This window comes from Musa acuminata, chromosome BXJ2-1 (genome assembly GCF_036884655.1).
Source record: "Musa acuminata AAA Group cultivar baxijiao chromosome BXJ2-1, Cavendish_Baxijiao_AAA, whole genome shotgun sequence".
Lineage (NCBI taxonomy): Eukaryota > Viridiplantae > Streptophyta > Magnoliopsida > Zingiberales > Musaceae > Musa > Musa acuminata.
Genome location: NC_088338.1, coordinates 35,466,494 through 35,538,582, shown reverse-complemented (window position 1 = coordinate 35,538,582; position 72,089 = coordinate 35,466,494). Strand labels below are relative to the sequence as shown.

Genomic DNA, 72,089 nt, shown 5'->3' with positions numbered 1-72,089 from the left:
ATTGTTGAGTCATTTGCTCCATGAAATCCCTGCCAATTCTTGAACTCAAGCCACCTCATTTTGACACCAAACTCCACCATGTAGCAGCAGAAGAATGTTGGAGGCAATTGGGCTGACTTGAATCTATGTTTCTCTCTAAGTAGGGATGAGGTGGACACTACTTTATTTGATGGTGCACTCCACCCAGTACTGGTCTTCTCTCTGTTTTGTGTTTTCCTGGTTATTTGATCTCTTGAGCAGCAAAATTTTGTTAGTCCATTTAACTTTATAGAGTGCTCAATTCTTTTGTAGAGAGAGATTATAAAACACTTTCTTCGTGAAGTCTTTATGGCAAATCTCTTTTTTTTTTTTGAAAGAAAACTGAAGCACAAAAGGAAGTGAATAATTTGGTTAGCAGTTTCATAAAAGATGTCATTAAAAAAACTTAAACAATAGAGAACAACATAAAAGTTCTGAACTTCTAAGATCTGATCTCAAACACAAGCTATATGGTATATTGTGAACATAGTGAATAACAATTATTATCTAATGGATGTTAATATGTACAACATACTTGTAATGTTATGATGTATAAATCAAATGTAATGTTCTAAATCTCATTAAAATCTGACATAATTTCTAAATCATACATTAAAATGATATAATAATATTTCAAATAATAAAAACCTATCTATTGTGAGGAGGAAGAACAACTTCATGGCTTGCTCAGCTCTTTCACAGGATAATTGATATCAAAATAAGTTGCCCTTGATGTTTAGAGAGAGAGAGATTATCTTCTACTCCTTTGCTTTAAAAATTATATACATATATATATATATATGTATATATATATTATTGGTGAGAATTCTGAAAACATTTTATGCTAATTATTAAATCATTATAGAGATCATTTTTTCGCTAAATACTGAAGACAGCATTTTATTGTGTTTGTAATGAATAAGCACACCGCAACCTTTTTTCTCTCCCGTACGACTACTCAGCACGTGAATCGCACATGTTTCGGATCCGTTTCGAGTGGATGTCGCATCGCACATGCTTCGGACCCGCTTCACTAGAAGATCCGATTCCAGTTGAACTTAACGCGGCCTATATATACATATATCCTCAGTCTCCACCCCCATCCCACTCCCGCTCTCGCTCTCTCTTCTCTTCCTCCTTCGATCTCTCTCCCTCTCTTCGTGTTTGGCTTCGCCGTCCTTGGTCAATCCTCCGTCGTGCCCTCCTCTCTCTCTGTCTCTCTTCGGGCGAAGATGAAGCGGCCGGTGAGGTTCATCGCCGACCCTAGGGCACGGCGCACCGCGTTCAAGAAGAGGAGGGCCTGCTTCCTCAAGAAGGCCTATGAGCTCTCCACCCTCACCGCCACCGACGTCGCCGCCATCTCCTTCGCTCCACATGATGCACCTCCCGGCGCCGTCCCCGACCTCCTCACCTGGCCTCAGGACCGGAAAGAGGTGGTCCGCATTATCCGCCGCCTCCCTAAGTACGGCGACGGCGCCGGTCCCGGCATCAATAAAACGCCGAAAATCAAGCCCCCGGAGGAGGTTGCCGTCGACCAGGCGTGGGACGACCAGGGGGCGCTTTGGACCATCGTGAGGTCCCTGCTGGAACCAGAGATCCTGGCCCTGAGAAATAGCGGAACTAAGTTACCGGAGGAACCGGAGTGCTCGAGCTCCCATCACATCCTAGGGCTTCAAGATCCTCTTCCTCCTCCTCCTTCTCTCGCGGCGGCGATCGTCGACGATGCCTCCGACCCCACTGCCATGAGGATTCACGAGCTCCTGAGTATGCCCGATACCTTCTACGGGAACGATGAGGCCTCCTTCGCTGAGTTGCTGTACCTGATGCAACAAGAGTAGACCAGCAACATCTGCGATAACTTCTTCAGCTACAAGGAAAATGGGTATTTTTTTTCTTTTTATTGCGAAGTTGGATACACAGTCAAAATCTGTCCTCTGATTCCACGAGCAATAAAATCAGCTTCTTTTTAAACAAAAATCGTGCAAAATTTTACTGGTAACATCTATTCAGCAACCAGAGTGCCAAATAGATGACTTGCATACACCATTGTTTCATACTTGTTTACCTCTCAGTACTTCTTTACATTTAGATTAGCTCAAGAAATAATAAGATTTTCTTATGCATTTTGTCTTTCCGACAAGAGTTACTTGACAGCAGTATCCAATTTTAGGCTTTTAGCCAATGATCTAACACTAGCGAGTTAAGAACTGCTTTCATATTTTATCCTTTCTCAATCAGTGCCATCTTGTGTTTCAATGGGTCATAGAGGAACTCTCAATTGTTCATCTCCTTATAAGTACATTTATAAGAGATGAATTATCCTACTTTGCTTTGATCATATGTTTTAATTGTTTATTTTTGGGGTTTTAAGTATGCTGTCTGCAGTCCTATCACAATCACTTTTGCCTCGAGTGCAGGTATGTCTTTGGCAGGCATATTCATCTACCAAGTTAGCTGTTTTTAAATGTTTATGCTTGCCTTTACTCTGAACTATAACCTACATTGTCTTACATTATCTTGGCATTTACTGTAGTTTAACAAGTATCATTTTCAGTTTAGGCTTTTATTCATGATTATTCAATTTTGGCACCTAATTCATGATTGTTACATTATACTAATACATCCACCGTGTCCCCATTTTTTCTATTGGACATCATGTCTCGTAGTCAGCCTTAACAACATTAACTCAATGAACATTGCCAAATTATTTCTCGATATAATATTGCCCATGCTAATGGATAAGGGAACCAAACATATGCTTTATTTCTCTGGCTGAACTTACCAATTAATTAAGTATTATCATTCGAGTGCTGAACATTGACTTATAGTTTAATGAAAAAGATTAATGGTGGTGAAGTCCTATAATATTGATGTGAAAAATGAGACCATGGGAAAATGGAAAGCTTATTTGAATTATCTGTAGCAATATGAATCAGTGAAATCTAAAAATGCTCTTTGTTAAGGATCATTTTTCCAGTGGTTTGGACTGACCATTGACTGATGCATCTCATCATCAAGACTCTCAGTTTCTAATTTTGGTGGTATTCAACAGTTGCAAAATTCATTTAAATATAGATCGACATAATATTTAGGAACTTTAAGACCAGAAGGGTGGATGAAGAACTCATTCATCCATAATATCCTTATAAGTGCACTAATAAGATGCATAAAGCAGACTCGCACTATAATTTCTTCATTCATATTGCTTATGGCAGATAAATTGATGAGTTTCTTTAAGCTAAGGCAAAACTGAGGCTATGCATTCTATGAAACCAAGTTATAATTAAGTGTACTATCTCATTTCCGTTCTATACTATAAGAATTCCAAAGGAGTGTAACTGGGTTTATGTGATAAACTTGAAAAATGTCCCGGGGATATAAATAAACAAACTGTTCTACTATCGTTGGTGTTTGCCAATGATAGGTTTTCAATCTCTCCCTTATCAGAATAAGTATAATTTTGCTGAGTGTTGGTTGCTAATGAAGAGTGATGTCTGGAGCAGAGAAAATTGGCTCAACATGGTCTCTAAAGATCTTTACACGGTAGAGGTAACTGATCTTTACATGGTCTCCAAGTATATTGTTGTTCATGTTACCACCAATTCTTTTTCTTTCTCCTCTAACTATCAAAATGAATGGCAAATTAACACTGTTTAGGATGTTGGTTTCATGTTAATTAGTTCTCACATTAGTTCTGTGCTTGTAGTTAATCTGTGTTTGTTCTGTTCTTCCCCTTTAATTAACTTCTGATTTCTATTATGATATAGTTTTTGTATAATACATTCTTTTTGTAACTTAATTTTTCTTATACTCCTCAAATTTGTCTGAAGAAATGATTTTGCGTTGTTTTAGTTGCCTCTTAATCTGCAATGGCTTTGTTCACTCCATCAGGTCTTGTAATGCAGAAGGATTTGCTGACTTCAAGCGACCGCTCAACGAGATGCCATCAAGCATCTATCTTTTCTCATTCAACTAGCAGTGTTGAGAACTTGCTCTTTCTCAGAGCACATCCTGTCTCCACCAATCTACTATGCAAACCATCATCTTTGACAAGACACCCTGAAGGAGGCCATTTTTAGATTTACCCATGAGTGGCAGCCAGTGCTATTTATTTGATTCTTAGAAGTTTTCAGCTTCATGTGGCAACAAGTTCTAGCTTGATGATGTCAGTGAATCTCAACAGTTTGTTCCAGATATTTTGAATGGAATATTTGAAATAGCAATTGAGATGGAAAAGATTGAGAAGAATTCATTGAGAAGCAAAATGCTGGAGGGGTATCTTATGGTAGCTCTGTTTGTGCCATCAACATCAACCAGACTTTCCTTTGAGCCAGCTATAAAAAGGTTAGGAGGAGAAGTTTTTGATTAAAAAAGAAGCACGTGAATTTTCTTCAACCACGAAGAGAAACTCCTGAAGGTATGATCTTAATTATGGATAATTTTGTGGTGTCCAGAATTGTATAAGGAAGACTTAACGAGTGGAAAGCATGATTTGCAGATATAACTACAGTTGAAGGTTACACAGATATAATTGTTTTAAAACATTTCAAAAGTGGAGTTGCTAGATGGCAGCTTCAACAGCCAATATTCTGTTTTATAAAAGCTGGGATGATCAAGGACAGCATCCAACACAGGTAAAAGGAATAGTATCTCAATGTTATCTTGTTCAGGAAGGATGATAAAAACAGAAGAAGACAACTGGAGGTTTTTATGCTGCATTTTCTCTCAGATGATTCTTATGTATGCATGATTTGTTGACAGCCAGGTTTTCTATGTACGGAAGTTTGCTTCACCATTAGAACTACAGAGGAAAAAATACTTTAAACCTCAATGAATTATGATGACATAATTGTTCTTACTTGTCAGATTAGGAAGTACATTACTTCATCAGAAAATGTTCCTTAAGGTTGCTGTGAATTCTTTGAGGTCATCACAAGGAAATAGAAGTCAACTGGTTCATGATGCTAGTTGTAATAGAAAAATCAGATATTGGTATGAATTGCTAGCCTCAGTGTATAGGTACTATCGAGAGATATTTCACAAGCTGATAAGCACCACAATAATGCATTAATTTTCTTGGCATGTACATTGTGAACAAAGCTCTGGTTTTCTAGAAGTGGCTTCGAGGAGTGATGTTGCCTTATCAAGCTTGCGTTCAGAAAGAAAGATTTGGTGAGATTATGCATAGACCTTTATAAAGAAATTCATGGCAAGTGCATTGTGGACAAAGAGGTGTTAGATGTGCTTCCTAAGCATCCTTACCCAAGACTTGATGAGGTACGTGAACATGTCTGGAACCATTTCTTTCTTAGTATGTAGAACAAAAGATCCATTGTCTCAGCAACCAACACTTAATTTTCACAAAGATAATTGTCGAAGAAATGCAAGGTTTACTTTTATTTGAGACTTCCTTTTTTTTCTTTTCTAAATACTGCATCCTCTATTTGTGTTTTGACCCCCATAAACAAAATCACCTGATATCTCTTAAACAACCATTCATGGCGAAGTGACTAAAACTTGATTAATGTTATGCAACAAAGGACCAAAATTTATGAAATTGCATTGATGGTGATCATAGAGCTGTATATTTCAAACAAGCCAAGAATGGTCTTTATGTTTGAATCACTCCATTGATGCTGCTGCTGCTTTGTTGGTAAGTATCGATACAAACTATTTCTTTTATTTGTTTTACGTAATTCGATAGCCCATTTTGACATTGTCCATTGTTACAGAATTCTTTTTTCTGCTTCTGTGTCCATTGTTAATGGCTGAAAAACAAGTATCTTAATTTCGTCAAAAAGATTGCTAAGCTAATGTTATAAAGAGATTAGATTGACTGATTCTGTTTCTTAAAGATGTGATGTGATTAACAGAAGCAGAAAGGAGTATGAAAATTTAATGCTATTTTGCCCATCTCATCATGATGAGAAACACTAATTGTATTTATGCTCTGAATACTTGCTTGCTTGTTTCTTGTAAGATTAACTGTGTATTTATTTATTTATTAATTTTATATATTTTGGATGGAATCCCTTCTAAAATCTAGCTTTGATTGCAATCATATTATTCCACATAGTAAGTGTCAAATGAGTTTTATTTACCGTAATGGAGTAATGTGGTGAACCATTAAATAGAGAAAAAAAAACATCCTGATTATTAAAGTTAAGAATTTAAGTCTTGCTCTAAATAATTGGCTATATTATATTTGAATGAAAATAATTAAATTTTAATATAACATATGTGTTTTATTATTTTAATACAAATTTTTCATAAGGCATCCCTAATAATTGGAATCATGTGTTATCTCTTCCACGGTATTTCTAATAAGTCGTAATGCCTCAACTATTAGGATTGATGAATTCTTTTTATGTCTGGTCTATTTTTATATCATTCACATTGACTTGTTTGTTTTCTGAATATTTTATATAATTTTTTTAGTTTATTCTTCTATTGCAGTCATGCCTAATCCCATATATAATATTACTTAAATATATTTAAAATAAAACTAATTTTTAAAGTATTCCAATCAGATAAGATTGATGTAAATTATAATTTTAAGAGTTAAATGTAACTTAAATATATTTAAAATAAAATTTAATTTTTTAAGCATTCTTGTCATATAATATAGAATGTTGATGTAAGTTAGAATCTTAAGAATTAAATAGATAGTGATTGGAGGGTACCTTAAAATTAGAAGGATAATAACTATATTTAGAGGGGTGTATTTGTAATTTTGTGTCACTTTGAAGGCAAATGAAAACTGAGATCGGCTTCTCTTTTTCCGCCTCTTTTCCAAAGCCAAATCCCCAAGCCTTACTCTCGATCTCGAGCTCTCATGGTGGTACTCCTCGAAACCCTAGGATCCATGGGCCAGGGAACCCCCGGAGGCATGGGAAACTAGTGGCGCCTCGGCGATAGGAAGCACGATAGCAACAAAAAGGACAAAAAGTTCGAGTACTACGTTAGGATCCCGTCTTTTGTCGACAAGGATCAACTGGAACTGGACTTTGCCATTCTTATGCCCAATAAGGTCTGTTTTGCTGGTTTAATGATTATGGTTTGGTCGCATGATCTCGGATTGGTGAAGATTTTTAGTGTTTAGGGTGCGAATTTGTTGTGCATTTGCATAGATCACTGGTATTTAGGCTCGACGAACTTGGTTAGCTGAAGATCTGGGGTTCGAGTGATTTGTGGTCAATTTTTATGGGAGAGAATTTCTTGCATTATGAAGCCTTTGTGGGCATCATACGTTTGCCAACATAATTTCTATGGCCGGGGGTATCTTAAATGTCCAAAAGTTAAGAATATAATAAAAGAATTGAAGTCTAGAAGGTAAATTTGCCCCATTTTGCTAGGATACATGGTAATATATTAGATTCATGGGCTGGACTGTAGGAGATCCAAGTTTTGTTGCATATGCCTGCTTAAGAATCATCATGTTCTTTTCTTCTTAGGAACTTTGTTTCTTTTGAATGTATCTAAATGTTTGTGTGTTGAGTCACTCAATCTAGGAAACCTATGTTGGGTAGCTAGAGCATTGATTTTGTTTTTACAAATTATATTATCTACTCTGTTTGATTTGAATTCTAATCCTTTAAGATTGTTTCATTTATTTTCAGTAGTCATTTAATTTTGTGAGTTAGTCAAAGTCTTTGATAAAGTGACAGTTTGGGTTCTTTTTTTATCTATATGTTTGAATAATTGGATATTATTCAAATGGTGGCCTCTTTAGCTTCTTAATAGATGGGTTGTGTACTTGCTTTCAACAATCGTAGAAATTCTAAATGTGAGAAGAAATTTGGGTCGCCCACTCCTGTATGTCTTGCCTCCATCTCCACCTCCACCTCCACCTCTTCCTTTAGTTTTCTGTTGTTTTTTCCTTCTTCTCTTATTTGAATATTTTCAAAGTGACTCAAAACATTTCTTGAAAATAAAGAAGAAATGTCTTATTTAGCTTGTCTACCTCTTGTTTTGGACTTCTCCTAGGAGTAAAAACAAGTGTTCGGTCCAATCCTTATTGAAGAGACAGCTGCAGAGATTGAAATATAGTTTTCTTGAAAAGCTTTCTTACAGTTGGTTGACACTTATTTTGTCTCCTCTGCAGTGTAACCTACACTGAATGGGCTGGAATATTTTTATTGGTTGAATCAATATACAACTTGACTTGTTTATAGGTGTGGGTGAAGAAACCGGTCAAGCTACATCTAACTCTGGATTTTTCCAATCCAGAAGATTTTGCAGAATTATTATGTACCTGTATCTTATTCAACTGAAGTGTAAAATAATTATTGGTCTTTGTCCTTTTTATTTTAGCCTGTGCTTTAGATGTTTCTAATCCTTACCTTTTATGCATCTTCACATGACATGATACATAATGATATGCTTCTTACTTGGTGGCTTTTGTTCACATAATTGTTAAATTCTGAAATATTATATCAGGATATGTTGTTATTGAGTGGATAAATGGGTGATTAGATTAAAATGTCTTTTGCAGATCTTGTATGTTGTTGGGCTTCTTCAGGATGAACTGGATCCTATGGTTTCTGTCATGAAAGTTGAAAAAGCTTCTTTGGAATCTTATACTGATATTGGTGGCTTAGATGCACAAATTCAATAAATTAAAGAAGCTGTTGAAATTCCTCTTACTCATTCTGAGCTGTATGAAGATATTGGAATTAGGCTTCCCAAGGGAGTTATACCATATGGGGAGCCTGGAACTGGGAAAACTTTACTTGCCAAGGTGAGAGTGTAGCATGTGAATTTCCATAACATGGACTTTACAACTTTGCCCCACACATTCTTTACCCTCGATCTTCTCTATTCTCTCGATCTCTATTTAGTTACATTTGTATAGAATATAGATTAGTATATCTACCAGCATTTATTATGAGTAAATAGAGAAGAGAAATGAGAAAGGATGTTTTTATTGCTTGTGCACTTCTTCTTTACCAATGGATGTCTTTTTTTAAAAAAAATTGACCTTCTATTATTACAAATTTACAATCTAGATGGTGGTGGCCAATTAAAAAAAAAATAGCTTAACTGAGTTTCACTTTAGAATTGGAATTATCTTTCTCTTGTGGGTTTGCGACCTAAAAGGTTTTTGCCATCCAATTTGTGTTGCATGGTGATCTGAATGCTGTGGTATCTGCATTGGTTATTGCAAAGTCTTAATTTTTGTACTATTTATGAATGCTTAATTTCAGGCTGTGGCTAACTCAACTTAAGCAACTTTCTTGCATGTTTTTGGAAGTGAGTTGATTCAGAAATATTTGGGTGATGGCCCAAAACTTGTTAGAGAACTGTTTAGAGTGGCAGATGAACCTTCTTCTTCGATAGTCTTTATTGATGAGATAGAAGCAGTTGGCACCAAAAGGTCTGTCGATGAGAAATAAAAGTCCCACTTTTTTCTTTCTCTTGTATGTAAATCATAGTTAAAATTATCAGACTATTCTATCTGACCAATTTTAGATATGATGCTCATTCTGGTGGTGAGCGTGAAATACAGAGAACCATGTTGGAATTGCTGAACCAGTTAGATGGTTTGGACTCAAGGGGGGATGTTAAGGTCTTGCAACCAACATAATTGAAAGCCTTGATCCAGCCTTGCTTCGGCCTGGTCGTATTGATGGGAAGATTGAATTCCCGTTGCCAGACATTAAACATCGTATTTTTCAAGTTTGTTATGTTTCATGAACAAATATAGGATACTTATAGAACACCGGTGCATGTTTTTGTACACTTTGTGGGTTCTTGCTAAATTCTTATTTTCATGTTAATTTCTTTAGATACATACCTCTAGAATGACGCTGGCCAATAATGTCAACCTGGAAGAATTTGTCATGACAAAGGATGAGTTCTCTGGAGCTGATATCAAGACAATCTGTACTGAATCTGGCTTGCTTGCTTTAAGAGAGCGTAGGATGAAGGTGTGTCACATATTTATATCTAAAATTTTATTCTTTTATATAGAAGGTCATTGTTAGATAAAGCTTTTGTTATTACACTAATATTATCAGCAATTGTTATTGTGGTCTTATATACCTTTTGTTTGGGATGTATACATGCTTTTTTAAATGGATATTGACTTTTGAATGCCAATTGTCCATACCCAAGGGATTTTATGAATTTTTCCTATGTTCCTATTAAATGTTCAGAAATTGATCACTTAAAAAGTTAACCACTAAAAGACAGGAGAACTTTTCATATTACCTCTCCTATTCTATAAAGGTAACTCATTTCTTTATAATTTAAATGTGATGGTTCATGTAAGCTGTATTTAGTCTACGTTCTCCATTAGATTGCTTTTCAGATTCATATTATAAAGCTGTATTGTCTAGATGACTTCTTCTGACCCCAGTTATAGTTCCTGGTATGTATTTTATAAAGCCACTAATTTACCCGAATGGGGGTTCCTTGATGATTCAAGTTCTTATTACTTCTCTTTCTTGGGGCAAGAGGATCATGACCATTTTAGGAAGCTAAATTTTGCATCAATCTTTATTAGTGTATCATTGCTTTGGATAAAACTTGTTATAAGAAGTAGAATAAAGAACCGGAAACGATCATTCTTTGGGCTGGATGTAATAAAGTTATTTACATGTTGAGGGAGATTTACTTACAAAAGCATATTGGAAATTTGTTCAGGTGACATTTTTGGTGATCTCTGAACACTCAAGTCTATGCTTCATATTTTCAAGTCTAAAGGTCTACAATCAGGTTTAGAAGCTCGGTCGACTTCTGGTCTTGACACCTTGTTGCATTGGTATCTCACCAGTTTATCGGGCAATATTCCAACCTTTTTCACACATTATCAGTAAAAGATAATACAAAAACAACACCATTTGGTATTAAACCATAAGATCCATATAGGTCCTTACTCAGGCTAATTAAGGTTTGTCATAGGCTCTAAACCTCCACCAATGTGTCTTAACAGTGGTTGACCGCTGAAACAGTTTGTCATGCTGCAAGAATAGAGATCCTCTTCTTCCTCCGAAAATAAAAAATGGAAAGGAAAGATACTACTTATCTATTTTGTTCCCATTTCTTATGACAGCTTATCTCTGGTATAGAGAAGTGATGTGGTGATGCCTTGGCTCTTGGAAATGTCATGATCTCGTCTTAATTTCTGATTCTCTGTTCTTTGTTTTTCTTTTCCCCATTCTCTTTCATAGCCTTGAGAAGTGAGACAATTTGGGAGAGAATCATTTAATGCCCTCCATAATGAAATAAAGAAAAATTCAACTTAAAAAGTAAAATATAAACTAAATAAGATCAGTTCGACGTAAAAGAATATGGTTTGGCTTATAAGTAAAATTCTTGCTCTTGGGCACATGTTGGATCATATAGTTGATAAGAAAAAATACGAATAATTCAAAACTAATATTGTTGATATGGATTATGATGGTTTTCAAACGTTTGTTTTAATCAAAGGTTTTTCAAATAAGATCGTCAAATACTTGAATATTTTCCTTGGCTTGGTGTATATTAAGTTTGACAAATCTGATATGGTAGGGACATACCCAACAAATGGAACATTAACTAGTCTTCTTTGAAGAGACACTCTCACTTGACTAGTTTGAGTTGGACTACACGTCTTTAGTGGTTGGATCGGCTAGTTGAATTTGACCTGCATTGGATTGAGAGTTTAAACTAATACCCATTTGCTTTATCTTGCATTCCCAAAGTGCCCTCAGTTACATATCAAAGTAATTTGTAGCTACATCATCTTACGCTCAACTAACTCATGCAGACTTCAAGAAGGCCAAGGAGAAGGTGACGTTTAAGAAGAAGGAAGGGGTGCCTAAGGGACTACATGTGAGCTATTAATTCGCTTGCCTCATAACATGAAGGGGTGCCTAAGGTGCACATGACATTTCCAGAAAGGGTCAGGATTCATGCTGACTAAGTTGAACTATTGATCTTTTGTGTTTTGGCTAAAGCATAAAGAAGGATCACTAATTCACTCGCAGTTTTTCTCGGAATGTTTAATTGCCGCATGAGCAAGTGGTCTCAGGTATTTGTTATTGCCACTGTGGACCACTAACCTTCAAGATATTGTTGTCTAAACTATATCATGTCTGATATTGAGCAAGTTTTAGACATCAAAAAGATAAATCAGTTTATTCTTGTTGAAACTTGTAGGTCGTGCTAATTCCATTGAGTTTTAGACCACTAGTCTTTACTTTTGCCGGCCTTATTCCCTTTGGTTATTTGGCAAATCTTTACACAAGTGTTTTGGTCTCTCTTTATTGATCTATGTTGTTCAGTAGTTTTCGTCTCTCTTAATTCACTAGATTCATTCTGTCTTTAGGTACAATTGCTCACACTTCAAGCAAAGACTATTTCCAGGTGACTTTGATGCCCCTAAGTCGGAGCTTAAAGATCATTTTTATCATTATCTTTTTTGCTTTTTTTGCATGTTTCTTTTCTCTCACCTCAATTATGTGGATTGTATTATAATTATTTGAATTTATTATATTTGCACATTTAATATTTGGGATTTGCCACATGACGAAGATCTGATTGAATGTTTCTGAACCAATTAAGCTTTTACCTTATTGTTTGATGATTATACTCAGACGTCAATGATGGGAAATAATTCACATAATTGACCCTAAATAGTTGGATTATAGTGTTTTTGTTGGTATAATGTAGTTCAAATATTGATTTAATTGTGTCGAAATGTTTGTCTTGATAGCGCTAAACCATTTTGACCAAATTTCTGCATAGGACAAGTAGCACATTTAACATTAATATCCTGTGGAACTTTATTTTGTTACGAGGAAAGGATTTTTGGTTACATGAAAACATCATGAGGTAAATCTAAAACTGATATTCCTGTAAAGTTAGGAGTTTAACAATGCAAGCATGCTACGTGGTTCTGTTCTTGGATATTTGGAATCTACATATTCATATAGCAGTAGTAAGATCTCATGATAAATTACCATTTCTGAAATTGTATCTAATTAGCCCTCATTTTCCATGAGACTGGGTGTATACCCCATCAGTAGAAAGAGTTTTGGTTTGTACTCATGATATGCATGACTTTAGTTACATTGATATCAAAGAAAGATGTAGAATGTCAAAAACTAGCAGAATGGACTGTAAGATTTCTTGTGGGTTAATTTATGGGATGTTGTTTTGTTTAGACCGGTATAAGATGGGCGGTGTTTAGCAGTCTCTGAATAGATACGCGGACCCCCCTTGTTTTGGGTGTTTTGATCTAACTTATTAAGAAAAAAAACTATTTATTAAATGGTTTAGAATACGAGCCCTCTTTGCCCACGAGCTGCCTGCTATCAGTTGTCGTCGCACACATGCTGCTCATAGTGCGCACAATGTGCCACTAATTCTGGGTATGCTTCCTCCTCTTTGCTTTCATCTTCCTTCCAGTGATTTAAAAAGCGCTAGGCGCCAAGGTCCAAAAACGCCCGAGGCGCTAGGCGAGCGAAGCGAGGGCTAAAATATAAAAATATATAATATAATTAATAAATATAATTATTTAAAATTTTAAATAAAAATATGCTATTAAATTAAGAAAATTTAAGATACAAAATCACAATGTCACAATAACAAAAAGTTTTAACATTCAAAATAATAAAATTTTACATCAAAGTCATTCATCATAATCAATATTATCGTCATTTTCACACAAATCATTTTCATTAAATTCGTCTTTTTCCTCTTGTCCTTCGACTTCTTCCTCTTCATCAAAATATGTTTAATTCTCTATGTCTTCAATAATAACAAGAGCCGAGTTTGATGCTTTTGCACTCATTTTTCTCTTTGTCATATGTCTTATATATGTTTGTAATTCTCCAGCACCTAAAGCTCTTGCCACATCTCCTTATGTCAATCTATCATCTTCAAATATAAGCTCATCTTCGGCATCTTGCAAGTTAGCACCCATTTCTCCTACCAACTACTCATTTGAATCATCAATATCTTACGATGAGATTGAATCGATTCTATTTTACAAATCATGATGAGCCTTCAAAGCTTAATTATACTTTATGTAAAAAAGATCGTGTAATCGTTGATGTTCCAACCGATTTCTTCTCTTCGAGTGAATCTGTCATGTCATATAATTTAAAAATATATTAATATATCTATCTAAATAAATTAATTAATTAAAATAAAAATATTTAGTGATTCTTAAATGCTCAAAGACACTCTAGTTTCGCTCACAACCCGAAGCACTACATGTCAAACTAAGTACTTTGATAGCAAATTACTGTAAGTTCGGAGTGAAGTTTCCAAATAGACTCCACCATTCAGCTACAAAATTTATGTTATTATTAGCAATAACATAGTAACATAATATATATGAAATTAATTATATCAAATTATTAATACTTGGAGACGTAGTTGTCCTGGATCGAACGGCCATTGGAATTCCAAAAAGATCTTCGGTATTTTTATATAAAGATAATTCACGAATAATCTTATCTTGAACCTCAAGGCTGGGAACTAATCTTGCAACGCATTGATATAACCGATCCAAAACTTATGCATCAAACCCAACAAATTTAATTTTATAAAAGAATTCAGGGTTCAAATAATATCCTACTGCATGTAAGGGACGATGAAATTGACAATTCCATCTTTCATCAATGATTATAAAAATTTTCTCATATTTTGCTTCATTTTCATTAAAAAACCTTTTAATCGTCTCTTTTGCTCTATCCATAGCCTCATAAATATATCCCATTACAGGTTTATTTTCATTATCCAACAACCGAATAACTCGAACAAAAGGGCTCATTACCTTTAATGTATAAACTACATGATTCCAAAAGGATGGCATTAAGATGATATCAGTAGCCCTCTTGCCTTTTGCTTCTTTTGCCCATTTGCTTGTCACCCATTTCTCAGAGGTAAACATGTTTCTCAGATTATGTTTTTGCCGATGCACGCTCTGTAATGTCAAGAATGAAGTAGCAAATCGGGTGACACCATATCTCACTAATTCTTTATTCCCTATAAATTCTCTCATCATATTCAAAGCCCCAATATGATTATAAAAAAATCCAACAACAAAAATTGCCCTTTCTAGGGTTTTCTTGATGTCTAAGATCTTTCCAATATCCTCCAACATTAAATTAATACAATGTGCTGCACATGAAGTTCAATATAAGTGTTGTCTTTTTGTTTCAAGCAATTTACTTGAGACAAATGATAACAAAAATGATAAGACTTAAGAGTTTAACACATTTAATTGAAAATAAAATAATTAAAAAATTTAAAAGATTAATATTACCAGCTAATACATAGTTGTTTCTATTGTCGATTATGATTTGAATGATATTTTATTCTCTAATTTCTTTCACGAAGTTGTCAAGTAAATCATATATCTTGTCTCCAGATTTTACAAAAGATGAAGCATCTATTGACTTTACAAACATAGTCCCTAAAGAACAATTAACCATAAAATTAATTATACTCCTGCGCCTCCTGTCAATCCAAATATCTGACATAATAGAGCAACAATGTGTTGCCCATGATTCTTTATAACCCTTTAGTAAGTTATTTGTATAATTCAACTCTTTTTGCAACAATGGAACTCGCATCTCATAATATTAACTTGGAGGTTTTAATCCTGCACTATATCTTCCAATAGCTTCAATTATATCCTTAAAACTATCTAAACGAGTTGTAATAAGGGGAAGACCAGCCTGATAGAAGAAGCGAGCAATGTGCTGAATTGTTCTTCCCCTTGTTTTTTATCACAAGCATCACTTATATTTGTTTGTCTAAATTTTGAGCCTCCTGCTTGTCCTTGTTGTTTCTGGGATCCTTGAAACATATATAGATCCATCGGTCCTTTTTTACCCTTTTTAGTACTCATAACTTCTTTTCCTCTTTTGTCGTATACTTTTTTCCCACTTGAGTTAATACTCATAAAATAATCTTCTTCTTCGTCCCTAAGATGTTCAACATTGTCTTCTAGTAAATTCCCATAAGATTCATTCTTTTGTGTCTTCTTTTCATTCATATAACTCAGCAACTCTTCTTTTACCTCAGGTGGACACTTTTTGCAAGCTACTGCATTCTTGAAATTTCCTACTAGGTGTTGTTTTGTACGAAAAATACCATCTCTAGTAGTCTTATCGCAGAATATGCAAGTCACTGCATTAGGATCTTTCGGATCCTTTAGATAATTATAACTCCATGCAGGATCTTTTTTTGATGCTATTGGAGACTCTCTTGAGTTGCTCTGTATACTTGCCATTTATCTTGAAACCTAACAATAATTTCAAATAAATAAAAATTAATAGTATTAAAATCAAAATAATATATTATTAATCTAATAAATACAAATACTATTATTACTCTATTATTAACAGTATACAGTATACTGTTAACAGTATACAGAAGGAGAAGAAGGAAGAGGAGTGTAAGGGGGTGCTGACTGAGAAAAGAGGAAGCGGTAGCGGCGACAGCGGCAGCGAGCAGTGGTGAGCAGCGGGAGCGGGAGTGGGAGTAGGATCGGCGAGCAGCAGGAGCGGCGACAGCGGTAGCGGTAGCGAGCAGCGACAGCGGCGAGCAGCGGGAGCGGGAGCGGCAACGAGCAGGGTTAGGGTTGGGCAGCGACAACTGATATCGGTTTTAGTTGGTTCGATTGAACCAACTAAAGCACCAAGACCGAACCAGACCTAAAATCATGGTTCGGTCGCCTGGTTTAACCCAGGCGCTAGCCCAAAGCGTCCAGCCCCTAGGCTCGGGCGAGCACCCAAGCAGCACCTCTTTGAAGCGCGCTGCCTGGAAGTGAAGCGAGGCGCTCGGGCCTTGCCTCGCCTCGCCCGAGCGCCTAGGCGAGCGCCCAAGCGCCTTTTTAAATCACTGCTTCCTTCACCACTTTCTCCACGTCTTTCTTGTTTCCCTTCCTCTTCCTCCACCATCTCATCTTCTTCCTTTCTCTTCCTCCTTTCTCCTTCTCTTATCCTTTTATCTTCCTCCTCTTCCTCCATCACCTCCTCTTCTTCCTACCTACTTCAACTTCCTCCTCTTTCTCCACTGCCATCTGTGCCTTTCTCATCTCCTTCTTTTTCCTCTTTGAGTCTTCGGTACATACTAGTGTACAACATGTCGATACACATACCAACTAGTACATATCGGTCTGGCTAGGGACCGATACCAGTGGTCATACGAGACAACAATCCTTGGGTTACTTAACAATGATGTTAATGTGAACAATTATTCTTGGGTTTCAATACAAACAAATGCTTAAGAGTTAAGAAATTAAAAGCGTGAAGGATGTTGAGAATCAGGAGAGGGGAAAGATGGTCGCAATATTTTCTTTCATTGGTAATCTTTTAAAGTGCTAATAAGTAATAACTATACATTTCATGCGAGATCGTATTCTACTCTAGGATTTATTTGAAGCAAAAGTATCTTCTTTCTTCAAATCCTTGCTTGGCACTTGTATTTTTGCTAATCTAGCAACATCTTTGGAAAGAAGTTCTTAATTTATCTAGTTGTTTTGTGTCACCATTCAGTATTTTGTACTCTTTGCAGTGTGATTGTTGAAGCTTTGAAAATGGACAGTCTGCAGAAAATTTGCTCATCATTGGAGCCCATTCTTCGAAGAGTTGTAAGAGAGCTTAAAACTTATTCCACACCAGAGTTTTCTTAAAATCATTTTCCAGCATTCTATGATCTGCCAATTTAAGTTACTTAATTTCATTAAAGAATTTGCACTTGAAGAATCCACAACATGCCCATGTTATCATTTCTCACTTTGATTTTCCAGTGCGACATCTGATTATTGTATAAATACATCTTTGACACCATTATTTGAGATAATACATTTTTTAACTAGTTTGTTTGTGTACACAAGGAACTTATTCAATCAAATAATAAAAGAAGATAAGCTCTATTTTTTTAATCTTGATTAGTATTTAAAGTTAAGTCATGTCGTGTTGACTTTCTATGTAAATGATGTTTGTTTGGAAGAATTTGAGTGACACCTCTAAATTACATGTGTAATATACTATAGTTAAATTGCTCATGTAGCAGATATTTCTCTCATCTTGAGATTCTATAGAGAGAAAGAGATCTGCAAAAGCGATTGCCTCTTGTTGGTGACTGACAACCAGACAACCTGAGTCCTTTCCTATTCATTGGGATGCTAAGTCTTCTCTATGAGTGGTTTTCAGTCTCTAAAAATTGCATTCGGCTAATTTGTAAATCTATCTATAGTTTGGTCAGATAATTAATGCTTAAGATTGTTTGAATCCTTTTATTCTTAAGTTAGTGTAAAGTATCTCTTTCTTTTTGTCTGATTGCTTAGGATATATGTTGTGATTTGTAAAACTTCATTTCTTTATTCCGTAATTGTGTTGTTTTCTCATTCTGTTGGATGTTGAAACATGGCCCCTAAAATTTATTCTCGATCTTTTTCTATGACATTGATAACTCACCTTCTATGAACTTTCAATTTTTTGGTCTCGAAGTTCTATATTCTGAATGGACCCTATTTATTAGCAATATCTGATGTTTCTTCTTGACAATCTGATGCTGTATGGTGCTTCATTAGGTCAGTGAAGAAGTTGAACGAGCCTTAGCAAAGCTAAGTCCTCCAAAAATTGGTGGAAGGTAAGACATATTATGACATCATACATCATGAATCAGATGGATTCTTTGAGAATGAACTTATTTTGGATTTTTTTTCCTCTGCATGGAATTATAAGTGACTAAGATGTTATAACCAAATAGTTATGTTGCCATGCTTTCTGATACAATCTTTCCGGTAAAATATCTGAAAGCATGCCAAGTTTCTTGTGAACTTGTTACAGGCTGCACAACAAGTGTTTAAATTTAATGAAATGAAGGATGGTTGAGACAGATAACAGCTGTATATTATGATTTTTAAATTGTTGTCCTAGAGTCTGATTGCTAGAATTTTAATTTATGGCCATTCTGATTGTAGTCTATTTTTCAGAAGCTACTATAGACATATATAGGCATGAGTCTCATGCCTATATGGAGGCTAGGGAGGGGCAACATATTTAACCTAATTATTGCAATAGAGGCAATAACATTAAGTTGTTGACAGGCCTCAATGAGATAAATGGTGCAAATGTATCTATTGGGTTTTGAAAGGTAGTGTTCAATAGTCTTTAACAGAATTGTCTCAAAACCTATCCTGATGTTATTTTCCTACCGAGAATTTTATGTATCTTATATTAAAAGGAAAACAAAATTATTAACATTTGCTTGGTTTAGCAAAAAAAGCTGCATAAAGTCTAGCAAAAAAAGCTGCATACACTATGATTATGATTTTCATACAATCTTTATGATTATACAAGCGGCACTGTTTCTTCATCCCTTTGTGACCAAATAAGCTGTCTTTTTAATCTTGGACTTTTAGATTTTGTTTTGTGTGCCACTGTCACTATCGGATTGCTTTGGGGAGACTATAGTAAGTGAAGAGTGCATTACATCACAAACAGCAATATGAAGCAAAAGTCTGCAAGGTAATAAGTTATAAGAAAACAGGAACAAACTTTTCTGTTACAGCAGAAATAATGGAGTATGACGAAAGAAGTGAAACATGAGAACAAAGAGGAAGTTATGACTGGGTTACCAAATTTGTTTGATGAAAATGCATTCTGTAAGAATGACCTTTGCTGAACATCTTTCTGTTTTAAGTCTAACCGCGTACTGTTCCTATAAAAGATAGGAGTCCTTAGGGATATAAGTAGGTAATAAAGGTAGTTGACCAAATCGGATAAAGATCATAATCAGAAAGTACCCAATCAATTACAAAAATTTCATAAGTGGAATACAACTAAATAAGCTCATGTCTAATGATATCTAGCTTTGTGAAGATGTTCTAAAGTAGTGATTATATTGCCTTGGAAATTGAGAATAGGCCAATTAATCTAATTAACTCAAACAAGAATTAATAGAACTCCGCACAAACCTAACTTTAAGACTTGCTTTATCATATTCAAGCTATTCAATTTCAGCCCATCTTGTTAGTCTTTGCTTGTTAGTTGTGATGTTTCCCAGTAATTGATGTGCGCATCTAAGAAAGATTATTTCCTTCAGTTTGTTGCTTATTGTTTGAAGAAATATTAGCTTCATTTTTATCTACCGATAGTAAAGAACTGATTCATCATCTAGCCTATAAGAAGTTCACCAATTCATCTTCTAGCCTATGAGAAGTTCATTGTTGCAGCATCATTTCTCTGAGGGGTAGATTTGGTAATTTTCCAGAATAATTTCTTTACATGAATAATTTCTACTTATGTAATACTCTTTTAGGATCCTTCTGAATTCAAGAAATGCAGGTCTTCACCGAAGCAAATTGAAGGTCCTGATGGAAGAAATCTCCAGCTTCATTTCCGGACAAGACTATCCTTATCCCATTTTACTGGAGGAAAAGTAGAAGGGGAACAGGGAGCTGAAATTCATGTTGTGTTGATTGATGCAAACACTGGCCATGTTGTCACATCAGGACCTGAGTCATCTGCAAAACTAGAAGTTGTAGTCCTTGAGGGTGATTTTAGCAATGAAGACAATGATGATTGGACAGAAGAAGAGTTTGACAGTCATGTAGTGAAAGAACGCGAAGGAAAAAGGCCTCTTTTGATTGGAGACTTATACGTCTCATGGAAAGAAGGTGTAGGAACCCTTGGAGAGCTCACATTTCCAGACAATTCTAGTTGGATACGGAGTAGGAAATTTAGGCTTGGACTGAAGATTGCTTCAGGTTTTTGTGATGGTATTCGAGTCCGTGAAGCGAAAACAGAAGCTTTCACTGAAAGGACCACAGAGGGGAATGTAGGTCAGCTTTGCACTATCTTTGGTTTCTTTTTCTCCATTTACCTAAGTTTTCTTTCTGATGTTTATAGTGTACAAGAAACACTATCCACCTGAATTGAAAGATGAAGTCTGGAGATTGGAAAAGATTGGTAAGGATGGTTCATTCCACAAGAGGTTGAATAAATATGGACTCTTAACAGTTGAAGACTTTCTCAGACTTGTTGTTAGGGATCCCCAGAAACTCCGCAAGGTAAGTTTTTGGTTTTCTTGTTTGCTGTAATGAGTCTCTTATTACCTCCACTGTTTGTGGATCTAATTTACTTCACAATGTAGGTTCTTGGAACTGCTATGCTGATGAACACTATCGCAACTGCTATGCTGATGAACACTATCTTCTTGACCTCAGCCAGGTTTTGATAGTCGCAACTGCTATGCTGATGAACACTATCTTCCAACTCTATTGAATGTAAGTACATTAGATCATTTTGCATTTTGGCTTTCCTGAGTAATAGCTTATCTGGGAATTTAATAGTATCAATAACCAGACAGGACATTTCGACATCCTGCAGATGGTGGATCCTATTGGAATTGCCAATTGGTCCGTAATACATGTTGATTGGTCTGAAGGATAGTGGCATCCAAAAGCATATCGAGCACAAGATGTCACTTTTGAGCTCCTGAAGAACATTTCAGTAAGCATTCTCTCTTTCAAAAATTCATACTTTAGAATGTCCAGATGCCTCTAAATTCTTATTGGCTGATATGGGTTTTGTTGACAGTCTATTGATGAGAGTTACCATTTCACCAATGATGAGAAGGTAAATCTTTTAGAACTTGTGTTCGTATATGCTGATTCTTTCCTCGTTCACCTTTTCCTGATTTGCTTTCTCTATAGTTGTCGCAATCACCGAAAGAACATCAGATTAGGCAAAAGTAACTTAATCTTTGTAAGCTGACCGCCATGTTCTATAGTTTTTCTTTTCCTCCGAGTTACTTCAGTATATTCATGTGCTTAGGTTGAACGAAGCTTATAATAGGAAATTGGAACATGTTGCAGATATCCATCTAAAATTCTTGTATTTTTGTCGTAGATAGTGGTAAGTGGTAGGACTTTGCAAGAAAATGCTTGTTCTACATGGCTATGTCAACCAAAACCTTTAAAACACTATGCAATCATATAGAGTAGCATGATACGTGCGTGAGGCACAGAACAAATATGGAGGGATTGATGACCTACTATCTAAGCCTTCAGAGAAGCTAATAAAAAAATATGCGGATGGATGAAACAGAACTACTCAATTAGAAGCCGGTATGACTTGTAAGAAAATAATCATGTCTGTTGAAACAAGTCAAATATTTTCTCAGCATGTTCACCAGTTGGAGGATTGAACTCCAAAGCACCAAAAGCATCTATTTTCATTTTTGTTTAGATAGTATTATTTGGTCCTTTACTATCTCTTACCCATTATGCAAATTCTGCATACTAAAAGGTTAAGTCATGCTTAAAAATAATAACAACAATGGGTTACAAATCGTGGCAAGCATGTATACTATGTTGGAATATCGGATAATTGTTCAAAGTGATCGACTATGCAGTGTTCCGAATAATGTTACTGTTGAAGCTATTAAATAATTGTTTAATGCCATCGACTGTAACAATCTGGTTAATTCATGCCGAATCATAACTAACACTACAAGAATTTCATTTTCTTTCCATGTTTGACTTGTATTTATCGTCACAAAATCTTTGCTGCTATCTGTTTTCAGCTAACAATTATACAACACAATCCGGAAGAGAAACTAATCACTCAAACTTGAGTACACCAAATCTGCTATTTAACTGTCCTTCCAGTGTTTTATAATCAAAGACCAACCTCAACAGTAGTATTGAGTTCTTTTTTGTTTATATCAATCATGTATTTATTTATTTATTTTGCAGAAAGTGGTGACAGTGAAACCTTGTTTGTGGAATGGAATGAAGAGACTTTGCTACTTGTTTGCTAGGAAATTTTATCCTGAAGCTCTTCACAACCTGATGCAGTTGTTCTCTAATGACACCCTCATATGAGACACATCAGCAGGAACACCATTGTTTGGTCTGGTTGTGCCTCCTGACATCACATTGTTGAGTCATTTGCTCCATGAAATCCCTGCCAATTCTTGAACTCAAGCCACCTCATTTTGACACCAAACTCCACCATGTAGCAGCAGAAGATTGTTGGAGGCAATTGGGATGACTTGAATCTATGTTTCTCTCTAAGTAGGGATGAGGTGGATACTACTTTATTTGATGGTGCACTCCACCCAGTACTGGTCTTCTCTCTGTTTTGTGTTTTCCTGGTTATTTGATCTCTTGAGCAGCAAAATTTTGTTAGTCCATTTAACTTTATAGAGTGCTCAATTCTTTTGTAGAGAGAGAGATTATAAAACACTTTCTTTGTGAAGTCTTTATGGCAAATCTCTAATTCTTTTTTTGAAAGAAAACTGAAGCACAAACAGAAGTGAATAATTTGGTTAGCAGATTCATAAAAGATGTCATTAAAAAAACTTAAACAATGGAGAACAACTTAAAAGTTCTGAACTTCTAAGATCTGATCTCAAACACAAGCTATATGGTATATTGTGAACATAGTGAATAACAATTATTATGTAATGGATGTTAATACGTACAACATACATATAATGTTATGATGTATAAATCAAATGTAATGTTCTATATCACATTAAAATCTGACATATTTTATAAATCATACATAAAAATGATATAATAATGTTTAAAATAATAAAAATCTTCTTGGGTTTGGTCGGATACTATAGAAGATTTGTAGAAGACTTCAAAAATAGCAGCACTATTGATCACACAAAAAAATATAAAGTTCATATGGGATGATAAATGTCAACAAAGTTTTTAGGAATTGAAGAAGAAATTAACCGGTGCTCCTATCTTAGTGATTCCTTACTTATGCATCTAGGCAATTAAAGCCTCACAAGAAGAACTATCCTACTCATGACTTTGAGCTAGGAGCTATCATTTTTGCACTGAAAATTTGGAGGCATTATCTCTATGGACAGACTTTTAAAATCTTCACAGATCAGAAAGATTTAAATATGAGACAAAGAAAATGGTTGTACTTTCTAAAGAATTATTATTTTAATATCAACTATCATATTGGGAAGGCTAATGTAGTTGCTGATGCCTTAAGCAAAAATACCTATAGTCTTATAGCCTATATGAATATTTAAAGAAATTCTATGATGATGGAGTTAGCAGACTTAAAACGTAAACTTTTATCGGAGACAAATAAAGGTTTTCTTGCGTGTCTGATGGCACATTCGTATTTGGTGGAAAAGGTTAAATAATGTCAGAAGGAAGATACATATATTTATATGATAATTAAGGAGATAGCTCAAGGATTTAGACCCAAATTCCTCCAAGCCGAATATGGTTCTATTACATTCTACAATCGACTTTGTGTTTCCGAAAGTCATCTGGTAAAGATTTAATTATTGGAGGAGGCACATAGATCAAAATTTAATATCCATCCCAGGACTACTAAGATGTATCGAGATTTACGTCAAAACTATTGGTGCCGTGGTTTAAAGAGAGATATAGTAGAGTTTGTTTCTAAATGTTTGATATTCCAACAAGTGAAGATAGAACATCGAGTACCTATGGGGAAATTGCTTAGGATTTCGATTCCTAAATGGAAGTGGGAGCAAGTCATTATGGATTTTGTAACAGGATTACCCAAGACAAAATTTAGGTAGTAGTAGACAAACTTACTAAATCTGCTCACTTCCTCCCTTTTAATAAGAAGTATTCATTGGATAAACTAGCAAGCTTATATATTAAGGAAATTATTCGGGTGTCAATTAGCATTATCTCAGATAGAGATCTAAGGTTCACCTCTAAGTTTTGGGGAAGTTTACAAAAATCTTTGGGCATATAGTTAAAGTTTAATACAACTTTTCACCCCCAAACTGATAGCTAATTTAAAAGGAGAATACAAACTCTTGAAGATCTCTTAAAAGCATGTACTTTGGATTTTGGTGGGAGTTAGGATATGCACTTATACCTAATTGAGATTTTTTATAATAATAGTTACCATTCTAGCATACAGATGGCTCCATTTGAAGCCCTTTATGGAAGAAAGTGTAGATCACCTATATATTGGGATGAGATAGGAGAACGGAAGCTTTTAGGACCTCAATTAATTCAAAAAGATACTGATAATGTTCGAATTATACGTCAAAGATTATTAACAGCTCAAAGTCATCAGAAAAGTTATACATATCGAAGGCGAAGAGATCTAGAGTTCGAAGTTGGTGAGCACGTCTTCTTAAAAGTGTCGCCAACCAAGGGAGTTATGAGGTTTGGTCAAAGGGGGAAGTTAGCCCCAAGATTCATTGGCCCATTTGAGATCTTATAAAAGATCGGGTCTGTGGTGCATAGATTGGCATTGCCCCCAGCTTTGGCTAGTATCCATGATGTATTTCATGCGTGTATACTTCGAAGATATATCAGGGATCCATCACATGTCATATCTTACCAACCTCTACAACTAAGAGATGATGCTACTTTTGGAGAACGACCAACCCAAATCTTGGAAAGGAAAGAATATATTCTAAAGAATAAAATTATACCTTTGGTAAATATTTGTTGGCAACACCCATACCAAGAGGCAACGAGGGAAAGAGAAGAAGATATGCGAGAGTAGTATTTTCATCTATTCTATTAAGTTGAGCTAAATTTGGGAACCAAATTTTTTATAAGAGGGGAGAAATGTAATCAAATCAAATAATTAAGTTAGTAATTAATTTTTTTCCTTACTTGCCATTGTAATTTAGGAAATATTAATCTATTTCCTTATTTGTTAATACGAATTAGGAAATAACTATTAAATAGAAATAGAAATAATTTTCTTTAATGGAGACTCACCTCCATCTATTAAATAGATGGAGACTCACCTCCTCCTATTTAAGGGGAGGGATTTCTCTCTTTTGTTTCTCACTTAGCCAAACCTAGCAACGGTAGGAACGAGGAATTACACCCTATTGACGAGAGGTAGGTTTCTGTACCTTTCTTGAAAATAAAAGTTCTAGTTTTTATTTTGATTCTTTAAATGTTGAATGTTTTGTAGTTTGAAAAATATTTATCAATTCTTTAAATATCAAAATTTTTATTATTGCATTAAAGTCTATTAACTGAAGTTTTTATAATGTTCTTTAGTTTATTTAATTTTAGATTTAAATAATTTAAAATTTTACATATTTCATGTATTAAATATATGATATTTCTTGGCATTACAACTTGCCTTTAATCTTATTTGGATTAAGATTTTTGTTAAATTAAAATATATTATTTAAAATTTTTGATATTCTTTGATCTGAAAATTCAAATTAAAATGTACTATTCTAAATTATTTAAAGTTTATTTGACCAGAATATTTTAAAATTATACATGTGTTAAAAATTTAATTTTTATTTGAATTTAGAAGGTTATTTCCTTGTATTAAAGCTTATCTTACAATTTATCTTTTAATGGGTTATTATATTTTTTTTGTTTATATAGTTTTTAGTGAATATATGTTGTTGTATGAAATTTGATATAAATTGGATTGAAATTGCTCACAGGCCCAACCCATAGGTTAGGCCACAACCCACTAGCAGCCCGTAAGCCTAACACAACCCAAAGGTCAGGCCTTGGCCCGTAGGCTAGCCCAGCCCAACCATCATGGGCGGTCACATGCGACGCACATGATTAGTCCATCCTGGGCTAGGTCAGTCTTGTGTGATGCATGTGCTAGTCATAGGTGCCCAGTAAGCCAATCACGTTAGTGATGACACGTGTGACTTGACACGAAATTTTTTTTATTATTATATTTTTGGCATTTATCATTTTATATTGATTATTGCATATATGCATGTATATATTGTGATGTCCTTGGATCTGTGAAATGGGAATCGGATCGTGATGAGATCATGATAATGAGATCAATTCACCTTTAAACACAGATCCTAAATAATCTCGGTTATAGGTTATTCGAGAGAGACATCGAGATAACTAGATAGATTAGTGTACTGTATAGTCGTCCATATGATAGATGTAGCTAGACTTATAGTTGCTCGTGTGGGGACACTAGGGATACAATACAAGTGCTCATTGGAAAATGAGTTCATTGATTGATCCGCTTACGGAATGCTGGATGGTTGATAATGCCTTATTGTCAGACAACGATTTTGTAGTCCTAATGGTGTATCTAATCTTTGGACTTAAAACACCAAGATGTCCTGTATGAGTGCTCCATTCTTTGATACCAGACTTATAGGTTTGGATGTCTCAGATCTAGTACAATCGGTCATTAGGAGTGACAATCGACCTTACGAGGGCTAGTGAGTGTCGATAGAAGATCACCCACTCTCAGCGTCATGAAAAGAATATCCCATGTGTTCTTGCTCAGGCAAATCCCTGGCCAGGGTCATTCGGATTGAGAGAAAAAGAGTTCTCCGGGAAAATCTGATTAGAACGAGACTCGAGTAGAAACCGTATGGGTTTGACAAAATCATACCCGGTATATGGTCTCTGGGATATTCAGATGGATGAGAGACTATAGTTATACGGTAATTGAGGACAGACAGGTCTAATGGATTGGATTCACATGTATCGTCTGGGGACTACGACGTAGTGGCTTAGTACGTTCGTAGTCGATGAGTCGAGTGAATTATTATGGAGATAATAATTAAATGAGCGAGAAGAAGTTCTGATAGGTATAGCTCACGGCCAGCTCAATATTGGGCCTAGAGGGTCACACACATATGGTAGGTATTACGATGAGTAGAGGTTCGAATATGAGATATCCGCCAGAGCCCCTGACTTATTAGATATCTAATAAGCCCCTGAATTATTGGATCCTATGGATGAGATTCAATAAGAGCCCATAAGAGATTATTGTATAGAGATCCACTAATCTAAGAGACTTGGATAATTGGATGCAGATCCAATACTCAATATGGGAGGATCCATTGGGGTTTGATAGGGGACCTCTATAAATAGGAGGGATTCAGTTATTCATAGGCTAGAGTTTTTGCTTGCCTCTCATATTATCCTCCCCCTCTCCACCTCAAAGCAAGCCTGGAGTTTTGAAGAGCCTAGTCGCAGCCCTATTGTGTGGATCACCGCTAGAGAAGAGGACGCTTGACTTCCTTCACCCTCTCCTAGAGATCTGCAATGATTCAGAGGTATACGATCTCTCTAGGTAACACAATCTACTATATAAGCAGTTTTAAGTTTCGTGGATTTTTCAATTTTCGCATGACAACGAACATCTCTTTGAGAATAGGGGATTTTGTGTTTGTTCTTCCGCTGCGCATGTGATGTCGTCCTAAGATTTTCCAACAATGGTATCAGAGCCAAGTTGTTCGTGCGAAAATTGGTTTTGAATGTTTGTGTAATGCTCTTGATGTCAAAATTGTTAACGCATTAGGCGAGGAAGGCCAGCAACTATTGCTGCCCTTGCTACGCTCGAAGATGGCTACCTGCTTGCTGCCATCTTCGTGTAGGCAGGCCGCCTACAGCGGTGGCCGCAAGGGCAGTGCTCGGCCACCTACGTAGCAACTACTGATGCACGCGGTTGCAACCGTCAGCTGCCGGCCACCCGTAGGCAGAGCCGCCTATGGCACGCAGACGGTGGCACCCGTAGGCGTTGCCTGCGGGCACAACGCCCGCAGCGGCGCTCGCTCATGAAGCAACTGCCTGCATGGGCGGCGGCTGCGGGAGCAGCCCCCGTGGGTAGAGGCCCCTGCTCGCGAGCAGAGCCACTAGCGAGCACACCGCCCGTAGGCAGGGGCAACGCCCTCGCTCCCCACCGCAGAGGGCTACCGCCAGCAAGGGTGGCCGCGCCCGCACCAAGCAAGGAGAAGAGAGGGATTGGGGCAGTCTTGGGCCAAAGATAGTTTTACCCTTGGGAATTTAAGAAATTCCAGTTTCTGTCCTTTGTCTAAATTATGAAAATACCCCTCAAAATTCTAAAATTCTCTACATATCCCTTATTTCAGAAAATATTAATTAATTAAATGGTTTAATTAATTATTATTTTTATTATTATCTAGTAGTCCTATATGATGATGATTTATACATATGATGTATGATGTGTGGACAGATGATCATGGACCGTATGATGTGTGTACTTATGATTATTATTATTGAGGTCTATGAGCCTCCATTATATTTCTCATTTATTGTCGGGCCTGCGTGTTTATGATTAAGATGTAATCATACAAGGAGGCATAGCGGGAGCGTGGATGCGATAGCGGGACCCACGAGACGAATGATCGCAATGCATTGAGATGTATCAAGATGTCGATGGAACCGACAAGGATGAGATGGACGATCACAGGGCATGGAGATGCACCGTTGCACACATAGATCTTGATGTAAGTGATTAGGCCTATTGGCTTGGGCCTGATCGCATTAGGTTGTGGTCCATGATCATCTGGTGTGATTGCTTATACACATATTAGATATGTATATATATTTGCATGCGATGTAGATATATATTAAATATGTATATGTGTGACATATCATATTAGGAAACCAAATCATAGAAACCCCTCTCTCGATAATATTAAGTCGGTAAACGTGAGGTAATTAGATTGACCCACGTGGCCTTCCATCGTTTTAAGGATTGATTCCCGGTGTAGGTTGAGTTGGTCGAGTCCCTCGAGGCTCACCTATATCGCGATTCGCTATCTTGCCTACGACATAGAGATATCACCGGTGACCTGAGGACATGGTATACTTGGTCGAGTCCCTCGAGGGTATATCATCGAATCAGACTTATCTGGTAACGATGGTGTTGACTTAACAGAGCATCTTGGTTGGTCGAGTCCCTCGAGACCATGGTGATTCGGAGGCCGAACAAGACGGGAATCACAAGGAGTTGTGATCGGCAATAGTTGCCTACCTTTTGGGCTTAGTGTGATTGGTCGAGTCCCTCGAGGTTACACTAAGATGCTGATTGGATCCTGATCCCCACTAGAAATGGGAGGTGATCCCATTAGCTTAATCTTGGGGCAATTGGGCCCTTGAAAGAATCAAATTGGGCCGAATGGATTAACCCATTCGGACCCTGATTGCTGTGGGAGGTGCAACCGCCCAAGCCAGGAGGTAGCACCGCCCAGGCTATGTCTCCCAGCGAGACTAGGCGGTGCAACCGCCCCAGCCAAGAGGTGGCACCGCCCCGGGCTTAGTCTCCGAGCGAGACTGGGCGGTGCAACCTCTTCTGTCAAGAGGTAGCACCGCCAGAGCTCAAGTTTCGAGCTCTGCCAGGCGGTGCAACCTCCCCAGTCAGGCGGTGCAACCGCCTGAGCTCGGTCTTCGAGCTCTGGCAGAGAGGTGCAACCGCCCCTAACAGAGGTGGCACCGCCTAGAGGCTCAGTCTTCGAGCTCTGCCAGGCGGTGCAACCGCCCCAGTCAGGAGGTGCAACCGCCTGATCCCGGAATTCCGGGAATTGACAGATTTGAGCTCCAAATTTGAACTGGGTTGGGGCTATAAATACCCCACCCATTCAGCACTGAAAGCACAGAACACACACTCGAAATCTTGCTGTCTTTCTGTGGTTCTTAGAGCTCAAAACTACTAGTTTTCCTCTTTCTGTTCTTCAAAGTTTGAGTTGTAAAGAGAGGAGAGAAAACTTCTGTAAGGGTTGTCTCCTAAGCCCGTCAAAAGGAGTGAATCTGTAAGAGGGTGGTTGGCCTTCGCCTATTGAAGGAAGGCCCCTAGTTGACGTCGGTGACCTCGTCGGTGGAGGAAGCCAAAAGTGGAGTAGGTCAAGATTGATCGAACCACTCTAAATCTCGGTTTGCATTTCCTTTGAGCATTTTACCTTCACTGCAAACTTCTCAATAGCTTATTGCCTTCTGCGATTTTACGAACGAGTTTCTAAGTTCAGAACTTTCCGAATCTGCGTTTAGACGTAAATCGGCTTTTTTCGTACGATCATCATATTTCAGTTTATGTTTATGTTTTGATTTCAATCATAACTGTTTTTGCCTTCTGCGATCTTACGAACAAGTTTCTAAGTTTAGAACTTTCTAAATATGCGTTTAGACATAAATCGTCTTTTATCGTACGAACGTCGCATTTTAGTTTGTGCTTGTATTCTGCTTTCCATCATAAACTGCAAACTGCCTTCGTAGATCTACTTTAACGTCATCTCGCTTAATCTCAAGTTAAAGTAATCTTAGAATCGGCTTTTACATCGAAATTGTTTTTATCGAACGAACACAGCTTTCATTTTAATCGCTGAAAATTTTCCGCTGCACTAATTCACCCCCCCCCTCTTAGTGCTCTTGATCCTAACAATTGGTATCAGAGCCCGGTTTTTCTCATTTCGGATTTACACCCAAGAGAAATGGCTCTTCATGGCTTTCAAGAGGGCTTTTCGATTTTTCGTCCACCGTTGTTGAACGGATTGGACTACACTTATTGGAAAACTCGAATGAGAGTTTTCTTGATTTCTATGAATTTGGATTTATGGAATATCGTTGAAAACGACTTTCATCTTCACTCTAAACCGATGAACGAATGGTCGGATTTAGAGAAGAAGCATTTTTCTTTAAACTCAAAGGCTATGAATGCCTTATTTTGCGCTTTGGACAAAAATGAGTTCAATCGGGTTTCTTTGTGTGAAACGGCTTTCGATATTTGGCGCACCCTTGAAATCACGCACGAGGGAACTAGTAGAGTCAAAGACTCGAAAGTTAATATTTTACTGCATGATTTCGAGCTTTTTCGAATGAAGCCAAGCGAAACCATTGGTGACATGTACACCCGTTTTACGGATGTTGTCAATGGTTTAAGAGCTCTTGGCAAATGTTTTTCGAATTCTGAACTTTTGAACAAGATTTTGCGTTCTCTTTCTAAGAAGTGGGATTCAAAAGTAACGGCTTTACAAGAAACAAAAGATTTAAATATTTTTCCACTTGAAGAACTAATTGGTTCATTGATCACATTTGAAATGGCGTGCAATGCATGTGAAGAACTTGAGAACCACCTTCCAAAGAACAGGAAGGATTTGGGACATAAAACATTTGAAGACCACTCGAGCATAAGCTCAAGTTATGGTGAACTTAAACTACAAATGAAACAAAAATTAAAAAGTAAAAAGAACGGAACTACTTGCTTTGAACGCAAGAAGAAGAACAAAAACTGAGATGAATCGAGCTCCTCTGAAGACGAGGAGAAAATCAACAAAGGCGAGGTGGCAAACTACGCCTTTGCACCTTTCGACGCTGAGGTAATCAAAATGCCTTTAATTTACCTTGAAATTACATAATGCTTTTCATAATGTATTTTTCTTTTTATTTAATTTTCTTGAAAATTGCATGTTTAATAATTTTATAATGAAAATACAAAAAATTAGGAATCATGCTTATCATTCTAGTAATTTTGAAAATAATCATGAAAATTGCATGTTTATGATAAACAAAATGATTTTGATTAAAAATACCTTATGAAATCATGCTATATGTGGTTGAGAAGTAATAATGTGTATCATGTTGATTTCCATTGATATTTCTCGATTTTGAGTATATGAAATCATGTTTAATTTGAAGTTATGATTAATGAGTATATATTTATGAAATTATGATGATTCTTGATATTTATGGATTATCGATTTTCATGATAATAACAGTGGCTTTAAAAAAATTGATGCATGTTTTCATAAATGAAAAGGCATGCTAACATGAAATCGATCACTTAAAATGAAACACTTAAAAAGGGAGAAAATATATTATCAATGAAATCATGAATCTATTTATATTATAAATTTTGTGAGCCATAAAAATGATTTTGATGATTTAAATTTGAAATGAGTTTTATCAAAATCATGATCTTGATTTTTCTCTTGAATGATTGTGACTTGTATTCCTTGTATTCATGATATGATTTTTATGCAATTCTTTGTATTCATGAAATATTGATCTCATCACCCAATTATTTCTTTTTCAATATTCCTCAAGTGATGATATGAATGCATGAGATATTCATGAATTTATTTTGATATATGCAAATGAGAAGCTTCGATCATGCATGGTAGGATGCAATGTGACAAATTAATACCATGATGATTTGAAATATTTATGATTTGGAATGATGCATATGCTTTTGTATGTTGTGTATCATGAATGTTTAAAAATAAATAAATAAATAAATAAATGTTTATATCATGTTAGATGGTTTTACATATTATGCATGATAAGCTATAGTGATGAGTGAAACAATGATTGAAATAATATTGATTTGGAATCATGCATATAATAATGAGTTTATATGTTTTGAAAATGTGCATGTTTTAATTTGAAAATATAATTATGCACAAATGAGATTGATACTAACCTTTGTCATGATTTAAAAATTGATGTAAAGGGTTTTTCCCTTCTTTTTGACAATGACAAAAGGGGAGATAGCTAGCTTGCACAATTCAAGAAGAAAGCAAAAATTGCACTTCTCAAAAGAGAAGAAATTGCTATCTTGAACATCACCAAGAAGTGCTATCTTGCAAGTCTCAAGACACACAAATGCAATCATTCAAAATTTGTAATTTTGCACATTATTAAAATTTATGATGCTTTGGTGATTATGCATGTTCTAAAATGTTATAAGATTCACTAGCTTGCATGATGTAGAACTTAGCTATATTGAACATCACCAAGGAATGCTATCTTGCCTATCTCAAGAAGCAAAAAGTCTACTTGCACATCTAGCAAAACTTATATTTCAAGAAGCAAGAGTTGCTTTCTTGAACATCTCAAAATTGCTAGCTTGCGGGCCTTAAAATGTTGAAAATTTTTGCTAGCTTGTATATGGTTAATTTGCTATCATACTACCATGATGATGAGCATGCCTTATCTTCATGATTATATTTGAAAAACTATGGCAAAAATATGTCCGAATGACTAAACGTGTTAAAATTATTTTTCGGACTTTTTTGATTGAATGATCAAATCACTTGATTGCCATAATGATTTTACACAATTACTTGCCATGATTACATGTTGGAAATTATGTGCTTGAATACAAAAATGTCCATGATAACAAGCATGTTTTACCTTCATGATTGTAATTGAATATCTCTAGTAAAACCCTGTCCGAATGTATGAAAGTATCAAATTTCATTTTTGGATTTTCTTGATCCTAACAATTGGATTTTCTTGATACATTATCCTCTTCCGAACTTAACAAGCATATGTCATATCAAGTTTAATTCACATCATTGATTTTTGACATATGGAATCATCTAGCAAATGCACTTATCATGTGAAAAATATTTTTCGAGAAACATATTTGATGATTCCCTCTTATAAAAGGAAGATATTTTTACATACAAGGATTTGACTCACTTACATATCTTAATCCTTGCAAAAATGAAGTGTGCTTTAATATCTTATCAATTTGAACTTCACATATGGCTTTTCTCCTTCATATAAAAAGATAACAAATAAAAAGGAAGAAGCAATAAAAGCTATCTCCATGTCATGTTTTCCTCGAGATGTTTGCATAATTGGTATCCTATCACTCACTGTTGGAAAATGACATGAACCAACTTATGGCATCGCACTTATATTTGAAGAATATGAATAGATGTCATGAATGCCATATTATGATGAGATATCAAAAGCAGCATTCATATGAATAGGTGCTATGAATATCATATCATGTTAAGATATCAAGAACTTGAATCGTAATTTTATATATTGATATCTTACCATTTAATGATAGCAAACTTGCATGATGGTAACAATAGATATTATGTTTTTCATGCAATGAGTTAAACTTACATCACAAACACTTGATTGTGGTACTTCTCCTTTTTGTTGATGACAAAGAGGGAGAAGTATGTTGATGGCATGATATGTTATGCATAAGTTTATGATGACATGTTGCTTGGATTTTTGAATCCAAGAGTTTCTATCAATATGGCATATTGATAGGGGGAGTTTGTTTAAACTCTGGGAGTTAAGGTTAACTCCGTTTATGATGACATGTTGCTTAGATTTTTGAATCTAAGAGTTTCTATCAATATGGCATATTGATAGGGGGAGTTTGTTTAAACTTCGGGAGTTAAGGTTAACTCCGTCATCAGGTGGTTGTCATCATCAAAAAAGGGGAGATTGTTGAATCTCGTATTTTGATGATGAAACCACTTGATATATGTTTATGATTTAATCTACGTTTTGAGTAACGCAGGATGCTTTGATCAAGATGAGACAATTAAAGCAGGAACATCATGTTGTGCCGGAGGAACATGTCAGAAGATTGGACGTCGGGCCAGTGGATCGGTCGACGTATCGACAGAAGGCTTCGGGTCGTGGACTCGGGCATCGGGCTAAGAAGAGCGGGTATTGTGCCAAGGATATCGGAGTTGCGGAGTCAACTGGCTGATTGGGCAATAGGCTGCAGGAAAGGACGATGCGCCGAAGAATCGAACGAAGCGTCGAGGGACCAATGACATGCCGGACAACTTGGTTAATTGCTTAGGATTAATTGTCTCGATCGAAGTTTTTGTTTTGAGTGTGCAGGATTAACTACGATGGAAGAAAGACATGCAGCAGGAGTTGCGCCGGAGTCAAGACAATGATCACGTTGGGAGTTCGAGAGTTCGACGGAAGTTCGGACGGTCGTCGGAGGTTCTGCGGGAACAAATCCGAGAAGTCCAGAAGCTTGCCAAAGGAGCTCATCGGAACTTGCCAAGTGGATCGTCGCAAGTCCAGGAGTTTGCCGGAAGTCCGCAGGAGGATCACCGGGGGTTCGTCGGATGATCGACGGAAGTTCGCCGGAAACTCGTCGGAAGAAGCGATTGACGCACCGGAGCAAGCTGCAGAATATGTCTTAGGAAATAATCGTAGTTAGCACATTGATTAAGTTAGAAATGGGAGGTGATCCCATTAGCTTAATCTTGGGGCAATTGGGCCCTTGAAAGAATCAAATTGGGCTGAATGGATTAACCCATTTGGACCCTGATTGCTGTGGGAGGTGCAACCGCCCAAGCCGGGAGGTAGCACCGCCCAGGCTATGTCTCCCAGCGAGACTGGGCGGTGCAACCGCCCCAGCCAAGAGGTGGCACCGCCCAGGGCTCAGTCTCCGAGCGAGACTGGGCGGTGCAACCTCTTCTGTCAAGAGGTAGCACCGCCAGAGCTCAAGTTTCGAGCTCTGCCAGGCGGTGCAACCTCCCCAGTCAGGCGGTGCAACTGCCTAAGCTCGGTCTTCGAGCTCTGGCAGAGAGGTGCAACCGCCCCTGACAGAGGTGGCACCGCCCAGAGGCTCAGTCTTCGAGCTCTGCCAGGCGGTGCAACCGCCCCAGTCAGGAGGTGCAACCGCCTGATCCCGGAATTCCGGGAATTGACAGATTTGAGCTCCAAATTTGAACTGGGTTGGGGCCTATAAATACCCCACCCATCCAGCACTGAAAGCACAGAACACACACTCGAAATCTTGCTGTCTTTCTATTGTTCTTAGAGCTCAAAACTGCTAGTTTTCCTCTTTCTGTTCTTCAAAGTTTGAGTTGTAAAGAGAGGAGAGAAAACTTCTGTAAGGGTTGTCTCCTAAGCCCGTCAAAAGGAGTGAATCTGTAAGAGGGTGGTTGGCCTTCGCCTATTGAAGGAAGGCCCTAGTTGACGTCGGTGACCTCGTCGGTGGAGGAAGCCAAAAGTGGAGTAGGTCAAGATTGACCGAACCACTCTAAATCTCGGTTTGCATTTCCTTTGAGCCTTTTACTTTCACTGCAAACTTCTCAATAGCTTACTGCCTTCTGCGATTTTACGAACGAGTTTCTAAGTTCAGAACTTTTCGAATCTGCGTTTAGACGTAAATCAGCTTTTTTCGTACGATCATCATATTTCAGTTTACGTTTACGTTTTGATTTCAATCATAACTGTTTACTGCCTTCTGCGATCTTACGAACAAGTTTCTAAGTTAAGAACTTTCTAAATCTGCGTTTAGATGTAAATCGGCTTTTATCGTACGAACGTCGCATTTCAGTTTGCGCTTGTATTCTGCTTTCCATCATAAACTGCAAACTACCTTCGTAGATCTACTTTAACGTCATCTCGCTTAATCTCAAGTTAAAGTAATCTTAGAATCGGCTTTCACATCGAAATCGTTTTTATCGAACGAACGCAGCTTTCGTTTTAATCACTGAAAAATTTCCGCTGCACTAATTCACCCCCCCCCCCCCCTCTTAGTGCTCTTGATCCTAACACTTAGATCCATTTATGGACTAAGGTGTGGATGACATCCTGATCGTTTGGAATGATGTAGGAATGCTATCCACAGTAAAGGCTTGGTTATCTAAAAACTTCTCCATGAAGAACTTAGGAGAAGCATCCTATATCTTGGGGATTGGGATCTATATAGATAGATCCAAGAGGATGCTTGACTTGTCATAGTCCAGGTATATAGAAACCATTGTCAAAAGGTTTAGCATAGAAAATTCCATGAGAGGTCTCATTCCGATAAGACATGGGATATCTCTTTCTAGGAGTATGTCCCCAAAGACTCTTGAAGAAAGAGCGAACATGAATATGATACCATATGCCTTAGCGATAGGGTCTATCATGTATGACATGCTACGTACTAGGCCTGATATAGCGCATGCTCTGAGTGTCATGAGCAAGTATTAGGAGGATCCAGCCTTGGAGCATTGAAAAGCAGTAAAGTGTATCCTTAAGTACTTGAGAATGACTAATGATCTTTTACTAGTATATGGAGGTAGTAGCCTTAAGGTTGAAGGCTACACAGACTCGAGCTTTCAGTCCGATGTCGATGATAGAAAGTCAAATTCGGGGTTTGTGTATACCCTGAATGGAGGAGTAGTATGCTAGAAGAGTTCCAAGCATGATACTACTATTGACTCTACCACAGAGGCGGAGTACATTGCTACAACAGAGGCAATAAAGGAGGGAGTCTGGATGAAGAAGTATATCACAGATCTAGGAGTCGGGCCAACTAGCAAGGAGTTGATTCATTCTATTGCGACAACTACGGGGCGATTACTCAAACAAGGGAACCCGGGTCTCATCAGAAGTGTTTTAAGGAGGTTCCAACTTATTAGAGAGATCATGACCCGAGGAGATATAATAATGGAAAGAGTTACATCCGAAGATAACATTACAGAACCACTGACAAAGCCGTTGTCTCAGATTGTCTTTGAGTGTCACAATGGTCTAATGGGGATCAGACACATAGGTGATTGACTTTAGGTCAAGTGGGAGATTGTTAGTCATAGGTGCCTAGCAAGCCAATCACGTGAGTGATGGCACGTATAACTTGACACGGAATCTTTTTGCTTATTATATTTTGGCATGTATCACTTTATATTGACTATTGCATATATGCATGCATATATTGTGATGTTCTTGGATCTATACAATGGGAATTGAATCATGATATGATCATGATAATAAGATCAATTCACCTTTAAACACATATCCTAAATAATCTCGATCATAGGTTACTCGAGAGGGATATCGAGATAACCGGACAGACCGGTGTGCTATATACCCATCCATATGATAGATGCAGCTGGTCTCATAGTTGCACATGTGGGGACACTAGAGATATAGTACAGGTACTCATTAGAGAATGAGTTTACTAATTAATCCGCTTATGAAATGCTGCATGGTTGATGATGCCTTATTGTCAGACAATGATTTTGTAGTCCTAGTGGTATATCTAGTCCTTAGACTTAAGACACAAAGGATGTCCTATATGAGTGCTCCATTTTTTGATACCGAACTTATAGGCTTGGATGTCCTAGATCTATTATAGTTGATCATTGGGAGTGACAGTCGACCTTACAAGGGCTATTGAGTGTCGAAAGAGGAGCATCCACTTTCGGCGTCATGAAAGGAATATTCTATGTGTGCTTGCTCAAACAAATCCCTGGCCAGGGTCATTCGAATTGAGAGAGAAAAAGTTCTCCGGGAGAATCCGATTAGAGCGAGACTCGAGTAGAAACCATATGGGTCTAACTGCACCATACCCGGTACTCCCAACATAAACTCATCCCATAGGATAAAGCCTCTCCATCCGTTGTTAGAGGAGTGCTCCTTCGGGTATTTGATATACGCCAATGGGATTATTGAATTTTTATCATGTATTCATTTTGAGTTGACTTTTAGGGTTCCTACTCAGTATTGTTGAATTTTCTTTGTTTTTAATTTTCAGAGTAACCTCCCTCTAGTACTAAATCGGATTCCAATGGAGAGCAAACCTTCCTCTACCACTAAGTAGAGCCACTTGTATGATTTTTGAAGTTAACATCACTATGTTTATTTTTCTACTTGTGATTTGATGAATAAATAAATTATAATAAATATTTATAAATGATGAATAAAGTGATGTTTATCTACTTGACTTTGTATAAAAAAATATAGAAAAAAAAAATTCACCATTGACTATTGCATCTCATCATCAAGACCCCTAGTTTCTAAATTTGGTGGTATTCAATAGTTGCAAAATTCATTTAAATATAGATCGACATAATATTTGAGAACTTTAAGACCAGAAGGGTAGATGAAGAACTCATTTATACATAATATCCTTATAAGTGCACTAATAAGGCAAAACTGAAGCTATGCTTTCAGTGAAACCAAGTTATAATTAAGTGTACTACCTCATCTCTGTTCTAAACGAAAGGGATTCCAGAGGAGTGTAACTCGGTTTATGTGATAAACTTGAAAAATATCTCGGGGATATAAATAAACAAACTGTTCTACTGTCATTGATGTTTGCTAATGATAAGCTTTCAATCCCTCCCTTATCAGAACAAGTATAATTGTGCTAAGAGTTGGTTTCTAAGAAGGAGTGATGTCTAGAGCAGAGAAAATTGGCTCAACATGGTCCCCAAAGATCTTACACGATCGAGGTAACTGAGGCCAACCTTTTGAGGTATTGGATCTTCTATTTATAATACGAAGATATTTGTATGCATATCTTGAGTAACAACGAAGCTTATGTGTTGCAATAGAGATGCACTAAACTATTTCTTAAACATTAGTTCAAAATATCAAGTTTAAAGGGACATTCAAGAGCTTATTTATCCTATTTCACTCTGATCACATGGTTTAATACTTTTAGGTTCTTAATATCGTGTCTAAACGTTGGTATGACTTTTTTATATTCAATTACCAAAGATTACTATTTTAAATGTTTTTGTTGGCTTTTCCTCTGAACTATAACTTTTGTCTTAACATCAAGTTTGCATTTCCTGTCGTTTGACTAGTATCATTTTCAATTTAGGCTTTTCATGGTTGCTAATTTTTGGCATCTAGAATTGATAGTAGTAATTAAATTTAGTCAATGAGATTAACTACAATAACATATATGTGTTAAGTATTTGTATTTCAAATTTAGAAGGGCTCATACGAAAAAACCATCAACATTGAAAAATCTGCATGCAATTTCCCAAATAAATAGAAACATAATTTAAACTTTTTAAATAAAATTAAGAAATCAAAAACTTACATCTACAAAAAGGGAATTATATTTTTGGGATTTTTTGTTCAATGAGTTTTTGAGAGGGATCAGAGGATCACACTGGAATATGACATAATATAAAAAATAAGCAAAATGTTATCAATTAAACCATTGACCTTCCAAATCTAATTTCATGAACAAAAACTTGAATTTTCTTCAACCATAAGGAGAAACTCCTGAAGGTATGATCTTAAATTCTTAATTATGGATAATTTTGTGGTGTCCAGAATTGTATAAGGAAGACTTAACGAGTGGAAAGCATGATTTGCAGATATAACTACAGTTGAAGGTTACACAGATATAATTGTTTTAAAACACTTCAAAAGTGGAGTTGCTAGATGGCAGCTTCTACAGCCAATATTCTTTTTTATAAAAGCTGGGATGATCAAGGACAACATCCAACACAGGTAAAAGGAATAGTATCTCAAGTTATCTTGTTCAGGAAGGATGATAAAAATAGAAAAACACAACTGGAGGTTTTTATGCTGCATTTGCTCTCTGATGATTCTGATGTATGCATGATATGTAGACAGCCAGGTTTTCTATGTAGGGAAGTTTGCTTCACCATTAGAACTACATGTGAAAAAATACTTGAAACCTCAATGAATTATGATGACATAATTGTTCTTACTTGCCATATTAGGAAGTACATTACTTCATCAGAAAACATTCCTTAAGGTTGCTATGAATTCTTTGAGGTCACCATAGGGAAATAGAAGTCAACCAGTTCATGATGCTAATTGTAATAGAAAAATCAGATATTGGTATGAATTGCTAGCCTCAATGTATAAGTACTATCGAGAGATATTTCACAAGCTGATAAGCACCACAATAATGCATTAATTTTCTTGGCATGTACATTGTGTACAAAGCTCTAGTTTTCTAGACGTGGCTTCGAGGAGTGATGTTGCCTATCAAGCTCGCGTTCAGAAAGAAAGATTTGGTGAGATGATGCATAGAACTTTATGAAAAAATTTATGGCAAGTGCATTGTGGAAAAAGAGGTGTTAGATGTGCTTCCTAAGCATCGTGCTTTCATGCAAATCCTCACCCAAGACCTGAACATGTTTGAAAACATTTCTTTAGTAGTATGTGGAACAAAAGATCCATCATCTCAGCAACCAACACTTCATTTTCACAAAGATAATTACTGAAGAAATACAAGGTTTACTTTAATTTGAGATTTTCTTTTTTTTCTTTTCAAATACTGCAATCTCTATTTGTATTTGGACCTCGTAAATAAAATCACTTGATATCTCTTAAGCAACCATTCATTGCGAAGTGACTAAAACTTGGTTAATGTTATGCAACAAAGGATCAAAATTTAAAATTTATGAAATTGCATGGATGGTGATCCTAGAGCTGCATATTTCAGACAAGCCAAGAATGGTTTTTATGTTTGAATCACTCGATCGATGCTGTTGCTGCTTTGCTGGTAAGTATCGATACAAACTATGTCTTTTATTTGTTTTACGTAATTCGATAGGCCATTTTGACATTGTTCGTTGTTACATAATTATTTTTTCTGCTTCTGTGTCCAAAAAATAAGTAGCATAATTTCATCAAAAGATTGTTGAGCTAATGTTATAAAGAGATTAGGTTGACTGATACTGTTTCTTAAAGATGTGATATGATCAACAGAAGCACAAAGGAGTATGAAAATTTAATACCATTTTGCCTATCTCATCTTGATGAGAAACATTAATTGTATTTATGCTCTGAATAATTGCTTGCTTGTTTCTTGTAAGATTAACTGTGTATTTATTTATTTATTTTATGTATTTTGGATGGGATCCCTTCTAAAATCTGGCTTTGATTGTAATAATATTATTCTACGTAGTAAATGTCAAATGAGTTTTATTTATCATAATGGAGTAATGTGGCGAAGCAATAAAGAGAGAAAAAAAACATCCTGATGATTAAGGTCAAGAATTTAAGTCTTGATCTAAATAATTGGCTATATTATATTTGAATAAAAATAATTAAATTTTAATATAACATATGTGTTTTATTATTGTAATATAAAATTTTCATATGGCATCCCTAATAACTGGAATCATGTGTTATATGTATTTTTAATAAGTCGTAATGCCTCAACTATTTAAGGTGGATAAATTCTTTTTATATCTAGTCTATTTTATATCATTCACATGACTTGTTGATTTTTTGAATATTTTATATATATTTTTTAGTTTAATCTAATATTACAGTCATGTCTAGTCCCATAAATAATATAACTTAAATATATTTAAAATAAAAATAATTTTTAAAGTATTCATATCAGATAAGATTGATGTAAATTATAATTTTAAGTGTTAAATGTAACTTAAATATATTTAAAATAAAATTTGATTATTTAAGAATTGTTGTCATATAATATAGAATGTTGATATAAATTAAAATCTTAAGAATTAAATAGATGGTGATTGGACGATACCTTAAAATTATAATGCTAATAACTATATTTAGACTCGTGTATTTGCAATTTTGTTTCACTGTGAAGGCAAATAAGAATTGAGATCGGCTTCTCCTTTTATCGTCTCTCTTTCGAAGCCAAACCTCCTATGCTTACTTTCGATCTCGAGCTCTCTCGGTGGTACTCCACAAAACCCTAGGTTCCATGGGCCAAGGAACCCCCGGAGGCATGGGGAACTAGGGGCACCCCGGCGATCAGAAGCACGATGGCGACAAGAAGGATAAAAAGATTGAGTTGGCAGCATCGCCGTCCCAAGTCAAACGGAAGCAATGCAGGCAGAAGGGTTCTGAGGTTGTTGCCTGGCTCCCCACCATCACCTTGCTCTCTAAGTGCCGCCTCCACATCCTCAAGGTCGAGCTCGTCAAAGACTACCTCCTCATGGAGGTGGCGTTCGCCGCCAACCAGGAGCGCCTTTGTCCCTACGAGGAGAAGAACGAGGAGGATCGCTCCAAGTTCGATGATCTTCGGGAGTCGCCGATAAGTGTCAGAAACCTGGACGAGCTCATCGATGAGAACCATGTCATCGTTTCGTCGTCGATCAGAATGAAGTACTACGTTACGATCCTATCTTTTGTCGACAAGGATCAACTGGTATTGGACTATGCTATTTTTATGCACAACAAGGTCAGTTTTGCTGGTTTAATGATTATGGTTTTGGTCGCATGATCTCGGATTGGTGAAGATTTTTAGTGTTTAGGGTGCGAATTGGTTGTGGTTTTCTTGATATACCTAATTTGCTAGTATTCTGATAAAAATAACTTAAAATATTATGTGTATTTACATAGATCACTAGTATTTAGGCTCGACGAACTTGGTTAACTGAAGATTTAGGGTTCGAGTGTTTTGTGGTCAATTTTTATGAGTGAGCATTGTGAAGCATTTGTAGGCATCATACGTTTGCCCATATAATTTCTATTGTCGGGGTACCTTAAATCTCCAAAAGTTAAGAAGATAACAAAATAATTGAAGTCTATAAGGTAAATGGAGCCCCATTTTGCTAGGATACATAGTAATATGTTAGATTCATGGGTTGGACTGTAGGAGATCCAAGTTCTGATGCATAATGTCTGCTTAATAATCATCAAGTTTTTTTCTTTTTAGCCGCTTTGTTTCTTTTGAATGTATCTAAAAGTTTATGTGTTGAATCACTCAATGGTTGCTCCCTCAGATTGATCAACCAGCAATACCGATTGCTATTTTTGCCCATTTCTTGACCTCAGTCAGGTTTTGATAGTCGCAACTGCTATGCTAATGAACACTATCTTCCAACTCTTTCGAGTGTAAGTACATTAGATCATTTTGCATTTTGGCTTTCCTGAGTAATGGCTTATCTGGGAATTTAAAAGTATCACTAACTAGACAGGACATTTCGACATCCTGCAGATAGTGGATCCTATTGGAAGTGCCAATTGGTCCGTGATGCGTGTTGATTGGTCTGAAGGAAAGTGGCATCCAAAAGCATATTGAGCACAAGATGTCACTTTTGAGCTCCCGAAGAATATTTCAGTAAGCATTCTCTCTTTCAAAAATTCATACTTTAGGATGTCCATATGCCTCTAAATTCTTGTTGACTGATATGGGTTTTGTTGACAGTCTATTGATGAGAGTTATCATGTCACCATTGATGAAAAGGTAAATCTTTTAGAACTTGTGTTCATATATACTGATTCTTTCCTTTTTCTGGTTCACCTATTCCTGATTTACTTTCGTTAGTGTTGTCACAATCACCGAAAGCACATCAGATTAGGCAAAAGTAACTTAATCTTTGCAAGCTGACTGCCAAGTTCTATAGTTTTTCTTTTCCTCTGAGTTACTTCAGTTTATTCATGTGCTTAGGTTTAATGAAGCATATAAAAGGAAATTGGAACATGTTGCAGATATCCATCTAAAATTCTTGCATTTTTGTCATAGATAGTGATAAGTGGTAGGACTTTGTAAGAAAATGCTTGTTCTACATGACTACGTCAACCAAAACCTTTGAGACATTATGCAATCATACATAGTAGCACGATACATGCATGAGGCACAGTACAAATTTGAAGGGATTGATGACCCTTAATCTGAGCCTTTAGAGAAATAAATAAAAAAATAATCTGATGGATGAAATTTAATTATTCAATTAGAAGCCGATATAACTTGTAAGAAAATAATGTCAAATGTCAAAAGAAGTCAAATATTTTCTCAGTTCACTATTTGGAGGATTGAACTCCAAAGCACCAAAAGCATCTATTTTAATTTAGTGTTCCGAATACTGTTACTGTTGAAGCTATCAAATAATTGTTTAATGCCATCGACTGTAACAAATCTGGTTAGTTCATGCCGAATCATAACTGATACTAGAAGAATTTCATTTTCTTTCCATGTTTGACTTGTATTTATCGTCACAAAATCTTTGCTGCTATCTGTTTTCAGCTACAATTATACAACACAATCTGGAAGAGAAACTAATCGCTCAAACTTGAGTACAACAAATCTGCTATTTAACTGTCCTTCCAGTGTTTTATAATCAAAGAACAACCTCAGCAGTAGTAGCAGCAGAAGATTGTTGAGTCATTTGCCAATTCTTGAACTCAAGCCACCTCATTTTGACACCAAACTCCACCAAGTAGCAGCAGAAGATTGTTGGAGGAAATTGGGATGACTTGAATCTTTGTTTCTCTCTAAGTAGGGATGAGGTGGATACTACTTTATTTGATGGTGCACTCCACCCAGTACTGGTCGTCTCTCTGTTTTGTGTTTTCCTGGTTATTTGATCTCTTGAGCAGCAAAATTTTGTTAGTCCATTTAACTTTATAGAGTGCTCAATTCTTTTGTAGAGAGAGAGATTATAAAACACTTTCTTTGTGAAGTCTTTATGGCAAATCTCTTATTCTTTTTTTGAAAGAAAACTGAAGCACAAAAAGAAGTGAATAATTTGGTTAGCAGATTCATAAACGATGTCATTAAAAACACAAACAATAGAGAACAACTTAAAAGTTCTGAACTTCTAAGATCTGATCTCAAACACAAGCTATATGGTATCTTGTGAACATAGTGAATAACAATTATTATCTAATGGATGTTAATATGTACAACATACATGTAATGTTATGTTGTATAAATCAAATGTAATGTTCTAAATCACATTAAAATCTGACATAATTTCTAAATCATACATAAAAATGATATAATAATGTTTCAAATAATAAAAGTCTATCTATTGTGAGGAGGAAGAACAACTTCATGACTTGCGGGCTCTTTCACAGGATAATTGATATCAAAATTAGTTGCCTGTGAGGTTTAGAGAGAGAGATAAAGATTATCTTCTTTTCCCTTGCTTCAAAAAAAAAAAAAAAATATATATATATATATATATATATATATATATATATATTATTGGTATGACTATCATCACGTGAATCATATTTTGGATCCACTTCACTTTAAGATCCATTTCGAGCCGGTGTCGCGTCGCACATACTCGGATCCGCTTCACTTGAAGATCCGATTCCAGTTGAACTAAACGCGGCGTATATATACATATAACCCCAGTCTCCCCCCTCCCACTCCCGCTCTCGTTCTTCCCCTTTAATTAACTTCTGATTTCTATTATGATATAGTTTTTGTATAATACATTCATTTTGTAAATTAATTTTTCTTATACTCCTCAAATTTGTCTGAAGAAATGATTTTGCGTTTTTTTAGTTGCCTCTTAACCTGCAATGGCTTTGTTCACTCCATCTGGTCTTGTAATGCAGAAGGATTTGCTGACTTCAAACGATCGCTCAACGAGATGCCATCAAGCATCTATCTTTTCTCATTCAACTAGCAGCGTTGAGAACTTGCTCTTTCTCAGAGCACATCCTGTCTCCACCAATCTACTATGCAAACCATCATCTTTGACAAGACACCCTGAAGGAGGCCATTTTTAGATTTACCCATGAGTGGCAGCCAGTGCTATTTATTTGATTCTTAGAAGTTTTCAGCTTCATGTGGCAACAAGTTCTAGCTTGATGATGTCAGTGAATCTCAACAGTTTGTTCCAGATATTTTGAATGGAATATTTGAAATGGCAATTGAGATGGAAAAGATTGAGAAGATTCATTGAGAAGCAAAATGCTGGAGGGGTATCTTATGGTAGCTCTGTTTGAGCCATCAACATCAACCAGACTTTCCTTTGAGCCAGCTATAAAAAGGTTAGGAGGAGAAGTTTTTGATTACAGAAGAAGCACATGAATTTTCTTCCGCCACGAGGAGAAACTCCTGAAGGTATGATCTTAAATTCTTAATTATGGATAATTTTGTGGTGTCCAGAATTGTATAAGGAAGACTTAACGAGTGGAAAGCATGATTTGTAGATATAACTACAGTTGAAGGTTACACAGATATAATTGTTTTAAAACACTTCAAAAGTGGAGTTGCTAGGTGGCAGCTTCTACAACCAATATTCTTTTTTATAAAAGCTGGGATGATCAAGGACAGCATCCAACACAGGTAATAGGAATAGTATCTCAATGTTATCTTGTTCAGGAAGAATGATAAAAACAAAAGAAAACAACTGGAGGATTTTATGCTACATTTTCTCTCAGATGATTCTGATGTATGCATGATTTGTTGACAGCCAGGTTTTCTATGTACGGAAGTTTGCTTCACCATTAGAACTACAGGGGAAAAAATACTTGAAACCTCAACGAATTATGATGACATAATTGTTCTTACTTGTTAGATTAGGAAGTACATTACTTCATCAGAAAACATTCCTTAAGGTTGCTGTGAATTCTTTGAGGTCATCACAAGGAAATAGAAGTCAACCGGTTCATGATGCTAGTTGTAATAGAAAAATCAGATATTGGTATGAATTGCTAGCCTCAGTGTATAAGTACTATCGAGAGATATTTCACAAGCTGATAAGAACCACAATAATGCATTAATTTTCTTGGCATGTACATTGTGAACAAAGCTCTGGTTTTCTAGAAGTGGCTTCGAGGAGTGATGTTGCCTTATCAAGCTTGCTTTCAGAAAGAAAGATTTGGTGAGATTATGCATAGACCTTTATAAAGAAATTCATGGCAAGTGCATTGTGGACAAAGAGGTGTTAGATGTGCTTCCTAAGCATCCTCACCCAAGACTTGATGAGGTACGTGGAACCATTTCTTTCTTAGTATGTAGAACAAAAGATCCATTGTCTCAGCAACCAACACTTAATTTTCACAAAGATAATTGCCGAAGAAATGCAAGGTTTACTTTTATTTAAGACTTCCTTTTTTTTCTTTTCTAAATACTGCATTCTCTATTTGTGTCAATGATTTAAAAAGCGCTATGCGTCAAGGTTCATAAACACCTGAGGCGCTAGGCGCTCGCTTGAGCAAAGCGAGTCACTAAAATATGAAAATATATAATATAATTAATAAATATAATTATTTAAAATTTTAAATATAATTATTTAAATATAATAATTTTAAATAAATAAAAATTAATGATATTAAAATCAAAATAATATATTATTAATCTAATAAATATAAATACTATTATTAATATACTATTACAGTATACTGTATACAGTTAATAGTATACTGAAGGAGAAGAAGGAAGAGGTGTGTAAGGGGGTGCTGATTGAGAAAAGAGGAAGCGGGAGCGAGAGCGGGAGCGAGAGCGACGAGCGGCGACAGCGACAGCAGCAGCGAGCAGCGGCAACGAGAGCGGGAGCAATGTCTGTTGTTTTCTGTTGTTTTTTCCTTCTCTTATTTGAGTATTTTCAAAGTGGCTCAAAACATTTCTTGAAAATAAAGGAGAAATGTCTTATTTAGCTTGTCTACCTCTTGTTTTGGACTTCTCCTAGGAGTAAAAACAAGTGTTCGGTGCAATCCTTATTGAAGAGACAGCTGCAGAGATTGAAATATAGTTTTCTTGAAAAGCTTTCTTACAGCTGGTTGACACTTATTTTGTCTCCTCTGCAGTGTAACCTACACTGAATGGTCTGGAATATTTTTTTTGGTTGAATCAATATGCAACTTGACTTGTTTATAGGTGTGGGTGAAGAAACCGGTCAAGCTACATCTAGCTCTGGATTTTTCCAATCCAGAAGATTTTGCAGAATTATTATGTACCTGTATATTATTCAACTGAAGTGTAAAATAATTATTGGTCTTTGTTCTTTTTATCTTAGCCTGTGCTTTAGATGTTTCTAATCCTTACCTTTTATGCATCTTCACATGACATGATACATAATGATATGCTTCTTATTTGGCGGCTTTTGTTCACATAATTGTTAAATTCTGAAATATTATATCAGGATATGTTGTTATTGAGTGGATAAATGGGTGATTAGATTAAAATGTCTTTTACATATCTTGTCTGTTGTTGGGCTTCTTCAGGATGAACTTGATCCTATGGTTTCTGTCATGAAAGTTGAAAACCTTGTTTGTGGAATGGAATGAAGAGACCTTGCTACTTGTTTGCTAGGAAATTTTATCCTGAAGCTCTTCACAACCTGATGCAGTTGTTCTCTAATTACACCCTCATATGAGACACATCAGCATGAACACCATTGTTTGGTCTGGTTGTGCCTCCTGACATCACATTGTTGTGTCATTTGCTCCATGAAATCCCTGCCAATTCTTGACTCAAGCCACCTCATTTTGACACCAATCTCCACCATGCAGCAGCAGAAGATTGTTGGAGGCAATTGGGATGATTTGAATCTATGTTTCTCTCTAAGTAAGGATGAGGTGGATACTACTTTATTTGATGGTGCACTCCACCCAGTACTGGCCTTCTCTCTGTTTTGTGTTTTCCTGGTTATTTGATCTCTTGAGCAGCAAAATTTTGTTAGTCCATTTTACTTTATAGAGTGCTCAATTCTTTTGTAGAGAGAGAGAGAGAGTGAGAGACATTATAAAACACTTTCTTTGTGAAGTCTTTATGGAAAATCTCTTATTCTTTATTTTGAAAGAAAACAGAAGCACAAAAAGAAATGAATAATTTGGTTAGCAGTTTCATAAAAAATGTCATTAAAAAAACTTAAACAATAGAGAACAACTTAAAGTTCTGAACTTCTAAGATCTGATCTCAAACACATGCTATATGGTATATTGTGAACATATTGAATAACAATTATTATCTAATGGATGTTAATATGTACAACATACATGTAATGTTATGATGTATAAATCAAATGTAATGTTCTAAATCTCATTAAAATCTGACATAATTTCTAAATTATACATAAAAATGATATAATAATATTTCAAATAATAAAAGCCTATCTATTGTGAGGAGGAAGAACAACTTCATGGCTTGCTCAGCTCTTTCACAGGATAATTAATATCAAAATTAGTTGCCCGTGATGTTTAGAGAGAGAGAGATTATCTTCTTCTCCTTTGCTTTAAAAAATATATACATATATATATATATATATATATATTATTGGTGAGAATTCTGAAAACATTTTATGCTAATTATTAAATCATTATAGAGATCATTTTTTCGCTAAATACTGAAGACAGCATTTTATTGTGTTTGTAATGAATAAGCACACCGCAACCTTTTTTCTCTCCCGTACGACTACTCAGCACGTGAATCGCACATGTTTCGGATCCGTTTCGAGTGGATGTCGCATCGCACATGCTTCGGACCCGCTTCACTAGAAGATCCGATTCCAGTTGAACTTAACGCGGCCTATATATACATATATCCTCAGTCTCCACCCCCATCCCACTCCCGCTCTCGCTCTCTCTTCTCTTCCTCCTTCGATCTCTCTCCCTCTCTTCGTGTTTGGCTTCGCCGTCCTTGGTCAATCCTCCGTCGTGCCCTCCTCTCTCTCTGTCTCTCTTCGGGCGAAGATGAAGCGGCCGGTGAGGTTCATCGCCGACCCTAGGGCACGGCGCACCGCGTTCAAGAAGAGGAGGGCCTGCTTCCTCAAGAAGGCCTATGAGCTCTCCACCCTCACCGCCACCGACGTCGCCGCCATCTCCTTCGCTCCACATGATGCACCTCCCGGCGCCGTCCCCGACCTCCTCACCTGGCCTCAGGACCGGAAAGAGGTGGTCCGCATTATCCGCCGCCTCCCTAAGTACGGCGACGGCGCCGGTCCCGGCATCAATAAAACGCCGAAAATCAAGCCCCCGGAGGAGGTTGCCGTCGACCAGGCGTGGGACGACCAGGGGGCGCTTTGGACCATCGTGAGGTCCCTGCTGGAACCAGAGATCCTGGCCCTGAGAAATAGCGGAACTAAGTTACCGGAGGAACCGGAGTGCTCGAGCTCCCATCACATCCTAGGGCTTCAAGATCCTCTTCCTCCTCCTCCTTCTCTCGCGGCGGCGATCGTCGACGATGCCTCCGACCCCACTGCCATGAGGATTCACGAGCTCCTGAGTATGCCCGATACCTTCTACGGGAACGATGAGGCCTCCTTCGCTGAGTTGCTGCACCTGATGCAACAAGAGTAGACCAGCAACATCTGCGATAACTTCTTCAGCTACAAGGAAAATGGGTATTTTTTTTCTTTTTATTGCGAAGTTGGATACACAGTCAAAATCTGTCCTCTGATTCCACGAGCAATAAAATCAGCTTCTTTTTAAACAAAAATCGTGCAAAATTTTACTGGTAACATCTATTCAGCAACCAGAGTGCCAAATAGATGACTTGCATACACCATTGTTTCATACTTGTTTACCTCTCAGTACTTCTTTACATTTAGATTAGCTCAAGAAATAATAAGATTTTCTTATGCATTTTGTCTTTCCGACAAGAGTTACTTGACAGCAGTATCCAATTTTAGGCTTTTAGCCAATGATCTAACACTAGCGAGTTAAGAACTGCTTTCATATTTTATCCTTTCTCAATCAGTGCCATCTTGTGTTTCAATGGGTCATAGAGGAACTCTCAATTGTTCATCTCCTTATAAGTACATTTATAAGAGATGAATTATCCTACTTTGCTTTGATCATATGTTTTAATTGTTTATTTTTGGGGTTTTAAGTATGCTGTCTGCAGTCCTATCACAATCACTTTTGCCTCGAGTGCAGGTATGTCTTTGGCAGGCATATTCATCTACCAAGTTAGCTGTTTTTAAATGTTTATGCTTGCCTTTACTCTGAACTATAACCTACATTGTCTTACATTATCTTGGCATTTACTGTAGTTTAACAAGTATCATTTTCAGTTTAGGCTTTTATTCATGATTATTCAATTTTGGCACCTAATTCATGATTGTTACATTATACTAATACATCCACCGTGTCCCCATTTTTTCTATTGGACATCATGTCTCGTAGTCAGCCTTAACAACATTAACTCAATGAACATTGCCAAATTATTTCTCGATATAATATTGCCCATGCTAATGGATAAGGGAACCAAACATATGCTTTATTTCTCTGGCTGAACTTACCAATTAATTAAGTATTATCATTCGAGTGCTGAACATTGACTTATAGTTTAATGAAAAAGATTAATGGTGGTGAAGTCCTATAATATTGATGTGAAAAATGAGACCATGGGAAAATGGAAAGCTTATTTGAATTATCTGTAGCAATATGAATCAGTGAAATCTAAAAATGCTCTTTGTTAAGGATCATTTTTCCAGTGGTTTGGACTGACCATTGACTGATGCATCTCATCATCAAGACTCTCAGTTTCTAATTTTGGTGGTATTCAACAGTTGCAAAATTCATTTAAATATAGATCGACATAATATTTAGGAACTTTAAGACCAGAAGGGTGGATGAAGAACTCATTCATCCATAATATCCTTATAAGTGCACTAATAAGATGCATAAAGCAGACTCGCACTATAATTTCTTCATTCATATTGCTTATGGCAGATAAATTGATGAGTTTCTTTAAGCTAAGGCAAAACTGAGGCTATGCATTCTATGAAACCAAGTTATAATTAAGTGTACTATCTCATTACCGTTCTATACTATAAGAATTCCAGAGGAGTGTAACTGGGTTTATGTGATAAACTTGAAAAATGTCCCGGGGATATAAATAAACAAACTGTTCTACTATCGTTGGTGTTTGCCAATGATAGGTTTTCAATCTCTCCCTTATCAGAACAAGTATAATTTTGCTGAGTGTTGGTTGCTAATGAAGAGTGATGTCTGGAGCAGAGAAAATTGGCTCAACATGGTCTCCAAAGATCTTTACACGGTAGAGGTAACTGATCTTTACATGGTCTCCAAGTATATTGTTGTTCATGTTACCACCAATTCTTTTTCTTTCTCCTCTAACTATCAAAATGAATGGCAAATTAACACTGTTTAGGATGTTGGTTTCATGTTAATTAGTTCTCACATTAGTTCTGTGCTTGTAGTTAATCTGTGTTTGTTCTGTTCTTCCCCTTTAATTAACTTCTGATTTCTATTATGATATAGTTTTTGTATAATACATTCTTTTTGTAACTTAATTTTTCTTATACTCCTCAAATTTGTCTGAAGAAATGATTTTGCGTTGTTTTAGTTGCCTCTTAATCTGCAATGGCTTTGTTCACTCCATCAGGTCTCGTAATGCAGAAGGATTTGCTGACTTCAAGCGACCGCTCAACGAGATGCCATCAAGCATCTATCTTTTCTCATTCAACTAGCAGTGTTGAGAACTTGCTCTTTCTCAGAGCACATCCTGTCTCCACCAATCTACTATGCAAACCATCATCTTTGACAAGACACCCTGAAGGAGGCCATTTTTAGATTTACCCATGAGTGGCAGCCAGTGCTATTTATTTGATTCTTAGAAGTTTTCAGCTTCATGTGGCAACAAGTTCTAGCTTGATGATGTCAGTGAATCTCAACAGTTTGTTCCAGATATTTTGAATGGAATATTTGAAATAGCAATTGAGATGGAAAAGATTGAGAAGAATTCATTGAGAAGCAAAATGCTGGAGGGGTATCTTATGGTAGCTCTGTTTGTGCCATCAACATCAACCAGACTTTCCTTTGAGCCAGCTATAAAAAGGTTAGGAGGAGAAGTTTTTGATTAAAAAAGAAGCACGTGAATTTTCTTCAACCACGAAGAGAAACTCCTGAAGGTATGATCTTAATTATGGATAATTTTGTGGTGTCCAGAATTGTATAAGGAAGACTTAACGAGTGGAAAGCATGATTTGCAGATATAACTACAGTTGAAGGTTACACAGATATAATTGTTTTAAAACATTTCAAAAGTGGAGTTGCTAGATGGCAGCTTCAACAGCCAATATTCTGTTTTATAAAAGCTGGGATGATCAAGGACAGCATCCAACACAGGTAAAAGGAATAGTATCTCAATGTTATCTTGTTCAGGAAGGATGATAAAAACAGAAGAAGACAACTGGAGGTTTTTATGCTGCATTTTCTCTCAGATGATTCTTATGTATGCATGATTTGTTGACAGCCAGGTTTTCTATGTACGGAAGTTTGCTTCACCATTAGAACTACAGAGGAAAAAATACTTTAAACCTCAATGAATTATGATGACATAATTGTTCTTACTTGTCAGATTAGGAAGTACATTACTTCATCAGAAAATGTTCCTTAAGGTTGCTGTGAATTCTTTGAGGTCATCACAAGGAAATAGAAGTCAACTGGTTCATGATGCTAGTTGTAATAGAAAAATCAGATATTGGTATGAATTGCTAGCCTCAGTGTATAGGTACTATCGAGAGATATTTCACAAGCTGATAAGCACCACAATAATGCATTAATTTTCTTGGCATGTACATTGTGAACAAAGCTCTGGTTTTCTAGAAGTGGCTTCGAGGAGTGATGTTGCCTTATCAAGCTTGCGTTCAGAAAGAAAGATTTGGTGAGATTATGCATAGACCTTTATAAAGAAATTCATGGCAAGTGCATTGTGGACAAAGAGGTGTTAGATGTGCTTCCTAAGCATCCTTACCCAAGACTTGATGAGGTACGTGAACATGTCTGGAACCATTTCTTTCTTAGTATGTAGAACAAAAGATCCATTGTCTCAGCAACCAACACTTAATTTTCACAAAGATAATTGTCGAAGAAATGCAAGGTTTACTTTTATTTGAGACTTCCTTTTTTTTCTTTTCTAAATACTGCATCCTCTATTTGTGTTTTGACCCCCATAAACAAAATCACCTGATATCTCTTAAACAACCATTCATGGCGAAGTGACTAAAACTTGATTAATGTTATGCAACAAAGGACCAAAATTTATGAAATTGCATTGATGGTGATCCTAGAGCTGTATATTTCAAACAAGCCAAGAATGGTCTTTATGTTTGAATCACTCCATTGATGCTGCTGCTGCTTTGCTGGTAAGTATCGATACAAACTATTTCTTTTATTTGTTTTACGTAATTCGATAGCCCATTTTGACATTGTCCATTGTTACAGAATTCTTTTTTCTGCTTCTGTGTCCATTGTTAATGGCTGAAAAACAAGTATCTTAATTTCGTCAAAAAGATTGCTAAGCTAATGTTATAAAGAGATTAGATTGACTGATTCTGTTTCTTAAAGATGTGATGTGATTAACAGAAGCAGAAAGGAGTATGAAAATTTAATGCTATTTTGCCCATCTCATCATGATGAGAAACACTAATTGTATTTATGCTCTGAATACTTGCTTGCTTGTTTCTTGTAAGATTAACTGTGTATTTATTTATTTATTAATTTTATATATTTTGGATGGAATCCCTTCTAAAATCTAGCTTTGATTGCAATCATATTATTTCACATAGTAAGTGTCAAATGAGTTTTATTTACCGTAATGGAGTAATGTGGTGAACCATTAAATAGAGAAAAAAAAACATTCTGATTATTAAAGTTAAGAATTTAAGTCTTGCTCTAAATAATTGGCTATATTATATTTGAATGAAAATAATTAAATTTTAATATAACATATGCGTTTTATTATTTTAATACAAATTTTTCATAAGGCATCCCTAATAATTGGAATCATGTGTTATCTCTTCCACGGTATTTCTAATAAGTCGTAATGCCTCAACTATTAGGATTGATGAATTCTTTTTATGTCTGGTCTATTTTTATATCATTCACATTGACTTGTTTGTTTTCTGAATATTTTATATAATTTTTTTAGTTTATTCTTCTATTGCAGTCATGCCTAATCCCATATATAATATTACTTAAATATATTTAAAATAAAACTAATTTTTAAAGTATTCCAATCAGATAAGATTGATGTAAATTATAATTTTAAGAGTTAAATGTAACTTAAATATATTTAAAATAAAATTTAATTTTTTAAGCATTCTTGTCATATAATATAGAATGTTGATGTAAGTTAGAATCTTAAGAATTAAATAGATGGTGATTGGAGGGTACCTTAAAATTAGAAGGATAATAACTATATTTAGAGGGGTGTATTTGTAATTTTGTGTCACTTTGAAGGCAAATGAAAACTGAGATCGGCTTCTCTTTTTCCACCTCTTTTCCAAAGCCAAATCCCCAAGCCTTACTCTCGATCTCGAGCTCTCATGGTGGTACTCCTCGAAACCCTAGGATCCATGGGCCAAGGAACCCCCGGAGGCATGGGAAACTAGTGGTGCCTCGGCGATAGGAAGCACGATAGCGACAAAAAGGACAAAAAGTTCGAGTACTACGTTAGGATCCCGTCTTTTGTCGACAAGGATCAACTGGAACTGGACTTTGCCATTCTTATGCCCAATAAGGTCTGTTTTGCTGGTTTAATGATTATGGTTTGGTCGCATGATCTCGGATTGGTGAAGATTTTTAGTGTTTAGGGTGCGAATTTGTTGTGGTTTTCTTGATATACCTAATTTGCTAGTTTTCTATGAAAAATAACTTGCAATATTATGTGCATTTGCATAGATCACTGGTATTTAGGCTCGACGAACTTGGTTAGCTGAAGATCTGGGGTTCGAGTGATTTGTGGTCAATTTTTATGGGAGAGAATTTCTTGCATTATGAAGCCTTTGTGGGCATCATACGTTTGCCAACATAATTTCTATGGCCGGGGGTATCTTAAATGTCCAAAAGTTAAGAATATAACAAAAGAATTGAAGTCTAGAAGGTAAATTGAGCCCCATTTTGCTAGGATACATGGTAAAATATTAGATTCATGTGCTGGACTGTAGGAGATCCAAGTTTTGTTGCATATGCCTGCTTAAGAATCATCATGTTCTTTTCTTCTTAGGAACTTTGTTTCTTTTGAATGTATCTAAATGTTTGTGTGTTGAGTCACTCAGTCTAGGAAACCTATGTTGGGTAGCTAGAGCATTGATTTTGTTTTTACAAATTATATTATCTACTCTGTTTAATTTGAATTCTAATCCTTTAAGATTGTTTCATTTATTTTCAGTGGTCATTTAATTCTATGAGTTAGTCAAAGTCTTTGATAAAGTGACAGTTTGGGTTCTTTTTTTATCTATATGTTTGAATAATTGGATATTATTCAAATGGTGGCCTCTTTAGCTTCTTAATAGATGGGTTGTGTACTTGCTTTCAACAATCGTAGAAATTCTAAATGTGAGAAGAAATTTTGGTCGCCCACTCCTGTATGTCTTGCCTCCATCTCCACCTCTTCCTTTTGTTTTCTGTTGTTTTTTCCTTCTTCTCTTATTTGAATATTTTCAAAGTGACTCAAAACATTTCTTGAAAATAAAGGAGAAATGTCTTATTTAGCTTGTCTACCTCTTGTTTTGGACTTCTCCTAGGAGTAAAAACAAGTGTCCGGTCCAATCCTTATTGAAGAGACAGCTGCAGAGATTGAAATATAGTTTTCTTGAAAAGCTTTCTTATAGTTGGTTGACACTTATTTTGTCTCCTCTGCAGTGTAACCTACACTGAATGGGCTGGAATATTTTTATTGGTTGAATCAATATACAACTTGACTTGTTTATAGGTGTGGGTGAAGAAACCGGTCAAGCTACATCTAACTCTGGATTTTTCCAATCTAGAAAATTTTGCAGAATTATTATGTACCTGTATCTTATTCAACTGAAGTGTAAAATAATTATTGGTCTTTGTCCTTTTTATTTTAGCCTGTGCTTTAGATGTTTCTAATCCTTACCTTTTATGCATCTTCACATGACATGATACATAATGATATGCTTCTTACTTGGTGGCTTTTGTTCACATAATTGTTAAATTCTGAAATATTATATCAGGATATGTTGTTATTGAGTGGATAAATGGGTGATTATATTAAAATGTCTTTTGCAGATCTTGTCTGTTGTTGGGCTTCTTCAGGATGAACTTGATCCTATGGTTTCTGTCATGAAAGTTGAAAAAGCTCCTTTGGAATCTTATGCTGATATTGGTGGCTTAGATGCACAAATTCAATAAATTAAAGAAGCTGTTGAAATTCCTCTTACTCATTCTGAGCTGTATGAAGATATTGGAATTAGGCTTCCCAAGGGAGTTATACCATATGGGGAGCCTGGAACTGGGAAAACTTTACTTGTCAAGGTGAGAGTGTAGCATGTGAATTTCCATAACATGGACTTTACAACTTTGCCCCACACATTCTTTACCCTCCCTCTTCTCTATTCTCTCGATCTCTATTTAGTTACATTTGTATAGAATATAGATTAGTATATCTATCAGCATTTATTATGAGTAAATAGAGAAGAGAAATGAGAAAGGCTGTTTTTATTGCCTGTGCACTTCTTCTTTACCAATGGATATCTTTTTTTTAAAAAAATTGACCTTCTATTATTACAAATTTACAATCTAGATGGTGGTGGCCAATTAAAAAAAAAAAAAGCTTAACTGAGTTTCACTTTAGAATTGGAATTATCTTTCTCTTGTGGGTTTGCGACCTAAAAGGTTTTTGCCATCCAATTTGTGTTGCATGGTGATCTGAATGCTGTGGTATCTGCATTGGTTATTGCAAAGTCCTAATTTTTGTACTATTTATGAATGCTTAATTTCAGGCTGTGGCTAACTCAACTTAAGCAACTTTCTTGCATGTTTTTGGAAGTGAGTTGATTCAGAAATATTTAGGTGATGGCCCAAAACTTGTTAGAGAACTGTTTAGAGTGGCAGATGAACCTTCTCCTTCGATAGTCTTTATTGATGAGATAGAAGCAGTTGGCACCAAAAGGTCTGTCGATGAGAAATAAAAGTCCCACTTTTTTCTTTCTCTTGTATGTAAATCATAGTTAAAATTATCAGACTATTCTATCTGACCAATTTCAGATATGATGCTCATTCTGGTGGTGAGCGTGAAATACAGAGAACCATGTTGGAATTGCTGAACCAGTTAGATGGTTTGGACTCAAGGGGGGATGTTAAGGTCTTGCAACCAACAGAATTGAAAGCCTTGATCCAGCCTTGCTTCGGCCTGGTCGTATTGATGGGAAGATTGAATTCCCGTTGCCAGACATTAAACATCGTATTTTTCAGGTTTGTTATGTTTCATGAACAAATATAGGATACTTATAGAACACCGGTGCATGTTTTTGTACACTTTGCGGGTTCTTGCTAAATTCTTATTTTCATGTTAATTTCTTTAGATACATACCTCTAGAATGACGCTGGCCAATAATGTCAACCTGGAAGAATTTGTCATGACAAAGGACGAGTTCTCTGGAGCTGATATCAAGACAATCTGTACTGAATCTGGCTTGCTTGCTTTAAGAGAGAGTAGGATGAAGGTGTGTCACATATTTACATGTAAAATTGTATTCTTTTATATAGAAGGTCATTGTTAGATAAAGCTTTTGTTATTACACTAATATTATCAGCAATTGTTATTGTGGTCTTATATACCTTTAGTTTGGGATGTATACGTGCTTTTTTAAATGGATATTGACTTTTGAATGCCAGTTGTCCATACCCTAGGGATTTTATGAAATTTTCCTATGTTCCTATTAAATGTTCAGAAATTGATCACTTAAAAAGTTAGCCACTAAAAGACAGGAGAACTTTTCATATTACCTCTCCTATTCTATAAAGGTAACTCATTTCTTTATAATTTAAATGTGATGGTTCATGTAAGCTGTATTTAGTCTATGTTCTCCATTAGATTGCTTTTCAGATTCATATTATAAAGCTGTATTGTCTAGATGACTTCTTCTGACCCCAGTTATAGTTCCTGGTAGGTATTTTATAAAGCCACTAATTTACCCGAATGGGGGTTCCTTGATGATTCAAGTTCTTATTACTTCTCTTTCTTGGGGCAAGAGGATCATGACCATTTTAGGAAGCTAAATTTTGTATCAATCTTTATTAGTGTATCATTGCTTTGGATAAAACTTGTTATAAGAAGTAGAATAAAGAACCGGAAACGATCATTCTTTGGGCTGGATGTAATAAAGTTATTTACATGTTGAGGGAGATTTACTTACAAAAGCATATTGGAAATTTGTTCAGGTGACATTTTTGGTAATCTCTGAACACTCAAGTCTATGCTTCATGTTTTCAAGTCTAAAGGTCTACAACCAGGTTTAGAAGCTCGGTTGACTTCTGGTCTTGACACCTTGTTGCATTGGTATCTCACCAGTTTATCGGGCAATATTCCAACCTTTTTCACACATTATCAGTAAAAGATAATACAAAAACAACACCATTTGGTATTAAACCATATGATCCATATAGGTCCTTACTCAGGCTAATTAAGGTTTGGATCGGCTAGTTGAATTTGATCTGCATTGGATTGAGAGTTTAAACTAATACCCATTTGCTTTATCTTGCATTCCCAAAGTGCCCTCAGTTACATATCAAAGTAATTTGTAGCTACATCATCTTACGCTCAGCTAACTCATGCAGACTTCAAGAAGGCCAAGGAGAAGGTGACGTTTAAGAAGAAGGAAGGGGTGCCTAAGGGACTACATGTGAGCTATTAATTCGCTTGCCTCATAACATGAAGGTTTGTCTCATTTGTCGCTTTTGATTATCGTGATTCTCAATATATTATTTTTAGATGTTTGTTTGTGGACCTTGATAATCGCAAATTGGATAACAAAAATGGTTCAACATAAATAATCTTTTGAGAAATATTGTGCATCTTCATGCCCAAGTTGTAATCACATACCTTTTATATAAATGTGTTATGTTTTTTATGTTTTAAGAAATCAAAGAACTAATTACAGAATACCCCTTGTATTTAACTACCTTTAGCATCTCGGTCCTTATGCTTTAAAAAGTTTCAATGGCATCCCTATAATTACGAAAATAAACATTTAGGTCTATTTACCATAACGTTGTTTGTTTTATCGACGGAAATACAAAAACAAAAGACAAAAAGGTAATTTTAGCATTCTAGTTGACGATGGTGGATGACGTCGGTGGTGGCGGATGGTGGCATTGTTGGGGGTTGCGAGTGGCTATTGTGGATGAGGAGAGTAGCGGTGAGAGGTAAGAGTGCCTCTGCATCGGCATCGGCGTCGGCGTCAGCGTCGTTGGCATTGTCGAGTGGCTAAAGGGCTGCTCAACATCTGCATTGGTGGCTCTTTCGTCGCTTGGCAATTGCATCAGCGTTGACGTAGATGCAAAGCGGTGTCGCTCTGCATCTGCGTAGGCGTCGACGCAAATGCAGAGCGACCGACGTAGTTGCCGAGTGACGTCACTCTGTATTTGCGTCGACGTCGATGCAGTTGCCGAGTGACGTTGCTTTACATTTATGTCGACATTGATGTAGTTGCCTAGCGACATCACTTTGCATCTGCAAGGGTCGTCGATGCAGATGCTGAGTGATGCCACTTTGCATCTACGTCGGCGCGACGTAGTTGCCAAGCAAAAGGGCCATCGATGCATATGCCGAGTAGCGTCACCTTACATCTGCATCGGTGACCCTTTCCCCGCTCGGCAACTGCGTCGACGTCGATGTAGATGTATAGCGACCCTTATCTTTTATCGTCGTTCTCCTCATCCATAATAGTCACCCGCGGCGTTGCCGTTTTCCACCACTGACGTTGTTTGCCATGACCAACTGGAACATTAAGAGTACAGTTTTGCTCTTTATTTTTATGTTTATATCGGTAAAATTAATGGTGTATGGGTAAATTGACTTAGATGTTTCACTTTCGTAACTATAGGGATGCCAATGTAAATTTCTGAAGTGTAAGGACCGAGATGCTAAAGGTAGCTAACTATGGGAGGTAATATGTAATTAGTTTGAAATCAAAAGTATATGCTAAATTGTTTCATGTTGGAACATGTCTTTTTCAGGAAATACGAAAGATAAACTAGAATGGCAATTCAGTAGGTGGGACTTCAACTTGTCACAAATGGAAATTGAAATGGGACAAAATATACATTGATTCACTGTGTTGGCACATGACATTTCCAGAAAGGGTCAGGATTCATGCTGACTAAGTTGAACTATTGATCTTTTGTGTTTTGGCTAAAGCATAAAGAAGGATCACTAATTCACTCGCAGTTTTTCTCGGAATGTTTAATTGCCGCATGAGCAAGTGGTCTCAGGTATTTGTTATTGCCACTGTGGACCACTAACCTTCAAGATATTGTTGTCTAAACCATATCATGTCTGATATTGAGCAAGTTTTAGACATCAAAAAGATAAATCAGTTTATTCTTGTTGAAACTTGTAGGTCGTGCTAATTCCATTGAGTTTTAGACCACTAGTCTTTGCTTTTGCCGGCCTTATTCCCTTTGGTTATTTGGCAAATCTTTACACAAGTGTTTTGGTCTCTCTTTATTGATCTATGTTGTTCAGTAGTTTTCGTCTCTCTTAATTCACTAGATTCATTCTGCCTTTAGGTACAATTGCTCACACTTCAAGCAAAGACTATTTCCAGGTGACTTTGATGCCCCTAAGTCGGAGCTTAAAGATCATTTTTATCATTATCTTTTTTGCTTTTTTTGCATGTTTCTTTCCTCTCACCTCAATTATGTGGATTGTATTATAATTATTTGAATTTATTATATTTGCACATTTAATATTTGGGATTTGCCACATGACGAAGATCTGATTGAATGTTTCTGAACCAATTAAGCTTTTACCTTATTGTTTGATGATTATACTCAGACGTCAATGATGGGAAATAATTCACATAATTGACCCTAAATAGTTGGATTATAGTGTTTTTGTTGGTATAATGTAGTTCAAATATTGATTTAATTGTGTCGAAATGTTTGTCTTGATAGCGCTAAACCATTTTGACCAAATAGATACGCGGACCCCCCTTGTTTTGGGTGTTTTGATCTAACTTATTAAGAAAAAAAACTATTTATTAAATGGTTTAGAATGCGAGCCCTCTTTGCCCACGAGCTGCCTGCTATCAGTTGTCGTCGCGCACATGCTGCTCATAGTGCGCACCATGTGCCACTAATTCTGGGTATGCTTCCTCCTCTTTGCTTTCATCTTCCTTCCAGTATTTAAAAAGCGCTAGGCGCCAAGGTCCAAAAACGCCCGAGGCGCTAGGCGCTCGCCCGAGCGAAGCGAGGGCTAAAATATAAAAATATATAATATAATTAATAAATATAATTATTTAAAATTTTAAATAAAAATATGCTATTAAATTAAGAAAATTAAAGATACAAAATCACAATGTCACAATAACAAAAAGTTTTAACATTCAAAATAATAAAATTTTACATCAAAGTCATTCATCATAATCAATATTATCGTCATTTTCACACAAATCATCTTCATTAAATTCGTCTTTTTCCTCTTGTCCTTCGACTTCTTCCTCTTCATCAAAATATGTTTAATTCTTTATGTCTTAAATAATAGCAGGAGCCGAGCTTGATGCTTTTGCACTCATTTTTCTCTTTGTCATCTTTCTTATATATGTTTGTAATTCTCTAGCATCTAAAGCTCTTGCCACATCTCCTTATGTCAATCTATCATCTTCAAATACAAGCTCGTCTTCGGCATCTTGCAAGTTAGCACCCATTTCTCCTACCAACCACTCATTTGAATCATTAATATCTTACGATGAGATTGAATCGATTCTATTTTACAAATCATGATGAGCCTTCAAAACTTAATTATACTTTATGTAAAAAAGATCGTGCAATCGTTGATGTTCCAACCGATTTCTTCTCTTCGAGTGAATCTGTCATGTCATATAATTTAAAAATATATTAATATATCTATCTAAATAAATTAATTAATTAAAATAAAAATATTTAGTGATTCTTAAATGCTCAAAGACACTCTAGTTTCGCTAACAACCCGAAGCACTACATGCCAAACTAAGTACTTTGATAGCAAATTGCTGTAAGTTCGGAGTGAAGTTTCCAAATAGACTCCACCATTTAACTACAAAATTTATGTTATTATTAGCAATAACATAGTAACATAATATATATGAAATTAATTATATCAAATTATTAATACTTGGAGACGTAGTTGTCTTGGATCGAACGGCCATTGGAATTCCAAAAAGACCTTCGGTATTTTTATATAAAGATAATTCACGAATAATCTTATCTTGAACCTCAAGGCTGGGAACTAATCTTGCAACGCACTGATATAATCGATCCAAAACTTATGCATCAAACCTAACAGATTTAATTTTATAAAAGAATTCAGGGTTCAAATAATATCCTGCTGCATGTAAGGGACGTAAAAAAATCCAACAACAAAAATTGCCCTTTCTAGGGTTTTCTTGATGTCTAAGATCTCTCCAATATCCTCCAACATTAAATTAATACAATGTGCTGCACATGAAGTCCAATATAAGTGTTGTCTTTTTGTTTGAAGCAATTTACTTGAGACAAATGATAACAAAAATGATAAGACTTAAGAGTTTAACACATTTAATTGAAAATAAAATAATTAAAAAAATTAAAAGATTAATATTACCAGCTAATACATAGTTGCTTCCATTATCGATTATGATTTGAACGACATTTTGTTCTCTAATTTCTTTCACGAAGTTGTCAAGTAAATCATATATCTTGTCTCCAGATTTTACAAAAGATGAAGCATCTATTGACTTTACAAACATAGTCCCTAAAGAACAATTAACCATAAAATTAATTATACTCCTGCGCCTCCTGTCAATCCAAATATCTGACATAATAGAGCAACAATGTGTTGCCCATGATTCTTTATGACCCTTTAGTAAGTCATTTGTATAATTCAATTCTTTTTGCAACAATGGAACTCGCATCTCATAATATTAACTTGGAGGTTTTAATCCTGCACTATATCTTCCAATAGCTTCAATCATATCCTTAAAATTGTCGAAACGAGTTGTAATAAGGGGAAGACCAGCCTGATAGAAGAAGCGAGCAATGTGCTGAATTGTTCTTCCTTTTATTTTTTATCACAAGCATCACTTATATTTGTTTGTCTAAATTTTGAGCCTACTGTTAACAGTATACAGAAGGAGAAGAAGGAAGAGGAGTGTAAGGGGGTGCTGACTGAGAAAAGAGGAAGCGGTAACGGCGACAGCGGCAGCGAGCAGTGGTGAGCAGCGGGAGCGGGAGTGGGAGTAGGATCGGCGAGCAGCAGGAGCGGCGACAGCGGTAGCGGTAGCGAGCAGCGACAGCGGCGAGCAGCGGGAGCGGGAGCGGCAACGAGCAGGGTTAGGGTTGGGCAGCGACAACTGATATCGGTTTTAGTTGGTTCGATTGAACCAACTAAAGCACCAAGACCGAACCAGACCTAAAATCCTGGTTCGGTCGCCTGGTTTAACCCTGGCGCTCGCCCAAAGCTTCCAGCGCCTAGGCTCGGGCGAGCACCCAAGCAGCACCTCTTTGAAGCGCTCCGCTTGGAAGTGAAGCGAGGCGCTCGGGCCTCGCCTCGCCCGAGCGCCTAGGCGAGCGCCCAAGCGCCTTTTTAAATCACTGCTTCCTTCACCACTTTCTCCACGTCTTTCTTGTTTCCCTTCCTCTTCCTCCACCATCTCATCTTCTTCCTTTCTCTTCCTCCTTTCTCCTTCTCTTATCCTTTTATCTTCCTCCTCTTCCTCCATCACCTCCTCTTCTTCCTACCTACTTCAACTTCCTCCTCTTTCTCCACTGCCATCTGTGCCTTTCTCATCTCCTTTTTCCTCTTTGAGTCTTCGGTACGTACTAGTGTACAACATGTCGATACACATACCAACTAGTACATATCGGTCTGGCTAGGGACCGATACCGGTGGTCATACGAGACAACAATCCTTGGGTTACTTAACAATGATGTTAATGTGAACAATTATTCTTGGGTTTCAATACAAACAAATGCTTAAGAGTTAAGAAATTAAAAGCGTGAAGGATGTTGAGAATCAGGAGAGGGGAAAGATGGTCGCAATATTTTCTTTCATTGGTAATCTTTTAAAGTGCTAATAAGTAATAACTATATATTTCATGCGAGATCGTATTCTACTCTAGGATTTATTTGAAGCAAAAGTATCTTCTTTCTTCAAATCCTTGCTTGGCACTTGTATTTTTGCCAATCTAGCAACATCTTTGGAAAGAAGTTCTTAATTTATCTAGTTGTTTTGTGTCACCATTCAGTATTTTGTACTCTTTGCAGTGTGATTGTTGAAGCTTTGAAAATGGACAGTCTGCAGAAAATTTGCTCATCATTGGAGCCCATTCTTCGAAGAGTTGTAAGAGAGCTTAAAACTTATTCCACACCAGAGTTTTCTTAAAATCATTTTCCAGCATTCTATGATCTGCCAATTTAAGTTACTTAATTTCATTAAAGAATTTGCACTTGAAGAATCCACAACATGCCCATGTTATCATTTCTCACTTTGATTTTCCAGTGCGACATCTGATTATTGTATAAATACATCTTTGACACCATTATTTGAGATAATACATTTTTTAACTAGTTTGTTTGTGTACACAAGGAACTTATTCAATCAAATAATAAAAGAAGATAAGCTCTATTTTTTTAATCTTGATTAGTATTTAAAGTTAAGTCATGTCGTGTTGACTTTCTATGTAAATGATGTTTGTTTGGAAGAATTTGAGTGACACCTCTAAATTACATGTGTAATATACTATAGTTAAATTGCTCATGTAGCAGATATTTCTCTCATCTTGAGATTCTATAGAGAGAAAGAGATCTGCAAAAGCGATTGCCTCTTGTTGGTGACTGACAACCAGACAACCTGAGTCCTTTCCTATTCATTGGGATGCTAAGTCTTCTCTATGAGTGGTTTTCAGTCTCTAAAAATTGCATTCGGCTAATTTGTAAATCTATCTATACTTTGGTCAGATAATTAATGCTTAAGATTGTTTGAATCCTTTTATTCTTAAGTTAGTGTAAAGTATCTCTTTCTTTTTGTCTGATTGCTTTGGATATATGTTGTGATTTGTAAAACTTCATTTCTTTATTCCGTAATTGTGTTGTTTTCTCATTCTGTTGGATGTTGAAACATGGCCCCTAAAAATGATTCTCGATCTTTTTCTATGACATTGATAACTCACCTTCTATGAACTTTCAATTTTTTGGTCTCGAAGTTCTATATTCTGAATGGACCCTATTTATTAGCAATATATGATGTTTCTTCTTGACAATCTGATGCTGTATGGTGCTTCATTAGGTCAGTGAAGAAGTTGAACGAGCCTTAGCAAAGCTAAGTCCTCCAAAAATTGGTGGAAGGTAAGACATATTATGACATCATACATCATGAATCAGATGGATTCTTTGAGAATGAACTTATTTTGGATTTTTTTTCCTCTGCATGGAATTATAAGTGACTAAGATGTTATAACCAAATAGTTATGTTGCCATGCTTTCTGATACAATCTTTCCGGTAAAATATCTGAAAGCATGTCAAGTTTCTTGTGAACTTGTTACAGGCTGCACAACAAGTGTTTAAATTTAATGAAATGAAGAATGGTTGAGACAGATAACAGCTGTATATTATGATTTTTAAATTGTTGTCCTAGAGTCTGATTGCTAGAATTTTAATTTATGGCCATTCTGATTGTAGTCTATTTTTCAGAAGCTACTATAGACATATATAGGCATGAGTCTCATGCCTATATGGAGGCTAGGGAGGGGCAACATATTTAACCTAATTATTGCAATAGAGGCAATAACATTAAGTTGTTGACAGGCCTCAATGAGATAAATGGTGCAAATGTATCTATTGGGTTTTGAAAGGTAGTGTTCAATAGTCTTTAACAGAATTGTCTCAAAACCTATCCTGATGTTATTTTCCTACCGAAAATTTTATGTATCTTATATTAAAAGGAAAACAAAATTATTAACATTTGCTTGGTTTAGCAAAAAAAGCTGCATAAAGTCTAGCAAAAAAAGCTGCATACACTATGATTATGATTTTCATACAATCTTTATGATTATACAAGCGGCACTGTTTCTTCATCCCTTTGTGACCAAGTAAGCTGTCTTTTTAATCTTGGACTTTTAGATTTTGTTTTGTGTGCCACTGTCACTATCGGATTGCTTTGGGGAGACTATAGTAAGTGAAGAGTGCATTACATCACAAACAGCAATATGAAGCAAAAGTCTGCAAGGTAATAAGTTATAAGAAAACAGGAACAAACTTTTCTGTTACAGCAGAAATAATGGAGTATGACGAAAGAAGTGAAACATGAGAACAAAGAGGAAGTTATGACTGGGTTACCAAATTTGTTTGATGAAAATGCATTCTGTAAGAATGACCTTTGCTGCACATCTTTCTGTTTTAAGTCTAACCGCATACTGTTCCTATAAAAGATAGGAGTCCTTAGGGATATAAGTAGGTAATAAAGGTAGTTGACCAAATCGGATAAAGATCATAATCAGAAAGTACCCAATCAATTACAAAAATTTCATAAGTGGAATACAACTAAATAAGCTCATGTCTAATGATATCTAGCTTTGTGAAGATGTTCTAAAGTAGTGATTATATTGCCTTGGAAATTGAGAATAGGCCAATTAATCTAATTAACTCAAACAAGAATTAATAGAACTCCGCACAAACCTAACTTTAAGACTTGCTTTATCATATTCAAGCTATTCAATTTCAGCCCATCTTGTTAGTCTTTGCTTGTTAGTTGTGATGTTTCCCAGTAATTGATGTGCGCATCTAAGAAAGATTATTTCCTTCAGTTTGTTGCTTATTGTTTGAAGAAATATTAGCTTCATTTTTATCTACCGATAGTAAAGAACTGATTCATCATCTAGCCTATAAGAAGTTCACCAATTCATCTTCTAGCCTATGAGAAGTTCATTGTTGCAGCATCATTTCTCTGACGGGTAGATTTGGTAATTTTCCAGATTTAATAGTTTTAAGGGTATTCTTGGAATCATCAAATTTCAGAATTGGTACTGCAACTCAGCCCTGCCACTTGGACATATGAGTTATCCTATGCCTAATATGCATCTTTGACTATTTATGCTTGTTTCGATTCCTGGATAAGGTGCTTTATGAATAAAGACTAGCATTATTGCTTGTTGTTTTGCTTCAATCTTCTTGTTCTCCAATTTATCAAGTTTCCCTCAGTGTTCACAGTTGGTGGGAAATTATGGTTTAACCAACTATGAAAATTCTTTACATGAATAATTTCTACTTATGTAATACTCTTTTAGGATCCTTCTGAATTCAAGAAATGCAGGTCTTCACCGAAGCAAATTGAAGGTCCTGATGGAAGAAATCTCCAGCTTCATTTCCGGACAAGACTATCCTTATCCCATTGAACAGGGAGCTGAAATTCATGTTGTGTTGATTGATGCAAACACTGGCCATGTTGTCACATCAGGACCCGAGTCATCTGCAAAACTAGAAGTTGTAGTCCTTGAGGGTGATTTTAGCAATGAAGACAATGATGATTGGACAGAAGAAGAGTTTGACAGTCATGTAGTGAAAGAACGCGAAGGAAAAAGGCCTCTTTTGATTGGAGACTTATACGTCTCATGGAAAGAAGGTGTAGGAACCCTTGGAGAGCTCACATTTCCAGACAATTCTAGTTGGATACGGAGTAGGAAATTTAGGCTTGGACTGAAGATTGCTTCAGGTTTTTGTGATGGTATTCGAGTCCGTGAAGCGAAAACAGAAGCTTTCACTGAAAGGACCACAGAGGGGAATGTAGGTCAGCTTTGCACTATCTTTGGTTTCTTTTTCTCCATTTACCTAAGTTTTCTTTCTGATGTTTATAGTGTACAAGAAACACTATCCACCTGAATTGAAAGATGAAGTCTGGAGATTGGAAAAGATTGGTAAGGATGGTTCATTCCACAAGAGGTTGAATAAATATGGACTCTTTACAGTTGAAGACTTTCTCAGACTTGTTGTTAGGGATCCCCAGAAACTCCGCAAGGTAAGTTTTTGGTTTTCTTGTTTGCTGTAACGAGTCTCTTATTACCTCCACTGTTTGTGGATCTAATTTACTTCACAATGTAGGTTCTTGGAACTGCTATGCTGATGAACACTATCGCAACTGCTATGCTGATGAACACTATCTTCTTGACCTCAGCCAGGTTTTGATAGTCGCAACTGCAATGCTGATGAACACTATCTTCCAACTCTATTGAATGTAAGTACATTAGATCATTTTGCATTTTGGCTTTCCTGAGTAATAGCTTATCTGGGAATTTAATAGTATCAATAACCAGACAGGACATTTCAACATCCTGCAGATGGTGGATCCTATTGGAATTGCCAATTGGTCCGTAATACATGTTGATTGGTCTGAAGGATAGTGGCATCCAAAAGCATATCGAGCACAAGATGTCACTTTTGAGCTCCTGAAGAACATTTCAGTAAGCATTCTCTCTTTCAAAAATTCATACTTTAGAATGTCCAGATGCCTCTAAATTCTTATTGGCTGATATGGGTTTTGTTGACAGTCTATTGATGAGAGTTACCATTTCACCAATGATGAGAAGGTAAATCTTTTAGAACTTGTGTTCGTATATGCTGATTCTTTCCTCGTTCACCTTTTCCTGATTTGCTTTCTCTATAGTTGTCACAATCACCGAAAGAACATCAGATTAGGCAAAAGTAACTTAATCTTTGCAAGCTGACTGCCATGTTCTATAGTTTTTCTTTTCCTCCGAGTTACTTCAGTATATTCATGTGCTTAGGTTGAACGAAGCTTATAATAGGAAATTGGAACATGTTGCAGATATCCATCTAAAATTCTTGTATTTTTGTCGTAGATAGTGGTAAGTGGTAGGACTTTGCAAGAAAATGCTTGTTCTACATGGCTATGTCAACCAAAACCTTTAAAACACTATGCAATCATATAGAGTAGCATGATACGTGCGTGAGGCACAGAACAAATATGGAGGGATTGATGACCTACTATCTAAGCCTTCAGAGAAGCTAATAAAAAAATATGCGGATGGATGAAACAGAACTACTCAATTAGAAGCCGGTATGACTTGTAAGAAAATAATCATGTCTGTTGAAACAAGTCAAATATTTTCTCAGCATGTTCACTAGTTGGAGGATTGAACTCCAAAGCACCAAAAGCATCTATTTTCATTTTTGTTTAGATAGTATTATTTGGTCCTTTACTATCTCTTACCCATTATGCAAATTCTGCATACTAAAAGGTTAAGTCATGCTTAAAAATAATAACAACAATGGGTTACAAATCGTGGCAAGCATGTATACTATGTTGGAATATCGGATAATTGTTCAAAGTGATCGACTATGCAGTGTTCCGAATAATGTTACTGTTGAAGCTATTAAATAATTGTTTAATGCCATCGACTGTAACAATCTGGTTAATTCATGCCGAATCATAACTAATACTACAAGAATTTCATTTTCTTTCCATGTTTGACTTGTATTTATCGTCACAAAATCTTTGCTGCTATTTGTTTTCAGCTAACAATTATACAACAAAATCCAGAAGAGAAACTAATCACTCAAACTTGAGTACACCAAATCTGCTATTTAACTGTCCTTCCAGTGTTTTATAATCAAAGACCAACCTTAACAGTAGTATTGAGTTCTTTTTTGTTTATATCAATCATGTATTTATTTATTTATTTTGCAGAAAGTGGTGACAGTGAAACCTTGTTTGTGGAATGGAATGAAGAGACTTTGCTACTTGTTTGCTAGGAAATTTTATCCTGAAGCTCTTCACAACCTGATGCAGTTGTTCTCAAATGACACCCTCATATGAGACACATCAGCAGGAACACCATTGTTTGGTCTGGTTGTGCCTCCTGACATCACATTGTTGAGTCATTTGCTCCATGAAATCCCTGCCAATTCTTGAACTCAAGCCACCTCATTTTGACACCAAACTCCACCATGTAGCAGCAGAAGATTGTTGGAGGCAATTGGGATGACTTGAATCTATGTTTCTCTCTAAGTAGGGATGAGGTGGATACTACTTTATTTGATGGTGCACTCCACCCAGTACTGGTCTTCTCTCTGTTTTGTGTTTTCCTGGTTATTTGATCTCTTGAGCAGCAAAATTTTGTTAGTCCATTTAACTTTATAGAGTGCTCAATTCTTTTGTAGAGAGAGAGATTATAAAACACTTTC

General features: G+C 36.2%; 4 pseudogenes; all 4 read left to right on the top strand.

The window, feature by feature from the left end:
- Positions 1-12,207, top strand: part of LOC135599136 (26S proteasome regulatory subunit 4 homolog A-like) — a 14,736-nt pseudogene extending 2,529 nt beyond the window's left edge.
- A 5,261-nt stretch (positions 12,208-17,468) lies between these two features.
- LOC135599135 (calmodulin-binding protein 60 D-like) lies at positions 17,469-21,260 on the top strand (annotated as a pseudogene).
- A 21,693-nt stretch (positions 21,261-42,953) lies between these two features.
- LOC135598250 (26S proteasome regulatory subunit 4 homolog) lies at positions 42,954-60,567 on the top strand (annotated as a pseudogene).
- Positions 60,568-60,992: 425 nt separating this feature from the next.
- On the top strand, positions 60,993-70,120 carry LOC135598249 (calmodulin-binding protein 60 D-like; annotated as a pseudogene).
- The last annotated feature ends 1,969 nt before the right edge of the window (positions 70,121-72,089 follow it).